At 42.4% G+C, this 72,089-nt stretch overlaps 2 protein-coding genes, 1 non-coding gene and 2 pseudogenes across 5 annotated transcripts in view; 4 read left to right on the top strand and 1 right to left on the bottom strand.

The window, feature by feature from the left end:
• LOC116906703 (zinc finger protein 878-like) overlaps positions 1–5,801 on the top strand; it is a 12,009-nt gene extending 6,208 nt beyond the window's left edge. The window contains exons 2-4 of one of the 3 annotated variants that reach the window (XM_032909506.1): positions 441–567; positions 800–860; positions 1,511–5,801. In XM_032909506.1, the coding sequence (XP_032765397.1) occupies positions 441–567; positions 800–860; positions 1,511–3,269 (1,947 nt within the window). In that variant the 3' untranslated portion in view covers positions 3,270–5,801. Of the gene's footprint in view, positions 1–440; positions 568–799; positions 865–1,510 lie in introns of those variants that run through there. The other 2 variants (XM_032909514.1, XM_032909521.1) reach the window with 2 other exon arrangements.
• Positions 5,802–13,605: 7,804 nt separating this feature from the next.
• On the bottom strand, positions 13,606–16,037 carry LOC116907511 (annotated as a pseudogene).
• A 4,434-nt stretch (positions 16,038–20,471) lies between these two features.
• On the top strand, positions 20,472–23,409 carry LOC116907426 (annotated as a pseudogene).
• LOC116890519 lies at positions 21,188–21,354 on the top strand. Its single transcript, XR_004386701.1, has one exon. It is a non-coding gene; the product is annotated as a U1 spliceosomal RNA (small nuclear RNA).
• A 20,309-nt stretch (positions 23,410–43,718) lies between the features above and the next one.
• On the top strand, positions 43,719–47,976 carry LOC116906720 (zinc finger protein 878-like). The gene is made up of 3 exons (XM_032909534.1): positions 43,719–44,917; positions 45,096–45,156; positions 46,288–47,976. Exons 1-3 carry the CDS (start codon positions 44,746–44,748, stop codon positions 47,942–47,944), a joined length of 1,890 nt encoding a protein of 629 aa, XP_032765425.1. The 5' UTR covers positions 43,719–44,745; the 3' UTR covers positions 47,945–47,976.
• The last annotated feature ends 24,113 nt before the right edge of the window (positions 47,977–72,089 follow it).

Here is a 72,089-nt window from a genome sequence, read left to right as displayed (position 1 = left end):
GTGGGCATCAACTGTTTCGAAGAGCCACACCGTTCCTTGGAGTTAGGTTGAAGAAGAATCCTTCCCAGTAGTAGTTTCCATAGCCAAAAGAGGTAGACTATTTTACTCTAAGATAATAGTCTCTTGACAGTCAGTGTTGACTCTCTTGTGTGTACTAAGTAATTAAAAGCTATTATAAAAATTTTAAGAGGGACCTCTCTAGTAGAGGTTATCAGTACAAGGGGTAATCTCAATCTGCTTTTTGCTTTACCAATTGGCTGTTAGAATTGTTGTAGAAAAAAAAAGTCAGCATGTATGAAATTGTATGTATGGAATAAGGCCATGGCTTGAACACATGTGGAGCATATAACATCATATCAACTTTTCATTCGTTAAGTCTAGATCCCTCCCGTATTGCAAGGCTCACCCTTTTTTCTGGAAATGTGTGTGGGCTTTTTTAGGAGCCAGTGACCTTGGAGGATGTGGCTGTGAACTTCACCCTGGAAGAGTGGACTATGCTCAACGCATGGCAAAAGCAGCTCTACAAAGAGGTGATGCAGGACACCTTGAGGAACCTGTGCTATATAGGTGACGATGACTATTGTTTTCTTACTTAACCAGTGAAAGAACGAATGATTCTTCCTCACCAATCCTACTGCATGAATTAGATTATAGAAAAGAAGCATTTTGGGTAAATAAGTCAGGTGGAATCACTTTATACTGTGAATTTAACCAGAATTTAATAATCTTTTATTTATTTCTTTGTCTGTTTGTTTATTTTTCTATAGTGGTGATTCATTTTTCTTGCCCTGTATTTTAGGAAACAAACGGGAACACCAAAATATTGAAAATGAGTATGAAAATCTCTGGAAAAAACTAAGGTAATGTATACCCTAGGATATAGCTGTTTCGCCCAGTTCTTGGTGTGCTAATCCATTTTACAAAGAAGGAGTCATACAAATAAATCCTGCCTCAAACTGTTTTAATGTCAACAAATCTTCTTTAAAACTTCATTAACCTTCAGCGCTCAGAACATCCTAATGTTAGTAACCACTGGAGCGCCATGATGCCTACCACAAGTAATACCATATCTTGGTTCATAAGCTCTGTCTATAATATTATTTAAAATGTTGTATTGATATATTTCTAAGTTTTAGGTATGTGTTGTATATGAAACAAAAATAAAATTTGTTTTTATAATAGGAGCAATTGTCAAGACAAGTCATTATGGAGATAAAAGTATGTTAGAATCCAATATTATTTTAGTCACTAGTACATCAAAAATGTATGTAATAGTACGTGTTGAAAAATATGTTTAAATGTGATGTAAATATTTAACACTTGCCAATAATGAAGACAGTATTACATAACCACAAATTATCTTCGTTTTTATTGTTAATGTCCTTGAACCAAACTTTAAAGCAAACAGTTCAAATATTCTAAAAAATCATTATAGGGGCTATAACTACTACTACTTGTGATAAACCCTTAGTGAGCAATGTTTTAGTAATGTACCTTTTATTTTTTGCAGTAGTCAGTTGTTGGAGAAACTCTGTAAATATACGGAAGGTCATCAGTGTGCAGAAATCTTTACCTGGGCTCCAGAGTGTGCTGGGAACCAGAAATCATGTCCAGGAGTTCCCCCATATGAAAGCCATGTCTATGAAGAAGTGGTTATTGGCCATTTATCTCTGAATGTCCCCCCTCATCCTCACCCAGGACACAAACCGTATGACGTTCAGGAATGTGGGAAAGAGTTGTATAAACACAAAGAATCTGGGAGCACCTCCAATCCCTCCACACCCTTTCAGAAGCAAAGAAGAGTCCATGCCGAGGAGAAACCTGAAAGTAGTCATTGTAAGGAAGACTCTAGGTGTCTCATCTCCAGTCACAGTGACGACAGGACATCCAGTGGAGAACAGCACTATGAATGTAAGCAGTGTGGGAAAGTGTTCACTTCTTCCAGCTCTTTTCGAAGGCACGAGGAATATCACAGCCGAGAGAAAGCGTACGTTTGTAAGCAGTGTGGGAAGGCCTTCCCCTTTCCTAGTTCCCTCCAAATACACGAGAGGATTCACACCGGTGAGAAGCCCTATACGTGTAAGCAGTGTGGGAAGACCTTCGCCCGCTCCAGTTCCCTCCTGACACATGAGAGAATTCACACCGGTGAGAAGCCCTACGTGTGCAAGCAGTGTGGAAAAGCCTTCACCGATCGCAGCTCACTTCGATTCCACGAAATGATGCACAGTGGCGAGAAGCCGTATAAGTGCACGAAGTGCGGAAAGGCTTTCGCTTCTTCGGGCGCCTTCCGAAAACATGAGCGGACTCACACGGGAGAGCAGCTCTTCGTGTGTTTGCAGTGTGAGAAAGTTTTCAGCTGCGAGAGTGCATTCCGGACACATAAGATAATTCATTCTGGAGAGTGCGTGTGCAAGCAGTGCGGCAAAGCCTTCACCAGTCACAGTTCCGTCAAGTACCACGAACTAATGCATAGCGGAGAGAAACCCTATGTCTGTAAGCAGTGTGGGAAAACCTTCAGGTCTCCCAAACAAGTTCAGATTCATAAACGAACTCACACCGGAGAAAAGCCTTACGTTTGTAAGGAGTGTGGCAAAGCTTTTACTTTCCTCGGCTCCCTTCAGTACCACGAGTTGATTCACACCGGTGAGAAACCTTATCTGTGTAAACAGTGCGGGAAAGCCTTCAGGTCTTCTCGTCAGGTTCAGATACATGAGCGAACTCACACTGGCGAGAAACCCTATGTGTGTAAGCAGTGTGGCAAAGCCTTCTTTTCTTTGTATCACTTAAGAAGACACGAAGTGATTCACAGCGGCACGAACCCCTACATCTGTAAGCAGTGCGGGAAAGCCTTCAGTTGGTTCAGCACCTTTCACAGCCATAAACAGACTCACACTGGCGAAAAGCCCTATTTATGCAAGCAATGTGGGAAAGCCTTCTGTAGTCGCATATCGTGGAGAAGGCATGAGAAGGCTCACACGACAGTGAAGCCCTATGCGTGCGTGCAGTGTGGAAAAGCCTTCCGTTCTCCTAGTTATCTCAAAATACACGAAAGGATCCACACCGGGGAGAAACCCTTTATATGTTCTCAATGCGGGAAACCCTTCCGATCTTTTCGTTATGTCAAATCCCACGAGAGAAGTCACACTGGAGAGAAACCCTTTGTGTGCACAGAATGTGGGAAAGCCTTCAGTTATTATAGCTCTTTCCACAGACACAGAAGAACTCACCAGACAGTAACCTTGAACACAGAGCTTGAAAAGACTTCATAACACCCATAAGATTGCATATGGAGAAAAACTGTAAAAGTTAAGCGAGTGAAACACCTGGCTCTACTCATGGGTAAAGGAAACTTTAGGCCAGACATGGTGTGGCACACCCTTAATCCCAGCACTTGAGAGGCAGAGGCAGGGAATCTCAGAGTTCAGGGCCAACCTCACCTATATACTGAGTTCCCTAGTCACCCATGACTACATAGTGTAACTGTTTCAAAAAAAGGAAAAAACATGTTTGTCTGAAGAGTTGTCTTCATTGGTACATGTGCACATGCTTCCCTAGTAAAATCTTTGCTTGGCAGAGCAAAAGAAACTCAAGAGTAACAAGTAGTGGCCTAGTCCTTTGACAATGTTTCAGATGTTCATTACCCTAAATGTCAGCAATGGGAAAAATTTGATACAGATTTTTGTTTAAGAATGCTTTAGAAAACGAAAAATCTGAAGAAACTATGTAAATATATTGAACATACTGGAATTTATTAGAGATTTGTTTTTGCTTTTCAGAAATAGTCTTGCCATGCAACCCAGGCTGGCCTCGAACCAATTATAATTCTGTTTCAACCTCTAGAGCGTGTGGGTGAAAGATGTCTGCTTCCACACCTAGCATCAGTAGTTCATACTCCCCTCACCCGTTTGAATTCTCCAGAAACGGTTTCTCCGTGTAGTACTGGCCATCCCAGAACTCCAGACCACGCTGGTCTCATCTCTCGAGATGCACCTGTCTCTGCCTCCCTAGTGCTTGGATTAAAGGTGTGTGCCACCACCACCTAACATTCTTAGACCTTTTCAAACTCCATGCTTCACATTTTTGCTCTAGAAAACTGTCTCTATTGTAGTTAATTTTTTTTTAAAGATTTATTCATTTATTATATATAAGTACACTGTAGCTGTCTTCAGACACACCAGAAGAGGGCATCAGATCCTATTACAGATGGTTGTGAGCCACCATGTGGTTGCTGGGAATTGAACTCAGGACCTCTGGAGGAGCAGTCAGTGCTCTAACCACTGAGCCATCTCTCTAGCCTGTAGTTAATTTTTAAAATTATGTGTCTGTTTAGATCTGTGCACATCCATGTAGTTCCTGAAGAGGCCAAAAGGGGGTGTCGGATCTCCTGGGGGTGGAGTTAGTAGTGAGTGTGAGCTGTCCCATAGAGGGGGATGGAACTGAGTCATGGTCTCAAGACTGTTCTGTGCAAGAAAGTGGCACTGACCATTTCTCTAGCCCCTAGAAAATTACCTTGAAGGTGTGTATGTGAGATGAAGGAGTATTTAAGTACAGCTATGGAAACCTAAAAGACCTTAAAGATAATTCAAAACAAAAAGTGCACTATCGTTACATTAATTTTAATTTTGTAAGTTTTTTTTTTAAAGCAGTATATATGGATTTAATGGGCGATATCTTTTTGTACCAAATCAGGTATTTTTTTTTTCTTTAAGGTAGATCCATTCACTGGTGAGTTGATAATTACTCGTAATATGCCAGGAGGCATAAACAGTGTCTTGATTTCAAGCCTTTGAGATTAACGGGTGGGGGGAAATGACTTTTTGTGTATTTTGCCCCCACTTCATTCACAGGACAAGTTGTTAGCATTTTTTTTGTGGACTGTCATTCTCTTCCGTGAGCAGAAACCACGTTTATAGTATACTTTTTTGTTAGCTTTTCTCCCTCCCTGAAGTGTTTTTTTTCTAGCATTTCTTATCTCCGTGACCTTTAAGCTGTTTTCAGACCACTTTAAGATTAACAAATGTTAACTCCTGTCTACGCAGAGGGTAGGTATAAATGTCACTCTGTAATCACAGATCAACATCACACTTATAAGCTGTTTCTATGTCACAAGCCATTTTTACTATACCTGTCTATTTAATTTTGTCTCCTGTAAGTGTTGCTTTTTCATGTTTATTGTATCTTTGATGTTTATTGTCATTTCTGTCATCATACTAAGATACGTTGGCATTAGTGGTTTCTCGTCGAAGACTGTTAAGTAATAAATCGTACTGGATCTCTCCATGTGCAGTGACTGAGTGCGCCTCGTCAGTAAGAGCATTGCATAGGTGTTCTCCTTTCGCTCACAAGGACCAATGAGATTGGTTAAATGTAGTTAGGTGCCTCTTGAATATACTCAGATGTGAGTATAATTCTGCATTTGGTAATCGTCGTTACTCGGAGGTCCTCAAGTAATGCAGAGAAGGAAGGTTTAATCCATGAGCATGGCTGGACGAAGGAGTGAGGAGAGGGTACTTTGCTCATTCTCGAGATTCAGAATGTTTTATGCTTCCTTGGTTTTGCGGACAGCCTTACAGAGTGGCCTTTCTTTTGTCATACTTTGGGACACCTCCCTTCCCAGCAGAAGGTTTGCCCTTGCTTCTGGACCAGTTTTTAACCTTTCTGGGTTTCTGTACCAACACAATATTTCCTTTAATATACTGGTCACTAGTCTTCACAAATACAGATGTTCCTAATTACCCATTTGGTTGTGTTCTGAGAAACCTATGGGGAAGGGTACAATTAAATTTAAAAAGTGGTATGTATTATTGAGCAAAGTAATGGTTTTTGTCATGATATTTTGACAGTTCTACATATTTAATTCTCTTCCCCCATTTTTTTTTCTGTCTTGTCCCTTTCCCTCTGCCTAATGGTCCTCATCCCCTCCCAAATAGACCCTTAGAGTTTCATGTCTGTCTCTTGCCCACCAGAGAGAGTCTATGCATGCTAAAACACAGGCTGGTGGCTGAGCCTGGCTTCTTTCATTCAACATGATTTCTAGTTCCATTCAGTTCTGTCAGCACCAGCATGCCATCGTGTGTGTATCTGTGGAGGTCGGAGCACCTCTAGGAATCTGTTCTCACAGTCTACCTTGTTGAGGCAGGGTCTTTTGCTTATGCCCTGCTGCACACTGTGGGTGTCTGGCCCTCCGGCTTGCACAGATTCACCTGTCTCCACACATAACCCCATCTCCCCATGGAAGTGTTAGGTGCTCCCACATTGGAATTTTCATGTGGTCCCCAGGGAGCCAGGTTTGCTTATCAAGTACATTTATCTATTGAACCATCTTCCAGGGCTCTTAGGTAGTAAAATTTTATACAACCAATGTTTTTTTCTGATCCTGGACATTGTGGGTAGACACCTTGCTTGGGTCACTGGGACTTAGGCATCAAATGGATCACTGGATCAGATTCCAAACAGTCAGGAGTCCGATTATTAAGGTACAGTCATAGCTGCTTTTATTTTGGTTCTTTTCCTCATATACATTCCTCCTTCTAACCTTGGCAATTCTAAATAAGGTTCATATAATTCTACTGGGTGTGGTTCCCTAAATCCTAGCACTTGGGAGATCCGAGAGGCAGAGGCAGGTTAGATCTTTGTAACTTTGAGGCCAACCTGGTCTACTTAAATGAGGTCCAGGCCAGCCAGAGGTAAATGAATAGTAAGCCATTGTCTCAAAAAGGATATTCTACTCCTGAAGCTGGCCTTGGATTTTCTGGGTTCCAGACTCTCCTTGGACCTGAATTCATATAGGAGATTGATATCCACTAGTCATTTCCCTTTTTAATTTTTTTTGACATATGTTTACTTTGGGTACAAGGTGAGTCGTGCATATGCTTGCTACCGTGTGCATGAGGAGGTTACGACAACTGGTTTTCTCCAGTTATTTGGGTCATAGTCATATGCTTGGAGGCAACTTCCTGTATCCACTGAGCCATCACCCCAGCCAGCCCAGGTCATCTCTGTATGATGTCAATAGGACTTTCCTCATGAAGAAAGTCCATAATTAGAAGTTCTTCAGCCCAGGTCATCTCCTTAGGATGTCAATAGGACTTCATTCAGAGGGTCCGTCGTTAGAAGTTCTTGGGTCAAAACTCTCATGTGTGACTCAGTGCTATTCAATACCTCCAGTAATTAAATCCTGTGCCAAGGAGAATACCAGGAAACACACACCCTTGGTGTTCATCCGGATAGCCGCATCTATATAGCACAGGATTATTTCAAATGGCTGAATTAGGTCAAGGATGGGCAAGCACCTCAGGAGGGTTCACCCTGGTCCAGTTAGCTTTTCTTTAAGATACAGTTGTAGCACAATGTTGCTTAGGATTTTGCTATAGAGACAAAAAGGTGGATCCTTTCACCTCCTAGCTACTCTGTCCACAGGGTAAACCCTTCTAGCACCCTCATCAGAACCACACTGAGAAGCAGTGATGTCTCGGCTTCTCAGTAATGTCCTCACCAGAATTCATCAAAGTCACACAGTCCTTAGGGGAGCCAGCTTGAGCAGAGGAAGTAGCTTTGAATACCTGCGTCAGGAGTGATGTTTTTAGCATCGCTCTGGCTCTGGGTGGTGATTTTCAGGGGCCCGCACAGCTCAGTGACTCACTGAACAGGATTGTGTCCTCCAGGAATTGGGTTTGCTTGGGGGCTGTTCAAGGATTACATGCTCCCACAGTTATATTCTTAGGTATCCTGGACCATTTTCCAGTGGTCTGCTCTGGGGCTCAATTCCAATGGTAAGTCTGGCCCTTGAACTTGAGAATGTATGTGATCTTGAGTTTTAACAGCCTGCTTGTCTGAGTGTGTTCAAATGTTTTCTTTGTTTCCTCTTGATTCATTTTTTAAAATGTAGGTATCTTACAATTCTGTCAAAAGTAGACAGTGCTGACAGGCCAGTAACATGCAGGCTGCAGATGAATTTACCAAAAAGACAAAAGTAGAAAATGTTCTAAGCATGCAATGTTACAGCCATGGGCAATTCCCTGATTTCTTTATTTGTGAAGGAAGCCCCCCACCCCCACTCCCTCCCCAGTCCCCTCACCACACCTCAGAAAGAAAGGAAGGAAGGAAGGGCTGGAGAGCTAACGGATATTTTCTGCTCTTGCAAAGAACCCAAGTTCAGATCCCAACACTCACACCAGGATGCTCACAACCATTTGTAAATCCAGCTCCAGGAAAGGTGATAGCCTTCACTGGCCCCTGCAGATACCTATACACATGTGCACATACCAACATACAGAAATACACTCATACACATTAAATACATAAACGTTTGAAACCTAACATTTATAATATACAATATATTAATAATTCTGTATTAATAACACGCAGTGTATATTAATAATCTATATCACATATAATATAATATCAATATGATATAATATATTAATAATTATATAACAATAATTATATTAATAATTGTGCACATTTTTCTGGGTGTGGTGGTGAATGCCTTTAATCCCAGTATTGTGGAGGCACAGGTAAGTAGATCTCTGAATAAGAGACTAGTCTAGTCTCCATACCAAGTTCAGGCCGGCAAGGCCTGTGTAGTGAGACCTTTCCTCAAAAATGTTTTCCCAATTCAAAAGAAAAAAAAGCCACACTGAACTTCAAATGACCTATCAAGGTAATTATAGCTTCAATGACTGGAGAGGTGGAAAGTTGCAGGTCCAAAGCTTAATTATAATTTGTCTTGGGCTATCTTTGGCTCTCTTACCAGTTGGTTTTTGGTTTTTTTTGTTTTGTTTTGTTTTGTTTTGTTTTTTGCCTGCTTCTGTATCTGACCTAATACCCTTGTGATTATCAGGTCAAATCTTTTCAAGTATATTAAGTTAGCACACTACTAGCTTCCACCAACCAAATGGCTAAGCATGTGGTCAGGTAGTCTGAGATGTCCCCACTTTCTGTAATCTACATATCTGAGGTTTCCACCAATGGATTTGCAGCCTCTTGACTTTCTTAACTTTGTTTCTATAAAACACCAAAATACTGTTGCCACATTGGAACATACTACTGGGGTAACATGAGTCTACTTCCAGTTCACAGTCACTCATTTGCCTGCAGAATAAATTATGTCTTATTCTCTTCGAAGTGAGCATTGTTTTTTTTGTTTGTTTGTTTGGTTTTTTTTGTTTGTTTTTGTTTTTGGTTTTGCTTTCTGTTTTTTTTTTTTTTTTTTTTTTTTTTTTTTTTTTTTTGTTTTTTTTTTTTTTTTTTTTTTTTTTTTGTTTCTTTTGCCTTGGCACATTGCTGAGAGAGGTAGAAGTCTTTTGTAGTAATCGTGAAAACTTAGTTATCTCACGGATCACTTATGGAGGTCCATACTGCTAGACGTCTGGATAATCTCTGAGGTCACACCGTCTGCAGCCACCTCTCTCCAACCCTCAATGCTGGCGGTGAATTTCTCTCTGCCAGTGAGGCTCGTTTGACAAGCACCCAACTATGATTCTGCAGTTCTCACTCACTCAAAGGAGTTGAGTAGACTTCTTGCTTCAATGAAAACCAGGAAGTTGACAAGCAGCCTAATGAGATTCTGTAATTGTCACTCTAATGTGCTGATAGGAAAGAGGACACTGAAGCAGACTGCTCCTCGAGACCAGCGGGATTGTGCCAGGGAGACTGGTGTGGTCTGCATTCTCTGGTCTGTCTCCTCAGTTTCTCGGCCTGTCATTCTGTAAAGCGGACACTGAGGGAGTTTGATTACAAACTCACCCAGGCTGTTAACCTCTCTGCAACCTGAGGTATCTCAGAGTCAGCTCCGAGGACTAAGCTACCCAAGATGGAGGAATTACCTTGTCTCTAGGACTTAGCACTTCTTTCCAGAGAACCTGTTGGAAAGTCACAGGCATCTCAGTAGGGTGCCTGAAATACTGTGGTGGGGGGCAGGTGTGTGTTGGTGTTGGTGTTGGGGTGAGATGTGGTCTGATTAAAACCTAGCTGAAACCTAAGACTTCCACAAAGGAAATTACCAGGCTTCCTGGGCAACCAGTTCCTAAACCACTAGTAACTTTGAATGGTATATCCTGTGTAATGGATTTGTATCAGCTATCTTACTTCCCCTTAAGTCACACATTAAAAGACTTCTTCCTCCAAGTGCAGGAAGGATCACCTCTCCCCCCAAAGCCTTAAAAAATAGATACCTTGGCTCTTTCTGAGTAGCCTATCTGCTTTCCTTTCAGCTACCACTGTTCTGTTTCACATTAACCTGACAGAGATGAATATTTTCTTAAAAGATGTTTTAGCTTTAACCGTATGAAAACAACGAAATTGGGATTTCTCTGGGAATCTGGTGTTGGGAGAAGAAAAGTCTGGGCCAGCCAGAGCTCATGCTTGTCTCTCCAAAAACACTTCTCCCCTCCAGGAAAGAGTTGGACAGCCTCACAGAGGTGGTGACAGTTCAGTAATGGGTGGGATCACCCCTCATCCTGAACTGCTTAGTATGCTCTGGACCTCTACTTAAACTTGTCTCACTTTAGTAACCCTAAGATTGACTAGTGGGGGTCACTGGGCCTTTTTGTTCCTCTCCCCAACATAGCCACATCACATAAATCTCCTTTTTCTGGTTTTCCCTGTTAATTTGCATGTTTGTCTTCATGAGTTTGGGTGGCTGCTGTGTCCTTGAGTTTGGAAACAGCTGCCAGGAACACTATGACTCAGTGTCCCTCTTGACTGTGACCCTTGAATATGTCTGAGTGGACAAGCTGAACTGTATAGCACCCCCTGTCTCTAAACATTGGCTATTTGGAGTCAGGTAATAGTGTGCATCATAATTTGCTGGGTCAAGTTAAGCACTGGGTCATTGTTAAAGTATGGGGTTTTTGCTGGTATGGTTGATCTTTTTCTATAAATTCTACTTTCTCTATGCCTTCAATAATTTCATTCCTTCATATATATATGTATATATGTTTCCTATGTTATTGACTGAACATGGGTATCATCTCTCCTCCCCACCCCCTCTCTCCCCCCCCCTCCTCTCCTCTCCTCCTCTCCTCTCTCCTCCTCTCCTCCTCCCCTCCCCTCCCTCCCCCTCCCCCCCCTCCCCCCCCCCTCTCTCTCTGTCTCTCTCTCCTATTCCAGACCTGGTGTACATTTTGTCTTCTATGGTGCGATGGGTCATTTCCATAGGCACCGAGTCTGGAATTTCCTCTGTACATCTTAACCCCATCAGAAAGGGGAGGAAGCAAGAATTGCCCGCTGAGCAAGTGTCCAGTCAGGAAAGCCGGAACAGGCTCTGCGTCTGCCCTTTCCCACCAGTGGGGCCAGTGAGGATCTAGGGGAGTACTCTATGCTGTCTGGGTAGGCTTCTACCTAAAATTCCTGATTTGAATCTCACTGTGGTAGTTGGGCATGCTGCTCTAGTCGCTTAAGCTTTAGGAGGCGGGTCTGTGGATTGACGGCCAACCAGGCAAGCTGTTTCGGCATGCATATCCATTGAAATATCCAGGCATTAGGAAGACGGCCACTACATATCACTGAGACATCCCTTTTGGTCCACGCCTTATTTGGCATTTAGATTCTTAGCGTCTCTAGAGGGAATCTCCAGGTTTCTCTCCTCCATTTCGTCCTCACCTCCAGTGACTGCAGGAACCACAAGAGGACACCAGGACATCGCGTCACTAGAAATGGTTCGTGCGGGCGAGTGTGGTAGTGGGGTACAGCTCTTGTCTGCGGAGGAGTCTCCTCTGATTCTGATGAGCCTCAGAGCCGGATCCTCGGGGTGGAGCTGTGCCAGCAGCCAGATCCGATGTCTGCTCTCTTGCTGAGCGCTCAGTGAGCAGATGTATCTGGGCTCTGGCACTGCTGGGTCTCCGCAGATTGGATGGTATTGGCAGAGTGTGGTGGAGACTAGGTACGCGGGTTAGGGGTTCGTGTATCAGAAGAGGTAAGAGGTGTGTTGACCTCCTAGTCCTATGCGTGTCATTCTGAAACATATAGAGACATGAGTCTTTTTGCACTGTCACGATTTATTAAATAAGCAATTCTTTTTCCTTGACGGCAGTTTTCCAAGTAAGCTTAATTTTGCTTACTCTCTGGCTATGGGCAGCCGCTGCTCTTTTTTTTTTTTTTCTTTCTTTTTTTTTTGGAGCTTGGGACCGAACCCAGGGCCTTGCGCTTGCTAGGCAAGTGCTCTACCACTGAGCTAAATCCCCAACCCGTCGCTGCTCTTTTATTCCAATCTTAATCATTAATATTAAACCACACATTAACATTTTACAACAAAAATAAACCAACCGACAGGTTGCAGAATGGTTATGAAAGTGTTAGGAAGGCTTGAGAGAGCACAAAGCTTTACAGAGTCCAGGCATTGGAGCTGATACGGAGTCGAAGAGAGGGCTGTTGGGATTGAACACCTCTCGTCCATCACCCGCGCCGGAGAAACCGCACTGAAACCGAGGACAAACGCAGGAGTTCTTGCCTGTGGTTATTCCCCTTCTCTCGTCAGCTGGCCCGGTGATCACTGCCTGTGTGCCACACTCTGGTTTTGGGGTGCTCCTTCTATAAGTTCAGGTGGGGGGGTTGCATATAATGTGGTTGATAAGCTCATGTGTTTTTGATAAAACTTGGTATGTTTTCAGGAGTTGTTTATCGATGTCACTTTGTGCCTCCTGGAACGCTGGCTGGGCTCTTATGCTTAAAATTCGAGTAAATCAGATTAAAGTTGTTGATTAATACCATCAGCCATTCTAGGCTTGGCACGACCTACAGCATAAACTAGCTGCAAGCAGTTCCCCCTCTTTTCTTCGCCCCACGTCTCATTCGTCTCAGTGGCACCTGCTTTCCCAATGAGCCTTGCGCGTTGCTGTAGTTCCATTCTGTCACTGTGGTAACATACTCTGACTGAGAGCGGCACGGCTTGCGAGGAAAGGGTTCTTTTGGCTTATATTTGCAGGTCACAGTCCATCAGTGAAGGCATTCGGAGGAAAAGCTCAGGCAAGCACTTGGAGCAGATGTCCTTGCTGGCTTACTTATAAACTCACGCTAAATTAGCTTTCTTAGACAACCCAGGACCACCTGCCCGGGGAAGCTGCCTTTCACAGTAGGCTGGGCCCTCCTACATCAATTAACTATTCAGTCCTCCTAAGACACACCCACGTGCAATCTGGTCCAGACAATTTCTCAATTGAGATGCTCTTCTCGGATAACTGGGTCACGTTGACAGTTAAAGCTAACCAGGATGCTGATTCAAGGGAATCGTCCTCCAAATCCCCTAACCTGTGCTCTTAGGTTAAGGATTTCTAGGACTGGCACTGAATCCCTGACTTTCCAAGTCCTCCTGACATTGTCAGATTCACAGAAAGGGAAAGCCATATACCTGGGGTGGATGGGGTTGGCCCCTGTCATACTGATTCAGTTTGTTTCTAAATAATGTTTGAAAATGGAAGTCCTGGTAGAGGTTAGCCATGACGGTATGGGAATGTATTGAGATAGGGGAAAGCCCAAAGTGTTGGGCTAAAGAAAGCTGTTCTCCTTTTCCCCCCACAGCTAGTATTTTATTCAGATAGCAGTCTCATTACCCACAGTCCAAGAACATTCATATAAGAACTCAAATTGGAAGCTAAAGTTTGGTCTTCAAACATAGTCAACAATGCCATGTTTGCCTATGATCTTGCCGATATAAAACCACATTCACACCTCAGTGGCCACCAAACCGTTCAGCACAGCTTCCCTAACTGTAAGGTGTTTGAAACCACCAGTCTTAGCACTTTGATTTTTTTTTCATGCTCTGAATAGCTGTAGGGATTTCACCAGGGGTTGGGGGAACCGGCTCAACCTTGGAGTAGTGCCAAAATGTGGCCAGTCCAGGCTTTGAGTAAGTCACGGCAGCAGCCACCATCGACGGTGCCTTCTCCACAAAGTTACGGATGAACTTGGCCACGGTCTAAGGTGGAAGGTTCGTCTCCTCGAACCACCAGCTGAATGTCACCCCATAAGAAGAAAGCTGTTCTTAAACCAGGATAAATAGGGACAGACAAAACCTAGGAGGATCAAGGTACCTCAGTTAGCTCCTGGGTTAGAACAGTTATCTCTGAGGTCATCTGTGTTTAGGACTACGGTAAGGACATGCTGACTCAGGCTAAGACTGGGACAGTGATCACACGCCTAGAGGAAAGAGACAAACTTTAGGAAAATCTTCCTAGAAGAGCATTCTATGTCTCGACTAGCTCAAGTGTTCAGGCTAAATGTGGGGATCTGGGTTTCTCTGAATAGCAGGTATCAATTCGTCCAAATTATTTCCCAGAGCTGAGGATGCCAACCAGGTTTGTTCTTGTATATAAAAACTCCCTGCAACTGTTACACCTTCTTCATGTCAACTATTGTTAAGAACTCCAGAATTTGAAGTGCATAGGCTCTCACTGTCTTTGTTTTTTAGTTTTTCTTAATGTGTGATGAAGATTGGTTGGTGACATAAGCATCTATTTATTGCCAACTTCATCGCGGACCCCACATTCAGGTTTTATCTTCTAGGAAGACGTCCAATAACTTATTTAACTCTTTGTGACCTGCCTGAGCTTTCCAGCTTTGAACCACAGCTTTGCTCGTTTGTTTGAGACAGGGTTTTTCTGTGTAGCCCTGGCTGTCCTAGAACTAGCTCTGTAAACCAGTCTGGCCTCACTCGGAGGGCATCAGACCCCATTACAGATGGTTGTGAGCCACCATGTGGCTGCTGGGAACTGAACTCAGGACCTCTGGAAGAGCAGCCAGTGAGTGCTCTTAACCACTGAGCCATCTCGCCAGCCCCCACTTAATTCTTTTTGTGCCTACTTCAGAGCAGTTCTTTACATCAGAACGCTACTTGAACCTCCTTTCTCCTTTGAAAGCAGTTCCCTTTTTGCTTTAACATTCTTGCTCCAAAATTATATCATACTGCTATAATTTTGAATACCTTCTTTTTAATGTCGGTCATTTCATTTTTGCCTTATTTTTACAGAATTTAGAAAATACTTCTCTCAATAAAATAGCTCCATACTTACAGAGATGTATTTCTTTTTAATTATTAGAGTAAGTGTGCATGTGCGAACAGATGCCCATGGACTCCAGAAGAGGGATCTGGAGTTCCAGGTGGTTGCTGTTGGAGCACTGTGCAAGAATGGAGTCAGCGAGATTTCTGAGTGCTTGTGAGAAAACTCTGAGAAAACAAGACAAGAATAGTATGACCCCAGTTTCCTCAAAACTACGAAATTGATATTGGAGCATGTTCTTGTGCTCCTCGCAGCTATAACAGACAGAAGTGAGTTTATTTCAGATTATTCATTACAACCTTCTACTGTTATTTGTTTATATGTATCTACAGAAAAACATTTTTGCCCCAAGTAGCTTGTCCTTGTGATTGTACATTTATTCATGTGATTCCTCGTAACCCTCAGTGTAAAAACTGTGATGCTCTGAATAAAGTTGGCTATTGCATGAGACTTTAGTCTGCCTCCATTTATTGGCTGCATTCTCCCAGCTGAAGCAACTCCATATTCCACACCTGGCATTAAATCAAAACATGTTCTGATAATATTTTTGTGTTTTTCAAAGGAACCAAAACTCCAAAATTGTCAATACATTCTAGTTACATTATGAACTAGGAAATATTTGGAATAATTTAACTTATTCATCATATGGGTCATTCTGTTTTTATATATACAATATGAAATGTAAGCACATGTAGATAATATTTATATTCATAAAACCATATATAGATAGATGAATATCTATATATTTATATATCTATATCTATATCTATCTATCTATCTATCTATCTATCTATCTATCTATCTATGTGCTTGGTACTGGTAGAGGCCAGAAGTGGATATTGCATCCTCTGAAGCTATAGTTATAGACAGTTATGAGACACCATGTGGGTTCTAGAAGTTAAATCTAGATCCTCAGGAAGTGTAGACATCCCGTTTTAACCTTTCTGTCATCTCTCCAGCCCCTTTCTTTCTTTGCTTTGTTTCCTTTCCTTTTAGAGACAGTCTCACTGCATCGAGTCTGCTAGCATGGAACTCACTCATATCGGACTGGACTTCAACTCACCAGGACCTTGCCTCTGCCTCTCCAGTGGTAGGATTAAAGGTGTGCACCACCAGCCCAGCAAAACCTGTACTCTTTAAAGGCACGATTTTAATATTAACAGCATAGAAAAGTTGTAACTTCATTAACCATATCCGTAAGCAGTAACAAGTTTTTAAATTGCAATTTCGTTTTCGTTTTTTTTTTTTTTTTAAACTCCTATGCAGGCTAGGATAAGAAACTTGGGTGGGAGGGGAAAACTTATTTTAATTTACGGTTTTGGGTTTTTTTTGTTTTTTGTTTTTTTTAAGATTTATTTATTTTATTTATATGTTAGTACACTATAGCTCTCTTCAGACACTTCAGAAGAGAGCATCCCATTACAGATGGTTGTGAGCCACCATGTGGTTGCTGGGAATTGAACTCAGGACCTCTGGAAGAGCAGTCAGTGCTCTTAACCGCTGAGCCACCTCTCCAGCCCACGGTTTTGGTTTTTTATAGTAGAGAAAGCCCACATATTCAGGTAATAGTTCTAATACCTTAGTGACAGTTGTACACTAAAAATACATCTTAAAAACGTAAGATATCTCTGAATGTACCCAATCTCATCTGATCTTGGAAGTCAAGCAGGGCTTAGCCTGGTTAGTACTTGGACGAGATTCCATCTGGGAATACGGGGCACTGCGAGCTCTTTTTTCCTTTTTCCTTTTTTTTTTTAAGTAAGGTATTAGCAATAATTTCTCTTGGGTAACATTGTTTAAAGAATGTAGTTTACAACCAGTTTTAAATGTAATTAGTATTCTGTTGTAAAAAAAAAAAAAAAAAAAAAAGCTGCTGTAAAGTGGATTTCTGAGGGATGGCGTTTGCTGGGAAACCACCTGTCCTGGAACTGTCAGACCATGTCATTTTATTATTTTGATCCCAAATAAGCAGTATTTATCTTCCTTCTTTCTTTTTTATTTTTAAATTTACTTTATATATATATTCCTGTCACAGCCCCCATCCCTCCTCTCTTTTCAGTCCCACCCTTACAAATCTCTCCCCCACTGGCCCCTCCTCTTCTCTTCAGAGAGGGAGAACCTCCCACACACACACACTTGGGTACCACCTCACCATGAATTCTAGTAGGACTAGCCGCATCCTCTCCCCCTGAGGCACAATCAGGCAGTTCAGCTAGGGGAAGGGGACCCAATGACAGGGAACAGAGACAAAGACCACCCCTGCTCCACTTGTTAGAGGTCTCACATAAAGACCAAGCTGCTACAAATGTGTAGGGGTTCAAGGTCTAGCTTTTGGGTCTCCCCCAGGTTGGTGACCTAGGCTCTATGAGTCCCCATTGTCCCAGGTTAGTTGACTCTGCGGGTCTTCTTGTGGTGTCCTTGACCCCTTTGACTTGTTCACTTCTATCCCTTACTCTTCCCTAAGACTCCTCAGGCTCTCCCGATGTTTGGCTGTGAGTCTTTGCATCTGCCTACATCCATTGCTGGATGAAGCCTCCAGTTAATTACTAGAGATGTTCTCCCTGCCCTGGTTTACACTCTCACTTCTAGCCCTCTTCAACCCCCCTTCTATCTACACCCGATTACCATCCCCTTTCTCATTTTCAGCTCCTTTCCTACCCGGTTCCCTCTCTCCCTCCACCTCCAATGACTCTTTAGTTTCCCCTGAGTGAGATTCCCGTGTCCTCCCTTGGGACCTTATTACCCAGTTTCATTGGGTCTGTGGATTGTAACATTGTTGTCCTGCACTTTATGGCTAACGTCCACTTATAAGTGAGTATATATGATACGTGTCTTTCTGGCTCTGGGTTCCCTCACTCAGGATGATATTCTCAAGTTCCATCCATTTGCCTGCAAAATTCATGATGTCTGTTTTAATAGCCAAACAGTGTTCCATTGTGTAGAGAGATGTACCACATTTTCTTTACCCATTCTTTGGTTGGGGGACATTTAGGTTATTTCTAGTTTCTGGCTATTATAAAAAGTTGTTATGAACATAGTGGAGCGATGTATGAACGAAGTTGAGTATGTTTGTGCTATAAGTGGGGCACCTTTTGTGCATATGTCCAAGAGTGAAATAGCTGGGTCTTGAGGTAGAACTATTCCCATTTTTCTGAAAAACCTCCAAATTGATTTCCAAAGTGTTTGTGCCAGTTTGCACTCCCACCAGCAATGAAGGAGTGTTCCCTTTGCTCTGTATCTTCCCAAGCATGCGCTGTCTCTTGAGTTTCTGTCTTAGCATTCTGAAGGGTTTAAGATGGAGTCTCAGAGTTGTATTGATTTGCATTTCCCTGTGACTAAGGACGCTGAGTGCTTCTCGGCCATTCGAGATTCCTCTGTTGTGAATTCTCTGTTTAGCTCTGTATCCCATTTTTTAATTGGGTTATTTGGAGTACTTATTTTGTTTGACAAGGTACCTTAGGAAACACGCTGTCTCTGCCTTCTCAGTGGTTGTTGAAGTTTCCTGGCTCTCTCAGAAGGAAAAACAAACCTGAACGGGGATCTAGAACCTGTTTTCTTTTCTCTTCCTTTTTTTTTTCTGCTTTCTATAAAACGTCTCCCTAATTCTTCCTGCCTTTTTTCCTGTCTCACTTATCTTTTCCGTTTTTTACACTGAAACAATGCCTTACCTCTTGATAAAATTAATTCATAATCTCACCCCCTCTTTTTTTTAAAACTTTGTTTTAAAAACATATCTTCATACCCTCATCCTTTTAACATTTCCCTCGCAAGAATCACAGAGTGATTCCCTCGCAAGAATCACAGAGTGATTCCCTCGCAAGAATCACTCGGGCTTTCGTGAAGATGTTTCAGTTCTGCCATCCATTGCCTGGTCATCGGCGCCTGAAACACCCTTAACTTTGCATCTTCCATTTCTTTAAAGTGAGGACTATTGGGACGGCAGGCCCGAGGTTTGCCGCTAGTTCTGATGAAGCCTCTGATGCTTGAAGACAGAGCTTCTGCCAGGTGCAGCTTTTGTGCTCAGATGCATTTCCTGCTGCCCTAATGCCTCCGAAGAGGTTTTGGTTCAAAGGTGCTGATCTCAAATTACAGCTCCTTTCTCGGCCTTTGTGTCATGCACGTTCCAGTAAGCATGTCCCCTTAAATGAACTGTTTGAATCATTCAATGGATTTTCTTTCTTTCTTTTTTTTTTAAAGATTTACTTATTTTATTTACATGAGTACACTGTAGCTGTTTTCAGGGGCATCGGATCCCACTACAGATGGTTGTGAGCCACCATGTGGTTGCTGGGAGTTGAAGTCAGAACCTCTGGAAGAGCAATCAGTGCTCTTAACCACCGAGCCATCTCTCCAGCCCTCAATGGATTTTCTAACCAAAAGCTTAAAATTCCTCTATATTCCTCCTGTATTAGCTATAGTTCTCTAAAGGAACCGATAGAATGAATGCCTGCATGTGTGCACGCACGCACGCACGCACGCACGCACGCACGCAGGCAAGCCCGCGCACGCGCACACCTGCCTACAGGATTTATTAGAGTGGCGTATAGGCTATGGTACCAGTTCTCGTAACCGCTGACTCACCTCTCTGACCCTGCATCCTTAAGTTTTACTCAAATTTATTTAAGAATACTCTCTTAGAAAGCAGGTACACACTTCTAAACGTAGTTTATAGTGAATCGCAGAGAATATATTCAAGTCCCTCACAAGTGGTGAGAAGAGTGATTAAATGCCTAGTTGTCTTAGTCACTGTTCTATTGTTGTAAAGAGACTCCATGACCAAAGCAACTCTGTTGAGCGGTGTTTTTCCTCCCATGCCCCTCTTCCCAGAAATAACGACTTTGAGACCCAATTATGTTTACAAACACCTTGGCTGTAAGCTTTGGCTTGTTCTCCAATTACCTCATAATTTATATTCCGTTTATTCTAATATAAGTTCTGCCACGTGGCTAGTTACAGTCTGCTCAGCTCTCTTGTATTTGTGCCTCCCCACCCCCATCCCCAAGTGCAGGCCTGGCTTTATCCCAGAATCCTTTATGTCTAACAGACGTCTCACCTTCTATTCTACCCTTTCCTGTGGGCGGTAGGTTTATTTATTGACAGGTGATGTATCAATACAGTACACAAGAGATTTCTCTATACAACTCTCTCTCTGGTTTTGGTAGGGCAGGAGGGTGCTGGGAATGGAACTCCAGTCCTCTGGAAAGCAGCCAGTGCTCTCAACCAGAACCAGCTCTTTTTTTTTTTCTTTTTTGAGGCATGGTTTCTCTGTGCAGTCCCAGCTATCCTGGAACTCACTCTGGAGAGCAGTCTGGCCAGGAACTCAGAAGTCTACCTGACTCTGCCTTCTGAGTGCTGGGGTTAAAGGCACACACCACCACTGTCTAGCTTGAATCAGCTTCTTCAAGCTTCATCATTCAGACAGTATACTGAAACTAACCAAACACCTTCTCTCTGATAACCACATGGAAATGCAGTATGGGTTCAGAGAGAACGGGTGACATAAAGGTGACACATTGTTGACATCAGTTGATTAGGAAAGCCACATCATTTTACTGTTATGTATGGAGGAGTCACTCTTAATCATAGTCCCAGATACCAAGAAAAATAGAACTTTTTCCTTCAGCATTTATAAGAATATGTAGTCTCAGGATAGCTAATACCAGATTTTCTTTGGAAGATTAGATAATCAAAATTTGTTCTATAAGTTGTTACAGTGACTCAATTGACAAAGAGAAATTAGCACAACTTATGAAGGCAAGGGTTGTCCTGTTCTGCTGATGCTTTACCAGATTGTTCCAGTCGACTGTCAGAACTGCTGTATTAGATAACCTTCGTATGTGTGAACATATGAAGCTTAAGAACATGGCGACCAAGACAACTTGAATATATGGAACTTGGAATATGGTCTCACAGTAAGTCCTTGTGAAGCCTAGGTCTCTGGTACCATGAAGTTTGTCCCTGTCAAAATGCATGTGGGCTCTTTCAGGAGTCGGGGACCTTTGAGGATGTAGCTGTGCACTTCACCGTGAAGAAGTGGGCTCTGCTGGATCTATCCCTAAAGGAGCCCTACAAACACGTGATGAAGGGAATTTTGAGAAATGTGGTCTCCACAGGTAAAGACATCATTCTCATAATAGGTCATTCATCATTGCTGCTGTAGGAACTGAAATACGGCAAAGAACCATTTGGTTATACTTTCCTGGCAGGGAGACACCATAATCATGAAGGTGTTTTCCTAGAGTGAGGCTCATCTACTGTACTTGGGATGTGCTGACCCCTGAGATTTCCCCAAATGTAGAAAACTTGAGTGCATGATTGGTGGTAATGGGGTGTAGACTGTGTTCACACTCTGACCTTAACAAAAGGAGGGGGGTAAATATGTGAGATGGGATTACTTCACAACTTTAGCTGGACTCTACTAATGTTTTTAGTGCAATATCATGATTATTATTGATCTTAATTTGTATTTTAGGAAACAAAAGGAAACACCAAAAGATTGAAAAATGAATACCAAAATTCTGGGAGAAAACTAAGGTAATCCAGGCTCCTCAAGAATTATGGTATCATAGGACATTTTACCAAGAGATAAAAGATACAAATATACCAAGCTTCAACATGAGTTGATCTCAGGAAATTGTCTCCAAAATTGCCAATATGTTTCACATCGTCAGTAAGAACATCTCAGATATTCAAGTATTGGAAACAATGGGAGTGTCATGATGCCAGGAGTGAAACTCAATCATACGTCACATGTACAAACTTTACACCATATACATTATGGAAAATGAAGTTTATCTACCATCTCAGGTAGGAGGTGCATATGAAACAAAAATCAGAGAATCCTTTACACAGGAACAAATAGTTGATATAACACATATAGGTGGGATTGGGGTTGTACCTTTAATCCTAGCACTTGGGAGTCAAAATCGGGTGGTTCTCTGGTTTACATGCCACTCAGCACTTCAAAGTGAGACCCTATCTCAAACACAAACAAGCAAAGAAAAACCCAAAGACACCTCAATATAGACATTTGTCTCGGATAGTGTTTTTATTATTGTGAAGAGATACCATGACCACAGCAACTCTTACAAAGGAAAACATTTCAGTGGAGCTGGCTTACAGGCTCAGAGGTTTAGTCTGTTACTATCCTGGAGTAAAGCATGGTGACACACAGGCGGATGTGGTGCTGAAGAGGAGCTTCAGGCAGAAGGGTGAGTGATGCTGAGCCTGGCTTGACCCTGTGAAACCTCAAAATCCACCCAGTGACACACTTCCTCCAACAAGGCCACACCTCCAATATTGCCACTCCCTGTGAGTTTATAGGGGCCATTTTTATTCAAAACACCACAACATTCAAGTAGTCCAAAATACAACATGATTTTTGTCATCAGTATTGTGCATCAAGTTGTGCACATTAGTACTGAAATATCTGTTTAAACGTGACATACCTTCAATGTTTGCCAAACATGGAAACAATACAACACAACTTGTCATTGTGGGTTTTTTTGTACCAATATACCACTTGCTTTTATTATGGCTGTCTTCAAATCATGCTGCATAGCGTCCAGTCAAAATATGTTCATGATCCTCAGAATTCATAGAGCCAATATTTCTACTAGTAATTCATTAATAATCAAAACATGAGCAACTCACTTTTTCATTTCTTACAGATGTCAACTGGTGGAGAAACTCCATGACGGTAAAGAGGATCATGAGTGTGCAGAGATCTTCAAACTCTCTACAGAGGGCACCGTGAACCATAAATTTCATCCAGGAATACATATATGTCAAAGAAATGGGTTTGTCAATATGCTCATTGGCCATTTAGTTCTAAATGTGTGACTGAAACCTAGGCCAGGCCAGAGGTCGAATGAAATTCAGCAACATGGAAGGGATGTGTATAATAATAGGAATCTGAGGACACCTCCAGCTCTCCCCTGTCCCCCGAAGTGCTGAGCATACAGAGAAATCTAATAAAACTACGCAGCCTGGTGAAGACTTCAGACTTGCTCAAGATCATGAAAGGACTCCTGCTGAAGAAAAACACCACAAATGTAAGCAGTGTGGGGGAGGTTTTACTTCCCTCCCGTCCTTGAAGAGTTGTGAACAACATTACCATGCAAAGAAATGCTTTTTATGTAAGCAGTGTGGGAAAACCTTCCCTTTCCCAAGTTCCCTACAAGTTCATGACAGGATTCACACTGGGGAGAAGCCCTATGTGTGTAAGCAGTGTGGGAAAACCTTTCTGTCTTTGACTAGGTTAAGACAACATGAAGTAAGCCACAGTGACTTCAAACCCTACATGTGCAAACAGTGTGGGAAGGGGCTTCTCTGCTCTACTACCTTCCAGAGTCATGAGAAGACCCACAGTGGTATAACCCATACGTTTGTTCACAATGTGAGAAAGTGGTGAGTTCTGAGAGTGCTTTGCAGAAACATAAAATGATTCACACTGGAGAGAAGCCTTGCATCTGTAAGCAATGTGGCAAAACCTTCACCATTTAAGTTCTCTTCAGTACCGTGCGTTGATGCACAGCAGAGAGAAACCCCATGAATGTAAGAAATGTGGGAAAGACTTTCAGTCTCTTAGTCACCTTAAAAAGCATGAGAGAACCTAACACTGACTAGAAACCATATGCATGTAAGCAATATGGGCAAGCCATTGTCAAGGGCATAAATTCATAGGCTTGTTTGGAAGCAACGTTTACAGCCTTTAAATGGCTGCGTTGCTGTCACATAAGCTCACTGGAGGGAAGGGGGGCTTTTGCTACCAATGTGTGAAAGCCTCCTTTAGGATTGATTTAAAACAAAAACAAAAACAAAAAACCCATGAAATAGCCACCGTAGAGGAGAACCTTTTAAAAGATGATATGGAAGCCAGGCAGTGGTGGTGCACGCTTTTAGTCCCAATACTTGGGAGGCAGAGGCAGGAGAATCCCTGTGAGTTCAAGGCCAGCATGGTCTACAGAGGGAGTTTTAGGACAGACAAGGCTGTCCTGTCTCAAAACAGAGAAACCCTATCTCGAATAAGACCAAGATGATGATAATGAAGAAAAAAGAAGGAGGAGGAGGAGGAGGAGGAGGAGGAGGAGGAGGAGGAGGAGGGGGATAGGAGGAGGAGGAGGAGGAGGAGGAGGAGGAGGAGGAGGAGGAGGAGGAGGAGGAGAAGAAGAAGAAGAAGAAGAAGAAGAAGAAGAAGAAGAAGAAGAAGAAGAAGAAGAAGAAGAAGAAGAAGAAGAAATGGTTTTTGTACTAAAATTTTTCTTCAGTTACATGTATGAAGTCACACTGGTGAAAAGCTGCATGAGTACAAGTGATGTTTAAACATTTTTGTAGTCCCAGATCACGGAAAAGGCACGGTAATGATTAGATTGCAGAGAAACCTGGTTCATGTTTGCAATGTAGAAGCCTTCACTTTCCTGCTTCCTCTAAATATGTATAAGAAGTCAACTAGAGAGGGGCTGGAGAGATGGCTCAGTGGTTAAGTCACTGACTGTTCATCCAGAGGACCCACGTTTGATTCCCAACATCTACATAGAAGCCCACAACTGTCCCAGCTCCAGTTCCAAGAGACGCAGTGCCCTCTTCCGACCTCAGGGGACTTTCACGTGCACGGCACACAGACATACGTGCAAGCCAATTACCGCTACACACAATAAGATAAAAAAATTTAAAGTCTTAGCAGAGAGACACCCTTTGTGTGTTGGCAACATTGAAAAGCCTCTCATTAGCACAGTTAGTTTCACAGACAGGAAAGAAACTACCCTAGAGTAACTTTAAATGCAGAATTTACTTTAGAAAATCTTTTTAGACTCATTGATTTCATGTGTATGAGTGTTTTGCCTGCATGTGCGAATGTGTGTCACATGTGAGTAGTGCCTGGTGAAGAGTGCCTGGAGTCACAGATGGTTGTGAACAGCTTTGTAAGGCACTGGGATCTGAACACAAGCCCTTTATAAACACAGGGAGTGCTCTTAAAAACCGAGCCATCTCTCCAGCCCTCTAGTTAATTCTGGGCTCATATTTCTAAATTTTGTTTTACAACGTAAGTGTAAAGCGAGTGTATGAGATAGGATGACAGCTTATACCCCTGGAATGGAGAACAGTAAGCAGCACATTTGAAGAAAACAAACAAAACAAAACAAAACAGCGTAGAAAGAAAGTAAATCACGGTGAAATGATTCTGTACGGTGTCTTAAAGCAGCAATCTATAGTTTAATGGGTGATTTCGCACCAAATCTGGTATGTTTCTATTTGCGCTGTGAATTGTGCTCGATTTATTGTTGAATTGACATTTAATTGTAATATGCCAATATTCATAAATGCCTTTTGTCAAGCAATTTTGGCTAATTAAAAATGAGTTTTTGAGAACATTGGAATTTTTGCCCGACTTTATGTGCCTGGGTCTGACCATTTTGTGTGTACTTTTATTCTTTTTATGAACAAAAAATTTTAAGTGTGTGTATGTAAGACCATGCGTTTGTACATCTGGGGTGTGTGTGTGTGTGTGTGTGTGTGTGTGTGTGTGTGTGTGTGTGTATGTCTGTATATATGTGTCTGTGTATATGTGTATGTTTGTGTCTCTATGTGTGTCTGTGTGTCTCTGTGTGTGTGTCTGTTTGCATCTCTGTGTGTGTGTCCATGTTCATACTGAGGCCAGTGTAACAATAACAATGGGTGGCCCGCTTTATCACTCTCTGCCTTGTTCACTTGAGAAAGCATCTCTCATCGAGCCATGAGCCAAACTGACAGCCAGTCAAAGCCAGCCATCCACCTCCTCTACTCCCCATAGTGCTTGGTGTATGGGCATAACTGAGGCCATGGTTGAAGCCATTCCCAGGTTCACGTGAGTGTTAAGGACTCAAACTCAGGTCTTCATGCTTGCAAAGTGCATTTATTCATGGGGATGTCTTCCAACCCCTTTAAACCATCTTTCTATTGGTTTTGTATTGTTCGTGTTTTGCGTATTTTTTTTCTCTCTAGTGTTTATTTTCTAAAATTACTTTCTTGTATGTCTAGGTTGCTTGGTTTTCATGTCAGCTTGCCACAGATTAGAAACAGCTGAGCCTCAGCTGAAGATCTGTTCTGATTCTCTCGATGTGGGAAGACCTACCCTGTCATAGGTGGCACCTTCTGGTCCAGATAAAAGGGTCTGGCAGGGGTTGGGATTTGGCTCAGTGGTAGAGCGCTTGCCTAGTAAGCGCAAAGGCCCTGGTTCAGTCCCCAGCTCCAAAAAAAAAAAAAAAAAAAAAAGGGTCTGGCAGAAGGGAGATCTACTCCCTTTTGTTCAGTTGGCTATCTCTCTTGCCAACCAGTTAATTTGCCCTATTGCTACTGATGTTGACGTCACAGATATCAGACCTAGTGTTTTCAAATCTTCATTGTGGCTAGGGACCATTGGCTGTTCAGGAAACTTCTGGGCTCCTTGCACCAGATTGAGGCAGCAGAGGCCCCTCTAGTCACCCAGCAACCTTCTCACTCACTCACCAACCCTCACAGCCACTCGCCCACCCGTTCACCATGAGCGCCGAGGCCTCAGCCTTCGGGACCTAGTAATGACCAGTTCTCAGCTCTCAGATCTTTCTACTTTTTTCAGTACTTCAAAATACTTAATAATTTCCATTCCTCTAGAGAAGCCTGATAGATACAGTGCCCTTCCCTTGAGGTTGAATTATTTAAAAATTGTTTCTAGAAGAGAGAAGAATGCTAACTTTTTAAAAAGTACTAAGCGAGAGACATATGCATTAATTAGAGATCAGGTCGTGTTTACAAGTTTGTTTATTTTGTGTTGTATGGCAAACAAAGGTCTCCCCTCTCTCAAAGATCCACCAGTGTCTGCATCCTGAATGCTGGAATTAAAGGCCTGAGCCACCACGCCGACCCAGTAGGTTGTTTTAAACAATGTCACATTGAGGTAGACTCCTGATTTCAAAGCTGCTCATTGTTGGAGGGAAAGCTCAAAGCAGAGGACAAACTTTGGCTTGAGGATACAGGGTAAGGTTGAAAGTGATGCATATCGGTGTCCAATAGTGAGGTGAGTGGCTTGATGTGGTAATGATCCCAGAAGTGGTGTTAGTGTTACATATTGTCTTAGTCACTGTTCTAGTGCTGTGAAGAGACATCATGACTAGGGTCATTCTTTTTGTTGTTGTTGTTGTTGTTTTTCGAGACAGGGTTTCTCTGTGTAGCCCTGGTTGTGCTGGAACTCACTCTACAGACCAGGCTGGCCTTGAACTCAGAGCTCCACTTGTCTCTGCTTCCGACGTACTGGGCTCAAAACACACACCACCTACTCCTGGCGACCAAGGCAACTCCTCAGTGGTTCTCTCGGTATTCGCAAATGTTTCCTGGTACAGCAATATTACAAGCTTCCTTTCAAACAACATAGGGCATAGAGGAGAAACCTGAACGACTTCATTCAAGTCCATCACAGTGAACCCATGAGACCCTGTGGTGACTTGACAGAAGCCCAGGTTACTTAAATCCACCGGAATCACTGAAAAGCCAGCCCCCAGCATAGGGCTTGGTTCCTTACAGCTTCGTTCCCGCTGCTCCTGCACAACTTCCAAGTTTCTCAGTGTCGGATCTCCTTACCCTAATGATTGCTTCTTGTGAGCTCTGTAATTCTCTGACTAGCCTGGGCCTTGTGTCGTGAGAATGATTCACATGACTCTTTCCTCCCTGCCTCGGGAGAAATGTTTAAATTTGCAAGGAATAACCACACGAGACTCCAGTCCCTTTGCATGCTCTTGTTTGTTTTTAAGACAGGTTCTCTCCTGTTCAAGTTTCTCCTCTATGCCCTATGTGGTTTGGCCGTCCTACTCAGGCTGACCTTGAACTCACAGAGATCCGTCTACCTCTGCCTTCCAAGTGCTGGGATTAAAGGCATATGCGACAACACCCAGCTCTGCTTTTCTATTCCTTCTGCCCTTCTCCTGGGATGTTTCCTGACTGGAGTGTAATGCGGGAGGCAGGGATACAGATGTCTGATTCTTCTCCCTCATGTATGGCTGATAACCAATGTCATGTATGGCCACAACGATAGTCACCTCTCAGGAACTGCACCAGTAACAAATAAATGTAGTAACTTGCCATCGTAAAGAAGCTTTCCTCCATGACAGAGATAGAGAACAGTGGTATTTTTGGGATATAAACACCAATTTGTAGATGGTAATTCGATAGATATTTCACATGGGTTAGCATTCTGTCTAAGCTCCACCCCCCACAGGCAACAGACAGGTATGCCTGACAGTACAAAAGGGGCTGCTTGCCCCTTCCTTAGTCTTTTGCTTCCTCTTGCTCCCTCTTTCCCTCTTGCTCTTACCCTCTTCCCCCTTCGTCCCTTCTCTCCCCATTCTTCTCCCCCCTTCTCTGCATGTGCTCGTGGCCGGCCTCTACTCCTCTACTTCTCTTTCTCTTTCTGTGCCCTACTACCCTCTTAACTCCCCTCCCCGTGCCCCGAATAAACTCTATTCTATCCTATACCATCGTCATGTGGCTGGTCCCTTAGGGGGAAGGGATGTCTCAGCATGGGCCTGCTGAGGCACCCCCTTTCCTCAGACTGCCATAGAATATAACCCCCCTCTCTCTATCCCTTTATAAATACAACACTGGGGCTGGGACATATGCTCTCTTTATCTTTTTATAAACACATCAACCTTCATTTTACAAACGATAGCCATTCCTTCCTCCATGAAGCATACACCTTCCCAGCCATGGGCTCTCGCCGTAACTACAGTACTGTTAGCTCTCTCTTACAGCTGAAGCTCTAAATGCACTTTGTTCCACACAGAACAATTATGCTACCCTTTTTTGCCTATCTTGCCTAGCATGTTGGTGTCATAACACACAAGGTGCATACTGAGTGGTACCATTGCTAGCAATTCTCTCCCTTAGGCCACACGACACTTTTCTGCGTTGTGCAGGCCTGTCAGCAAGGAGACAGATTTCCAGCTCTGTCTTAGCCCAACTTCCCTTGTCCTACCTCTGTATGTTGTCAGCAGCAGGGGCTTGCCCATAGCAACCTCACCATTGACAGTGGCCCTGTACACTGGGGCCTTCGGGCTCCAGTGGCTGAGAACTTATAAAGAGGTGTCTCATCACGGCCATGGGGATTTTCATTCAACAAATTATGGTTTTTGGACAGCGCCCTTCCCCCAACACCCTTCCCACCTGCACAACCCTCCTACCTCAACCTCCACTTCCACCCTCACCCCACCCCACTTCTGCTTCCAGGTCCATTTTACTTAAAACTTTTTTTTTCTAAGTATGCTTTACCCTTCAAGAAATTGAATAAATTCTTTATTATCAATATGACAACAGGCGAACAGAACACGATGAGTTTGGGAATCAAGAATTCATGACATTTTCTATCCCCAGTTCTTAATTTTTAAAATTTTATCTCATGCACATTGGTGTTTTGCCTGCACGTGTGTCCATGTGAGGGTGTTGGATCTGCTCATATGGGTACTGGGAATTAAAATCCCTGTTGTCTGGAAGAGCAGCCATGGGTTTCAACCACTGATCCACCTCTCCTTATTTTAATCTTCCTTCGGGTGTTCCCTTTACTTTTCTCCAAGATAGTTTGAAATCTATAAGACACAAGAGTATTAGTATTATGTAAAACATAATTTCAGAGAATACACTGGTTCATCGCTATCCATTCCCATTGTCCGTTGGTATTGGATGCATAAGGGAATATCGAAAGGAAATGCTTGCATTTAAAGACCCCTTCCTTTGTAGTAAATGTGTCTCCAAGAAAGCTATGCCTGGGGGATGGAGGGACGGCTCCTTGATTGGGTAGAAGCACTGCTCTTACAGAGTACCTGAGTTCAGTTCCCAGCACCCACATTCTGCAGCTCACAACTACAGTTCCGGGGGATCCGCCACGACTTTCTGGCCCTTGTGGGCACTGGATGAAGGTGCACATACAGAGAGACACACACATGCACACACAGCTAAAAATACAATCTTCAGAACGGAAAGCCATGTTGAGTAAAGCAGCATGGCAGACGACAGTTCCTAATCCACCTCTTTATAAACCACAATCAGCTCCCCTCGAGCCACCTGCCTCATTCATCTTTAGGTGCAGTAGCGTCGGAGGGGTCCCTGCACATGACCCTACCACCAATGGTCTTGTTGGGGACAGCTTGCGTTTCTTGGCAAAGAATGGGGCCGAGATGTTAGGCAGTGCCATGCCATTTTGTAAAGCACCTAGATTTTGGTTGAACTAAATGATTTCTGTAACCACAGTTGTCTGATTTCCAGTATTTAAAGCCATTCTTTGTGTGTGTGTGGTTCTCTCTCTCTCTCTCTCTCTCTCTCTCTCTCTCTCTCTCTCTCTCTCTCTTTCTAGATTATTGCTGTTCCTGCTCCAGGGTTATGGAGCCTTTATCCTATATAATGGCTAACCAGGCTTAGGTTTAACTGACTGCTCATTGTCTCCCTCTTGCAACGGGCAACCACAGACCTGAAATGGAGCTTTATAGTGTCCTCCCCACTATTTCTCTTCTGCCCTATAACCACCGCAGAGCTGGCAGATGGAGAGGCTTTGATTTTTATAGACTCCTTTTGTAGGCCTTTTTCTGAATAAAGACCTTCCCTGTCTTGTCACCCAGTCCCTTGTCTTTCCTACTCAAACATTCCTAAGGGGGGACAGAGCCATGTGCTAGCCTTCCAGTCACCTGCTAGAGCTGGATCTGGTTTGAACTGTCCCCTGGTTAGTAATGTGTCCCTTCTCTTTCCACCACCGTAGTGACTGAATGGAACACAAACCAGATGCATTAACTCTCCCCTATTGTACATTTTTTGTTGCAGGGGTTAATATAGAATATACTCGGAAGGTAATCGCCCATCCTCAGGACTAGTTTTCTTAAAAACAAAACAAAACAAGCTGTTTGTGACCATTCAGCCTTCTGTGAACTACTGCTTAGACTTTAAATATTTTCAGAAGCAAGTACGTGCCCCATTTTCTTTATTACTACTATTTTTCCTTACGATCTCCATCTCAACACAAGTCTTCCCATGCTTGACTTTGAGTGACCAGGAGAGTCCCCTTTGTCTGTTTTGCTCTTCTCTCACTCCCCCTCCTTGGCTTGGTTTACTATTTTAGGAACAGTTTGTTCAAATGATTCATATAGTTCCTCCCTCAGAATATGTCACACCAGGGGCTTCAGCTCAAAACCAGACTGCATCAACCTCTTTGTTAGTTCTCATATGAACATGGTCCTATTTTGACCAAGCGAACTAGCCAGTGAGTACCACCTGTGATGGCTACTCTTGACAGTCAACTTGACTACATCTGGAATTAACTAAAACTCAAAAATGGAGGACAAGTTTGTGAGGGGTTTTTTGCTTGAATTTGAGGCTCCACTTCTAATGCAGGTTTTTGATGTAGAAAGGCAAAACTTGAACCCAGATTTTTTTTTTTTTTTTTTTGAGCTGGGAAACCTACCTCTACTCTGGGTCACACCTTCTTGTGAACGTTTATATAAGAACACAGAGGAAGGGTGCTTTTGCTCTTTGCCTGCTTGCTCTTGCCTAGCAAATCCATTCCTTCACTAGCACTAGAACCTACTTCTTCATGATTCCGTTGTACGCTGAAGACCAGCTGGGACACTCAGCCTTGTGGACTGAGTGACTACGAGATTCTTGGACTTTCTGCTCATAGCCAGCCACAGTAAGATTAGTTAGACTACAGCCTTTAAGTCATTCTAATATGTCCCCTTTCTATATATTTCTAGAGTCCGGAATATTACAGATTTTGGTACCAGAAGTGGTTCCAGAGCAGCAGAAGTATAAGGTTGAATTGGTTAAGTATCGAAAAGAGGGTTTTCAATTTGCCAACACACAGTTACTGAAGCCTACCAGTTAGTGAGGCCTTTGCTCAGATGAGAGCTTAGAGAGCTCTCATAGTGAACTATTTTTTACATACTCAGGGAGATAAAGGTATTTGATTATCCCCATTCACCAGTTGTGGGCGGCAATGGATTTGTTGATTCTGGCTACATGCTCTTCCATAGGACCCTAGTCTGGCTCCCAGCACCCAAGTCAGACAGCTCACAAGCACCTGTAACTTCAGATTCGGAAAAATCTGACACCCCTGCTGGCCTTCTTGGACATCTAGATCTTAATACATTCACACACACACACACACACACACACACACACACACACACACACACGCACACGCACTTAAAAATAAGACAGTAACTAACAGTTTAGCTTATGACTAACCAGTGATAAATAGAAATAAATGGTATAGCATTTTCTATGTAAAGCTGTGTATGGATAGATGAGCATAAATAGTGTCTACACATGCTCACATTTTGATACTGTTGTATGACAACAAATTGCCTCATAAGATGAGTAAGTGCTCACATAAATTAAGCCAGTTGAATTAGTCCAAATATTTCCTAATCCATAAGTAACTCAAAAGTTGAAAACTCAACATCCTGACTGACTCTGGCAATCATGACGATTGGCCAGCCGTCCCTAACTGCCAATTAGAGACACAGTAACGAGGGCACGAGAGCGGCAGTTCTATAACTCAATCTAGGCCTACTAATTTGTCAGAAACTATTAAATGTAATTCTTATAAATATGAAGGAGAGAGAGCTGGGTGGGAGTCTAAAGCCTTGGAGGCTGCAGAGCTGACTCCACGGTTTAGAGTGCTTATTATTATTATTTTTATTTTTTGAAAAGTACCCAAATTCTGTACCAGGACCCATGTTCAGCAGCTTTTAACTCCATCTCCGCGGATGCAGTGCCCTCTTCTGGCCTCCACGGGCACTTGTACACGAGTGACATGCACACAGACACACAAACATATATTTTTTAAAAAGATTTATTTTATTTAAATGAGCACACTGTAGCGATCTCCAGATACACTAGAAGAGGACATCAGATCCCATTTCAGATGGTTGTGAGCCACGATGTGGTTGCTGGGAATTGAACTCAGGACCTCTGGAAGAGCAGTCGGTGCTCTCAACCGCTGAGCCATCTCTCCAGCCCACAAACCTATTTTAATAAATAAATAAGTAAACAAATTCTTAAACAAAATCTATAGGTACAATCTAGTCAGCTTGTTGGCTGCAGTCTCAGTATTTGAGCTTTTCTATCTACACCCGTCTTTCTAAAAGATCACTCAAAATACCTCTGTCCGCCAGTTCCCTGAGACTGTTTAAAGCCTGCACATTCTTCTCCTGGCTCACTGCAGGAATCTCTTATCTGCTCGTTGCTTGTTCCCTGGCCTCTTTTTTTTTTTTTTTTTTTGGTTTTTTTTTTTTTTTTTTCGGAGCTGGGGACCGAACCCAGGGCCTTGCGCTTCCTAGGCAAGCGCTCTACCACTGAGCTAAATCCTCAACCCCGTTCCTGGCCTCTTAAAACGCTTTCAGCACCTAGAGTAGCCTTTCAAGTCTAATCTCTCTTCAAGGCTTCCTTTCTTATTCCTGCCATTTCTCTGTGACCTTAGTTCTTCTTCCCTAGTCAGGCTGGTGCTCGGGATATCAGGAATATCTGCCCTGGAAGTCATCTATGGAGTATTCCACGTTCAGTGTCCTGGAGCTCCACTGGGAACTGAGCAAACTTACACTTCCCGAAGAATCTGTCCCTCCATTCCTAAAATGTTTTGCTCTAGAAATGACTATGTGAGGTCAATAGTGGTGGGGTGGGTTCAAGACAGACTTTCGAAAGAGTAAACAGAATGGGTAAATCCCCAGTCACAGAGACCTCGGTGACAACCATAGATCGCAAAATGAGAGGTTACATTAGAAGCTCAGTCGAATAGGCATAATTCACATCAGACTTTCTTTCAATGCCATTTCTCACGCATGCGAATAGAATTTAGCTGACATCTTTGCCTTGTTAAAGAATAGACTTCTACCTACTTTCAGTTCCATGTAAAATGCAGCGTGCTCATCCCTTTCACACGTAACGCCAGAGTTTAGGAACCTCACAGCCAGCTGAGACTCCAAATTAGAAGGCTTGTGTTCGGATTAGCGATTTGGCGCCACAGTACACTCTAGAGGATGGTTTTTCTGTCATTTAAGCATTAGGCGGAGTGCACGTGACTCGCTGGCCAATAAGAAAAGTTACTTGCCGCATAAACCGTCCAATGAGGTCTTCAGATATTGGGAGAGGGTGGGTGCAGAAGCCGAGGACACCACTTCCCGTCCAGCCATTTTAGGCGTTTGTGTCTTCTGTGGAGAGAGACCCGTAGGTTCTTTCCCCAGTGTCTGTGTTCCATCCACTGACTGCAAGAGCCGCCGGAGAACAGTAGGACACCCGGTGACTGGAAATGGTGCGTGCGGCCGGGCGTGCCGGGTGTTGGGAGGAGGCTGCTGGAAGCGGAGGCGACAGTGGGGACGCGGCCTTCCAGAGCAGCTGAGTCTGCATCTCATCTGGCTCCGCTGGGCCGCACAGCCCGGGTTCCTCTGGGTGGAGCTGGGCCAGCAAGCAGAGCCGCTGTCCTGTCCCTCGCTGATAGCTCAGTACTGCGGCCATGGCCTCCCTAGGCATCCGGGCGCCCGCAGCGTCGCGGCTCCGCAGCCTGGGCGGTGGCAGCAGCGTCGCGGTGAGACTCGGGACCCTGGGATTGTGTGTGTGTGTGTGTGTGTGTGTGTGTGTGTGTGTGTGTGTGTTGGGGATGGGGGCAGGGAAGCCGTAGGGTGTGGTGACCTTGTGTCCTGAGCGTGTTGTCATAAACAGGGGGACAAGTTTGTGTTTCTAATGCCAGAATTTATCGAATAATTAATAATTCACAAGTCATGTGTATTTCGTTAATATTTAGTCAAGTGATCCAGATTTTGCTAACCAGCCATTGGCAGTCACGGGTTTTTATATAACAATCTAATTACTAACATTAACTGGCAGGTCACATATGAACATTTCACACAAGAACATACAAATGTGCAGGTCGTAGAATGACTAAGAGCTAAAGTGGTTGAGATTAGAGTCTGTTCTGAGTAGGAGGCAAAGAAGAATCTCAAAGGGACCAAAAATGATGTCCTAGCAGTGTAGACACAGAGATGTCAAGTATACGTGCACCGAGCGTGCAGTAAATTTGAAGTTGGCTGAATGACCTGGGCAGGAGAAACCGCACTGGAGCTGGTGTCCAAGGACTGACTCGGTTCTTCCCTGTGGGTGTCTGACAGGTGCCTGCCAACTTTAGTCTTGGGATGCTCTTTCTTAGTGCCAGGTGAGGGGGTTATATGCTGTATGATTTCTGTGGGGTTTCTAATACTATTTGGTATATTTTCAGTTTTGATACTGTCAGTTTGTCCATCCTAGGATTCTGGCCGATAGTGGTTGTGTGTGTGTGTGTGTGTGTGTGTGTGTGTGTGTGTGTGTGTGTGTGTGTGTAAACAAGTTGTACTGCCCTTCTTGGGGGGGGGGTGTCTTAAATTTGGAGTAACTCTGGTAGAGGTTGTTACTTAATAAAATGGAGTCATTCTAGGCTTGGCACTGTTAGAAAACAGATATTCCCTACGGTATAGAATATCACTGAGCAGTCTGCTCTGGCTTCTTCTCTGTCCCCCTCCCCTCCTTCCACCTCCTCCTCCTTCCTCCTCCTCTTCCTCTTCTTCCTCCTCCCCCCTCCTCCTCCCCTTCCTCTTCCTCCTCTTCTTCCTCCATGGCACCTGCTTTTCCTATGAATCTCACAGATTCAAGGGAAGCTGTGTTTAAATTCCATGTCCTGAGCCTGTAAGTCAGTGAATCTTAGCACGAAGGCCCGGATTTCTCCCTTCTTCTGATCTTCCCAAACTCATTGGAAAGGCGTATCCATATACATGGGTAGGGCTGGAGTCGGCCTCTGCCATAATCGTTACTGCCCTGAGATGTCTCTAGACATTGAATTTTATTTTTAAATTTTATTTATGTTTTATTAGTGTGTGTGTGTGCGTGTGTGCGTGTGTGTGTGTGTGTGTGTGTGTGTGTGTGTGCATTTTTTGCATGCCACAGCTTGCATGCTAGAGATCAGAGAAGAATTTTGTGAGCTATAGTCTTCTTTACATGGGTTCCCAGGATTGAACTCATGACAGATGTCTTTACCTGCATCATTATTTCCATTCTCTACACATTATTTCAAAAGGCAGAGCCCTGATAGAGGTAGGCCTTACTATATGAGTGCACTATTGTGCTAGGAGAAGACCCTGACTAAGTATTAGTTATAAAGTTCCCGGTGGTTTCCCTGAACAGGGCCGTCCTAACTCTTAGGGAGGACAGGAGTAAACAAGTGTATACAGAAATCGACAGAAGGCCCTAGAGCCTGGGGTGGTTATATAAGGCGGTACACTCAGTCCTTATTAGAGCTCTCAGTTTTTTCCTCGTACAAGCTGGCTGCTTCGTCTAGGCCGTTTACCAGCTTCTGGCACCCACCTGGCATATACGCATTAGTCACTTGGGGCCAGGGTGGAAGGCTGCTGCCAATGATTGCCAATGGGCCTGGACTCAGGCCCACCCACCCACTCATCTTGTCAGTGTGAGTGGCTGCGGAAAGAATATAATGTTAGAATCCAGCTACTGCCGATGAAGTAACATCTCTAGTACCTTTGCCCTCACAGATACTGATGTCCACCTTCTTGAGACAATGTGTGACTTGCCAGCTAACAGACTTCAGGTGCCAGGATTTCCCACCTAGAGAAATGAGTTTACATTGGAGTGGGGTTCTGGTGGCCACACCACCTCCTCCCCGCTCCCTTCATTCCCCTGCCTTCTACCTGGTAACCTGAGAGCCAGCAGCCCAGCCTGGCTCCTGCTTTGCAACTAATTCCATCCCCAGGAAGCTGAAAGAGCACCTCCTCCAGGCAGATCCACATTCCTCTCTTTAGAGCCACACTGCTGCCTGCCGGCTCGCCCGCTCTGCAGAATCTCATGGAAACTTTCCCAGTGAGAACCTTCTGGCGGTCTTACAGAATAGGAACTGACATAATGATCAGCTGGGAAACAGACCAAGACTGCTTCTGTGTGCATCTTGGGTTTTGTCTTACTTTAATCCTTTCTTGTTTCTGTTATTACTGTGGGTTTTTTTTTTTTTTTTGTTTTTCGTTTGTTTTTGTTTTTTTAAATAGAAGTGTATGCCAGATCCCCAAAGTCAGATGGCATGATCAGATCCTTCCACTTGTTCTCTGACACAGCTAGATTGAGTTATAGAACTGCCACTCTTGTGCTCTCACTACTGTGTCTCTAATTGGCTGTGAGGGACGGCTGGCCAATCTGTCATGATTGCCAGAGTAAGGATGTTGAGTTTTCAACTTTTGAGTTACTTATGGATTAGGAAATATTTGGACTAATTCAACTGGCTTAATTTATGTGAGCACTTATTCATCTTATGAGGCAATTTGTTGTCATACAACAGTATCAAAATGTGAGCATGTGTAGTCATATTTATGCTCATCTATCCATACACAGCTTTACATAGAAAATGCTATACCATTTATTTCTATTTATCACTGGTTAGTCATAAGCTAAACTGTTAGTTACTGTCTTATTTTTAAGTGCGTGTGTGCGTGTGTGTGTGTGTGTGTGTGTGTGTGTGTGTGTGTGTGTGTGTGTGTGTGTGTATGAATGTATTAAGCATGTCTAGATGCCCAAGAAGGCCAGCAGGGGTGTCAGATTTTTCCGAAGCTGGAGTTACAGGTGCTCGTGAGCTGCCTGACTTGGGTGCTGGGAACCAGACTAGGGTCCTTTGGAAGAGCATGAAAGACTCTTTTTTTTTTTTTTTTTTTCTTTTAGGTGTAAAACAGATGCTTTAATCCAAACAGCAAGGAAGGCGCAGGGCTGGGGTGCAGGGACAGGGAAGGAGCCAGGAAGGCAGTGGCCTGGCCCTGGAAGGAAGGCTGGCCCTGGTCCTTTTTGGTAAACTGCCATGACTCTGATAACTTCAGTCCCTGCTCTGCCCAATGAAAGACTCTTAAGAGCTCAGCCAATGCTTAAGCTCCTGTGTATCTTTTCTGTCATTATTAAATAGTCCTCCCCAAATCTGTACTTTTATAGATACTTTAAATAAAAACAACATAGAAAATTTAAGACCTTTTAGAAACGTGTATTTGTTTTCCCTTCGAAAATGTCTCACCATGCGCTCTGTATTTGGATTAAATCGATCCTGTAATCCCACCCCCTCAGCCTTCTCCTACTGCACCGTATCTGCCTCCTGACTTCATGTACTCTTTCTGAGTCTAATTAGTGTTTCCAGTATGTTCGTGGGTGTCGGGGCATCCACTGAAGAAGCATCAGCTACCTAGCAGGAGCAGCATTTCTAAAGAACACCGATTCTCCTTCCTCCGACAGCCATCAGCTGCCAGTAGGTCCTCTGTTGGGAGTTGGGCTTTGTTAGTGCTTCCCATTTCTTCTGAAATTTTGCCTGGTTTCAATGTGCGCTGATTTTAAGCCACCACAGCTGCTCTGAGGTGGTGGATGCCGCAGCCCTGTTGTGTCTGGAAAACATGACTTCCCATAGTCCTTGCTGACCTCTGACTCCTACAGTGTTTCCTCTCCTTCTGTGGTAATGATTCTTGAGCCTCGTGGGGGACAGGGGAACAGGATGTAATTAGATGTCTCATTTAGAGCTCGGCTCTCCACAGACACTTATCTCCGAATTTTGATCAATCGTGGGTCTCTGTATTAATTTCAAGAAGAGCAGGCTTCTTGGATTAGGGTAGAAAGCGACACTAATCTACTGATGGGTATTTAGAAAAGTTTTAGCATAATAATAGCATTCAGTTCTCCTCTGAGGCCCATGACCTAGCCAGCTGTGGGTTTTTGGGCCACTTAACAATACTAGCTATGGATTCCACCTTGTGGAGCAGGCTGTGAATTCAATCAGAAAGTGGTTGGCTGTTGCCATCACGTTGGTGCCACCCTTGGGCCAGTGGGTGTGTCTTGCCAGTCAGGTTATAGTATAGGTTGGAGTGTTCACAGCTATTTAAGACTTTGCCCTGGCAACCTACCCAGCCCCTTTGGTATTGTGAAAGCTAGCCAACAAGCATGAGGAGTCCATGTAAGACCAACTTGATTTTCTTTGCGTCTTGTGCCTCAAGTGTGAGGTGTGTTCAGCAGTGGGGTCTTACCGTCAAGTTCTGGTGGGTAACCAAGAGCAATGGTGATACCGACATAGAGTCTCCCCTGGTCTCTAAGCAGGCAGCAGTATAATGGTTTTAAAGTGAATTTTCTGTTTTTATGTTCCTACACTGGCTGGTTTTGTTTGTATCGTGGAGGAGACACATTTAATGTTAAAACATTTATTAGCAGACTGGAGAGATGGCTCAGCGGTTAAGAGCACTGACTGCTCTTCAGAGGTCCTGAGTTCAATTCCCAGCAACCACATGGTGGCTCACAACCATCTGTAATGGAATCTGATGCCCTCTTCTGGTGTGTCTGAGGACAGCTACAGTGTACTCATATAAATAAAATAAATAAATCTTATTTATTAGCACAAAGATTATTGGAAAAAGATATTTAGGGAATAAAATAGTAGGCATGGCCTTCTCAAAAGAGAGTCTCAGTAAGTGCCTTTACAATGGGTATATATAAAAGATCTTTCAAGTTAGCTTTTAAGTTAAGTTTCTAAGTATTGGGAAGATTTTTATTCTCTACCGACTTTTAAAAAAGTAAGTTTAATGTTATATGTATAGGTACTTTTCTGGCATATATGTATATGTACTACATGTGTGTAGGAGCCACAGAAAAGGACATTGGGTCCTCTAGAACTGAAGTTACAGACAGTTGTTAGCCACTGTAGGGGTGCTGAGAATCAAACTCAGATCCTCTTGATAAGCAGCCATTTTTCTTAACTGTTCAGCCCCCTGCCCCCGGTTTTTTTAAAATACTGCTCAAAGAATATATAGTTTTCAACAAGGTTAAAAATACAAAGAACTTTCTTTTGTAAGCAAACTTAGACAGTAGATTTACAAGGGGCTTGTTCAAATTGGTGTTAAGAGGGTATTTTGGTTTTTTTAGCCTAATGTATTCTCTCTGATAAGATGTCTTAAAGAAAACACATCCCTGTGAGCAGTCTTAGCTTTGTCATTGGTGCCTGCCTGGTCTTTCCTGACCCAGTAAACAGGAATGGCAAACCACACCTGGAACCCGTGGCCTACTTTCTTCCTCATGCTTTCTCTCTCAGGCCCCAATAATCTCTGTTTGTCTCATTTATCTTTTCCTTTTTTTTTTTTTTTTAATATTAGACCAAGACAATAAAACATTCACAGTTTAAATCTTTTCTCCTTAAAAGCCTTTACAATTGTATTATGCTTTTTTACTAAAAATATATCCTTAGGGCCTGTGAGTTGACCTGGTTGGTAAAAGTATTTGCCACCAAGCTTGACCATCTGAAGTAAATCCCTGAGACCTGATGGTGGAAGGAGACAGCCAACTCCTGGAAGCTGCCCTTTCAACTCCACCGTGTACCATGGCAGTGGAGGTCTCTCCTCAGCCCTTTTCCATCAGTCCCTGTAGGCATTTTGTGTGTGTGTGTGTGTGTGTGTGTGTGTGTGTGTGTGTGTGTGTGTGTGTGTGTGTATAATTTTTAATTTTGATTTTTAATATGTAAACAAGAAAACATACATCCTCATTTATATATGTTTTGACATTTACATGCATTTTTTTCCTCCCTGCTGGATTCCACTTACTGGTTTTTCTTTTTCAGTATCATAAGACATAGGGATACAACAAATAAACTGACTTATTTTTAAACAAGAGTTAAAATCAATTTACATTTATGATATAGTAGAGCAAATCAAGATTTTCTTAAACGATAAGGCTTTGCTGCTGAGCTTGGACAGACTTTGTCATTTGGGTTTTTTGAGGTTTTTTTTTTTTGGTTTTGTTTTTTCATTTGCTTTTTTTCCTTTTTGAGTGTATTTATTATGTTCTGTGACCTGTGTGGAACTCAGAAAACAGCTTCAGTTCTCTCCTTCCACCATGTGGGTTCTGGGGGGTCAAATTTGAGTTGCCAGATCTGTAGAGCACACAGCCTTACCCGCTGATCCGCCCATTTGGCAGGCCTACTGTCTTTGTTTTTTGGGTTTTGTTGTTGGGAGGAGGCAATTGTTTTGTGTGTGTCCCAAAAGTCTTGCTTCAGGCTTATTTGTCACATATATAACCCAGAGTAGCCGTGAACCTTCATTTTCCTGTCTCAGTTCATCCATTATTTTAGTCAGACTGACTGACTTTTAAGACTGAATGTTTGGTTGTTGTCCGTGGGGTGGAGAAAGATATAGTGCATATTTCCAGGTTTGTGGCAGTTTATCTTCGCCTCAGGTGATTTTTGTCTCTGATGGAAACTATTCAACAGTCAGCTGTTCTGTTTCAGAATTGCTGATAAAGCCTGATTTCCTGAATGCAGTGTATTGTCTAAGTCTGTGCTGATACCTTAGTGCTGTGAATATTGTAGCTCTAGTTAGGCAAGCTTTTATTTTCTTGAATAAGAAATAACTGTTTGACGTTTATTTCCAACTACTATGTTTGGTAAAATAGATTATATTATATTCATTAGTTATTTTCCCTATAGTATTGATTAAATAAAAATCTGACAAGTTAAGGGAGAAAAGGGTTTGTTCTGGCTCACATGTTAAGAGTACAGTCTGCCATGGTAGGGGAGTCAGGGCAACAAGCATGTGAAGTGGACGCTCATATCATCTACAGTCAGCAGAACACGGTCTTCAGTATGTTCAGTCCTCTACCTAGGGGATGATCCTACGCACACGCATAGGGATTAATGTAGTCAACATGATCTCTCAGAGACATTCTCCAAGGCTAACCCCAGTCTGGGTAACCCTTCATAGGTGATTCTACAGGCTGTCGAGTTGATAACATTTACCATCACAGTTTCAGTCTTTGTCGACCTGACCCCCTATGTCCATGACTGATGGCCATCTTAGAGTGAGAGTGAGTGTAATATGCATTTATCCCAATACTAGAAACTTCTCGTAGACATTAAGTTTGTTTAAACAATTGGAAATTTCAGTGTCTTACCTGTGAGCTTCTATAAAGTGAAAAACAAGTTACAGATTTCTAATATATACGTTTATTTATTTATAATTTGTGTGCATTGGTGTTTTGCCTGCACGTATGTCTGAGGGTGTAGGATCCCCTGGGAACTAGAGTTCCAGACTGAGGGAGCTGCCGGGTGTGCTGAGAGCTGAACTTTGGTCCTCTGGAAGAGCAGCCAGTGCTTTTTTCATTGCTGAGCCAACTCTGCAGCCCCATATACTTCCAATATCAATGACTCAGAGCAACATTCCGATTGTAAAGTGCAAGGATTGGAGCATAGCAAATTATGATTGGACCAAAGCAAGACACAAGTCCAGTGAGGCAAACAACAAAGCCGACATCTCTGTGCCCAGCATCTAAATCTGATGAAACTGAGTTTATCTCCCCATAACTCCAGCCCTGCCACCTGAAGCACATGTAATCTGTCTCTTGGACTGGCTCCTCTCGGTGCCTGTAGCTGTTCTTGGCAGACATCTCAAGGTCTTGGCATCTCCAGTATCCTGTGGTCTCCAGGGTCACTTAGGCTTTATCTTGAGAACTCCACCCAGTGACTCCTGAGGGTCACTTTACAGGAGCTCGGACTCTCAAATGGTACCTGGCCTCAGCTGTTCTGTATGGCCTCCCTGTCTTGCGTCCTTCATTCCTTCAAAACTATCACCATGTGGGTGACAGGGCCAAGTTCTACTGCCACCTCAGGTTGGAGCCTCTGGCTTTGCCCTCAGGCCACCTTGTTGTTGGACTGTGCCCCAGGACATTTTTCTCCAGTGACACTGATAGGTTTATCAGTTACAGCCGCTCTCAGCACTGTTGTTTTCCATGCTTCCATGGCTCAGTAAGCCCTGCTTTTCTAAGCCAAATTCCAATTTTCTCCATGTTCCTCTCACAGTGTCTAAGGTGGTCATGTATATCACATAACAGCCCCAGTATACAGTACCAGCTTTCTGACTTAGTTTCTTACCTGGTTGCTGTGATAAAAAGGATTCCTTCTGAGTTCCATGGCGGGGAGGTCACGCTGTCAGGAGTTTGGATCACTGCCTTGATTACCCACAGCAGGAAGCAGAGTAATGAATGAACACTGGTGCTTAGCTCCCTTCCTTCATTTTCTACAGTACGAGCCCCTGCTCAGGGACTGCTGCTACCCATGCTTCAGATGCTCGTTCCCATGTCAAGAAATGTGATCTAGATAATCACGCACAGCTGTGCCACAACAGGCTCGCGTCCTAGGTGGTTTGTTTTTTTTTTAATTTTGTTTTGTTTTTTAAGATTTATTTTGGGGTGTGTGTGTGGGGGAGGGATATATATATATATATGTATATATATGTATATATATACACACATAGAGAGAGAGGGAGGGGGAGAGGAGAGAGAGAGAGAGAGAGAGAGAGAGAGAGAGAGAGAGAGAGAATATGAGAATGAGAATGGAGAATGTTCACAGAGGCCAGAAAAAGACATCAGATCCTTTGGGACTGGAGGTGCAGGTGGCTGTGAGTCATGTGATGTGGTTAGAGTTTCTATTGCTGTGGTAAATACTATAACCAAAAGCAACCTGGGAAGGAAAGGACTTATTTCAGACTACAGTTCCACATCACAGTCCATGGGACAGGAACCTGGAAGCAGGACTTGATGGCGGGGGCCATGGGAGAGTGCGTACTGCTCATTTATTACCTTGCTCCCTGAGGCTTGTGCAGCCTGTTTGGTCAGAGGACCAGCTGCTCAGGTGTAGCGCCATCCAGAGTGATCTGGACCCCTCCATATCAGTCATCAGTCAGGAAAAGATCTAGCACATCTGTCCATGGACCGGTCTGTTGGGGGCATTTTTTCCTTCTTTTTCTCAGGACAGGGTCACACTATATAGTCCTCACTGTATAGCTGACCTGAAATTAACTATGTAGATGTGGCTGGCCTCACACTTACAGAGAGCCATCTACTTCTGCCTCTCAGATGCTGGGACTAAGGGTGTGTGGCACTATGCCTGGCACTGGGGGCATGTTTTCTATTGAGTTTCTAGTTCTTCCAAAATGACTGACTGGCCATTTTGCATACTGCTCTTCACAAGAGCAGGAAGTGTTCCTCATTAGTGAGTCATCTCTGCAGTCCACCTAAGAAGAAATCGTAAGGGAGGCTAGGCTATTTTGGCTTACAGTTTAAGGATACAGACCATCATGGCAGGAAAGGCATTGCAGGAAGAGCTTGAGGTACCTGATCACATTGTGTCTCTTTATCAGGAACCGCTGATAAGTGCTAGTTCTCTAATCCCCCTGTTCTCTGAATATGTTGCGTTCTAACCTGTATCTGATGAGCACGTAAAACATTACAGGAATCGGAGAGAAAATAGGTGTTATAAAAGCAGCATGTGATGGACACCAACTGTTGGAAAGCTGCTCCCTTCTGTACAGGTGTGGTGGGCGAGGAATCCGAAGAGCGGATACCAGGAGAATTAGAGCTGTTTTCTTCTACATGTGTGAGACTGCAGTTTTGGGACAGCTGGTGTTGACTGTGTTTTGGTGCTTTAGATAATCAGAATTAATTGTAAATGCTGCAGGGACCAATGTGCAAGAAGTTAGCACAATGTATTGGAACAAGGATGGTCCTATCCTGTTGTTGCTTTACCGGATGGCTCCAATCTACTTTGAGAATTACTGTGTGAGAGATTCTTAGTGTGTATGAAACCTGAGTATGATGACGAGGATATGACTTAAACATGAAGAGTGTTGTATCTAACCAATTTCTTATGAACTAAGCTTAGATCTCTAGTACTATGATACTCATACTTCCTTGTGGAAATGTATATGGGCTCTTTCAGGAGTCAGTGGCCTTTGAGGATGTGGCTGTGAACTTCTCCCTGGAGGAGTGGGCTATGCTGAATCCAAACCAGAAGAACCTCTACAAAGATGTGATGCAGGAAACCTTGAGGAACCTGGCTTCTATAGGTAAGTACGTCGTCATCCCTTCAGTCAGTCAATCAAAGGAAACGTGCTTCTGCATGAGTTTACATATGGTAAAGAGATTTGAACGGATACTTGAGATGGGTCACTTTATACTGCAAATTTTGAATGTATTTACTATGTTGTCATAGTTTATAGTGATTCTACTTTGATTGTATTTTAGGAAGCAGTTTGGAGCACCATATCATTGAAAATATATACCGAAATTCCTGGAGAAAACTAAGGTAATACAGGCCTCAAGAGACAGCCATAGTCCTTAGGGTTGTGTACTTGTACACTTTATAAAGTAGTAAAGGACAGAGGTATCCAGTTTCAAGCTCAACTACTCTCAGGAAATTTTCTTCAACACTGGAAATTTCAGACATCCTGAAAGTGTTACAAGGATTCCAATCTGGAAATAACTGGAACACCATTATGCCCAAAGTGATTTTTGTCATACTTAATATGTACCAACTTTGCCCCATACAGTATTCATAACAGGAAATCAGATTTCTTTTACAGCTTGGACTAAGCATCAAAAATCTCATTGTGGACTTTCCAGTAGTTGAGAATGTAATGTGATTGTAAGCACCCACCTTTATTTATTTAGTTTAGTTTAGTTCTGTGAGGGGGGATAGCATCAAATGGACTCTGTGGCCATCTTTCTTCTTTTTTTGAGACAGTACTTTTTTGTCTAGTCTTGGCTGTCCTGGAACTCACTCTGTAGACCAGGCTGGCCTCGAGCTCAGAGATCCACCTGCCTCTGCCTCCCAAGTGCTAAGATTAAAGATGTGTGCTACCATGCTTGGCTTCCAGTAGCCTTCGTAGCAATTTTTCTTCAGAATTCAATATGAAGCATGCTTCTGTTTCATGGACTTGATACCTCTTCCCAGATTACTCTTTTTTTTTCTCTCCAAGAGTCACTTTTGGTTTGGTTTGGTTTGGTTTGGTTTGGTTTCTTTATGCACATAAGCACATCTCTTACCTAAGTAGCATTGTTTCCCTCCCAGGCATAAAGTCCTTAGGTTGTAAGAAGCGCTGCGTGCCTTTGCTTATGGTGGCCAGCAAAAATGGCCTTGCACAGCAGCCTTTGAGACAGAACTTGCTGATAGACATCCTGTTTACGAGCAGGCCTCCCCCAGTGCCAAGATGGCATCAAGAATTGAAATAGATATTTTAATGTTATGTAAGACATGTTTGCTAGACCCGTGCAGGTGCTGTAACGGCCACCTGTGAGTACCACTGTTTTTGTTAGAGTTGTCCTCGGAGTGGCTGAGCATTCAGGTAACTGTGCTAAAGAATTCCGACAGCGTAGAACCAGCGTTTCTACTGGTAAGTGGTTAAAGTGGTAGTGATGCACATTTGCTTTCTTACAGCGGTCAAGTGGTGGAGGGGCTCTATGACTGTAAAGATGACCATCAGTGTGCAGAAATCTTCGACTTCACTACACACAGTATTGTAAACCAGAACTCCTTACAAGGAGTGCACATATGTGAAAACAGTGGGTGTGCAACAGTAGTCATTGGCCATTTGTCTCTAAGTGTGCTCCTTAAGCCTGACACAGAGCGTGCGTCATACGAAGAGGACTACGGAAAGGAATTGTACAGTTCAGAGCAACTTGGGGCAGCCTCCAATTCTCTCACATCATTTGAGAACTATGAAAATACTTACACTCTACAGAGACTGTTTAAAACTGAGCAATGTGATGAAGACTATAGATATGGTCAAAATGTTGAAAAGACTTTCAATGAAGACAAGCCCTTTGAGTGTAAGCAGTGTGGGAAATGTTTCAGTTCCTCCAGGTACTTTCGAAGGCATGAACGACGTCATCGTGCTAAGAAATGCTATATCTGTAAGCAGTGTGGGAAAGCTTTTGCTTTTCCCACCTACCTACAAACACATGAAAGAATTCACACCGGGGAGAAGCCCTATGTGTGCTTGCAGTGCGGGAAAACCTTTGCTCATTCTCGTTCCCTTAAAACACATAAAAGAACTCACTCTGTTAGGGACCTCTTTGTGTGCAATTACTGTGGGAAAACCTTACGTCATTACAGTTCTCTTCAAATTCATACAAGAATTCACACAGGAGAGAAACCTTACGTGTGTAAACCATGTGGCAAAGCCTTCATTACTTACCGTTCCTTTCGAATACATGAAAGAATTCACACTGGAGAAACACCGTATGAATGTAAGCAGTGTGGAAACACTTTCATGCGTTGGATTCAATTACGAAAACATGAAATCATTCACAGTGGTGTGAAACCCTATGCTTGTAAGCTATGTGGAAAAAGCTTCACTTGTTCTGGGTCCCTGAGGACACATGAAAGGATTCACACTGGGGAGAGACCCTATGTGTGTGACCAGTGTGGTTATAGCTTTACTCGGTTGAATTCACTTTTGAGACATAAAATAACCCACACTGGTGAGAAGCCCTATGTGTGTAATCATTGTGGGAAAACTTTTCCTCGCTCTGCTTCCCTTCAGAGACATGTCAAAATTCACACCGAGGAGAAACCTTATGTATGCAAGCAGTGTGGGGTTGCCTTTGCTAGCTCTACTGACCTTTTAGAACACGAGCAAACTCACATTGATGAAAAACCTTACATCTGTGAGCAATGTGGGAATGCCTTCGTGCTGTGGAGTCAGTTTCAGAAGCATAAAGCACTTCACGCTGTCCCGGTTTCCTACGTGTGTAAGCAGTGTGGGAAGAGCTTCACTTCTTCGAGGTCACTGAAGACACACGAGAGAATCCACACTGGCGAGAAGCCCTATGAGTGTAAGCAGTGTGGGAAAACCTTCCTGTGGTCTTATTCCCTTCAGAGACATGAAAAAACTCATACTGATGGGAAGCTCCATGTGTGCAAACAGTGTGGGGAAACTTTCCCTTATGACAGTCATCTGCAGGTGCATGAAAAACTGCACTTTGACGATGAGCCTTTCAATTGTAAGTACTGTGGGAAACCCTTCTTCACGTTGAACCATTTACATAGACATGAATTACTTCACACTACCCTGGATTCCAGTGTTTTTTAGTAATGTGAGATTTTTTTTTTTTAATTTTTATTTTTTTTGTGCTCGGTGGCTTTCATAGAAAAAGCAAAATGATACTGGAAAAAGACTGGATTTGTGTTAGCAATGTAGAAAAACCTTTTGGTTTGTTTCATTGAAACACATGAGATGTCACGTTGAGAAGAAATCTTTTTTTAAAAAAATAATGAAATATACAAATAGTTTTTGAGCTTATAGCTCCTTGAAGTACATCAAAGAGAAATGGGCCTGTGACTACACGCAGTATGGTAACCTTGTGTAGTCCCAGATCTTGGAGGAGACAGAAGAAAACTCACGCTGTATAGAGACTTTATGTATGTGTATGCGGTGTTGTAGAAAAGCTCTTCTCTGCTTCCCTATTCCCTCTGAATACTTGGAACGAGTCACTGTGGAGAGAAACCCTTCATGTATAGGCAATCTTGGATAGTCTTGGGTTATCACATCCTCTTCTAGACATGAAAGAACCTACTGTAGGGAAACCTTAAGAACAGGATTTGTGAACTCTCATTATCAGCTTCATAGAACTCACAAGAATGCACATGGGGAGAATTCCTATCAGGACAAACCTATATGAACACCATTTGGTTCAGTGAACACACAAGGAAAGAACTTGATACGGAGCGCTAATCTTCTCAGAAGAGATGTTCACGGTTTCATTTGGCACAGATGGAAACACATACCTGATGAAAACCTTTGCTGTTGAAAAACATTGAAAAATCTAGAGCAGTAGCGAATAAAGGAAAAGTCCTTTGAATTTTTTTTATGTTTAATCTGATAAATGTCAGTATTATGAAGGACTGGACACATTATTATTATTTTTTGTAGCATGATCCAGGAAATGCATACTCTGAAGAGAATGTTATCAGTATAGTATTTGTATTTATTGAAAAATTTCAGGGGCTTATAGGGATGAGTTAGCCTTTAAAAGCATTTGCTTCACAGCACCATGTCACGGAGCTCACAACTGCACGTGACTCAGTTACAGGAGATCAATTCCTCCCTCACACACTTGTACACATAAAAATAAAACTTAAATATTTTTGTAGTTTTTTTTTTCCCCCTAGAAAAGCTTTATTGTGTATCCCAGGTTGACAGGAAACTGTTAATCTTCCAGCTTGTAGCTTTTGAATGTTTAAAATGAAATGCGTGCTTCCACACTCACTGTCATTAGCTCCTGTTTAAGAGTCCATCTCTTGCCTTGTCTTTAAATTTACTCTACAGAAGCAAGCAGTAAGCAGAGCATTGAGTAATGTGGAATGGCAGCTTAAACGCATGAACTGCAAACCAGTAAGACCTACATATGAAAAAAGCTGACAGGAATAGAAAGTACATTTTATTACATTTGTGAGATTTCTTAAAGTAATCACGTGTTAATTTAATGAGTGAGGTCTTTTTGTATCAAATAAGGTAGATGCTTCTCATTGTAAATTATGTTGGATTCATTGGTGAATTGATATTTGAAGTTTGCCATTCCACATAAATATTTTTAAAAAGCATTTAGTATTTGTGTGCGAGCATGTAAGCATATGTCGACATGTGCCCATGGAGGCTAGAATGCTTTGGAGATGCATTGCAGACATTGTGACATGTTTGATGTGTGTCATGGGATGGAAATCCTAGTCTTCATGATTGAACAGTAAGTATTCTTAACTGCTCATCCGTCCCTCAAGCCCCTGCATAAATGTCTTGTTTTTCAATCATGTTTAATGGTAGTTAAAGAAAATGGCTTTGTGAATATTGGAATAGTCTTACTGGTTTTATTTGGCTGATTATAAGCATTTTGTGTATACGCTCATTTTTCATGAAAAAAATGTGTGCGTGGATGAGTGTGCATTGGGGGGCATTGTTTGTGTGTTGCTGGTATGGTTGGTGGTGCTCACAAAGTGAACAAAGTAATATATTGGGTATCTTGCTCTATCACTCTATTCCCTCACTGAGCCTGGAGCTGGGCAGGTAGCCGGCAGAAGCATTTCTTTACTCTTGTTGAGTATAGAGACACTGTAGAAGTTGGATCTGGTTCTTCCTTTCAGCCTCATGTTCCCAGAAATAAGACTCAAAATATATTTTCAAATACCTTAGCCATATTGCTAAGCTCTTTTCTGACTAGATCGTAAGTAAAGACAACCCATTTCTTTTAATCTAACATTCTGCTATGTGGCTGGTTACCTGTGCTGAGGTACCTTGCGCCTGTCTAGTCACATTTTCCTGGGCAAATCTGCTTCTGGCTCTATCCCAAAATCTTTTCTGCCTCCTGGATGTCCCACCTTCCATTTCCTGCCTAAGCTATAGGCCATGGGCTTTTTAATTGACCGGTACAATACTGAAGATATTTTCTCTAGAGATGTACTCAGTCATTCCCAGGGAATGAAACTTGATTCCTCATGATTGCACAGCAAGTGGGCTCCCCACTCAGCCACCTCCTCAGACCTAAGCCAGTTTTAAACTGATTTTGTCTCTTTTGTTTATGTTGCTCTCTGATGTGTTCTCACAATCCTGAGTATGTGTTCTTTTTGCTTTGAAGTATTTTCAAAATAGTTTTAGAATAGCAAATGTTAGGGTTGATTTTGTTTTTCCTATTCAGAAGGTAGGTATAAGTATATTGTAATCATAGGTCAGACCATTCTCCAAGTTGGCTTATTTCTTACTTTTGAGAGTTTCATATACATATACAATAAAAGATAACCATGTGTATCCACTGCTTTCTCCTTCCAGCCCTCCCTATTTCTCCCCCACCCCCACTTAACTGTCTTTAACAATAACCTACTAGTCTAGTTAGTGTAACTCATACATGCATGAGTATGGAGCATCCACTAGAGGATGGGTGACCTGCCAGTATTTACATCTCCACAAGTGATTCTCCGTCCCCATGTTCACTGTCAGTAGCTTCTCAGTAAGGGACATGCTGGGATTTGGCTTACAGTGTAATCTTACAATGTAGGGCTTGTGCATGCAGTCACCTTTGCTGAGTTCAGGGTTACTGTACTCACGTCAGACACAAGCAGCAGAAACCCCCAGCATTTCACGGCACTCCTCCTTCCCTCTGGCTCTTCTATTCTTGTTGCTTTTTCTTTGATTTTTCGCTGAGCTTTGCTGATGGCAGAGATTAATATAGCTGTCTCATTTAGAGGTGAACATTCAGTCTCTTTCGTAGCCCTTTGACCAGTTGTGCACCACTCCATTGACAGCTGTCCACTGTAAAAAGAAGCTTTTCTGACCAAAGTTGAGAGCAGTCATGTTCTGTTGGTGCCAAGAGCTGAATGGATGGCAGGAACTTAGTTTATAGGGTGTTTTGTTTTGTTTTGTTTTTTCAGATGGTGTCATGCTTCATGGCCTTGGCTAGCCTAAGTAGGCCAGATTATTGTCAATTTGTGCTTAATTTTTATTTAAGTCATGAACTATTAGTGTATGTGTGTGTGTTTTATGTAATTTTACTGTGTAAAATTTGCTTTTCATGTGTATTTCATTTTCATTGTAACTTCTCTAGTTATTACACTAAGAGATATATTGGTAGTACTGCCTTACTAAAACCATGTGTTCAATAAATTTACTCTGTATACATGGTAAGTGAGTGGCTCATCTATAAAAGGATTCTCCATATTGCTTCAGGCAAAACTAACGTTTTAATTTGGAAGTCTTACAGGGATTGGTTCTGTAGTTCAGTGTCCCCTGTGTTGGATGCACTGAGGGCTGACTATAGTTCTGCTCTTCTAATCACAACGGTTGTTATCCAGAAGACTGAGTGCTGGATTAAAGGGAGATGGAAGTCGTGAGATGTGCTAGTTAGTCCACCAGTGAGAAGAAGGTACTTTCCTATTTCATGAATCAGAATGTTTTACAGTTTTAACTTAAGGTGTCCTTTTAGAATGCTTTTCTGTTGTAGTCATTAAGGAACATTGCTCACTGGTAGAGGCTTGGGACAAGGGAGAAGATGTACCTTGCTTTGTGAGGTAAACAATAGTGTTCTGGATCATTTTTGCATTTCTTAGTTTCTATATAAACACTAACATTTACTATAATATGATGGATGCACTCGTCCACATATATAGGTGTGCCTAGAGTTTCCCTAACATTACATTATGCTAAGTAAAGTGAGAATACAAGAAAAGCACTTTACACTCAACGTAGTGGTCATCACACCTTAGATGTCTACAACAACAATTTTGCCCAAACTTTTGTTTTCCTTAAGTTGGAAAAAGGGGCTTTTTCTTTGTATAGAACGTTTTTATTTAAACGTTTTTTTTTTAAATTGTTAGCTTGTATGCCGGCAAAGCTGTAGGTTTTCAGATGACATTGTGACCCAGGTTTCCATGTACTTTAACCATATCACTGTTTCTTGTTCTTTTTCTTCTCCCTAGTGGTTCTGTTCTCCCAAACAGACTCACTTAGAGGTTCATTTCTCTAGTTAAAGTCTAGACTCTGCTTTGTATAGAAGGAACACCATTTGGAGATGAGTCGTCACTTACATATTGTTCTCCAGTTTCCTGCTAATAACAAACAGTTCTTGGTGACCTAGTCTATAAAAATTGAAAAAAAATTAGTTTATCTATTGATGGGCACTTAGGCTGAGATGGGCACTTTGGCTGATTCTATAACCGAGTGCAGTGAATTGTGTAGGAACGCAAGTACAAGTGTTTCTAGTATACTCTGACTTAGTATATTGTATACCAAACAATAGTACAGCAGGATCATAAGATAGTATATTTTGATTTTTGATGAAATTCTATTTTCTAGAGTGACCATGCTAGTGCTCATTTCCAAGAGCAGCTGTAATAGTCTCACCAATTTGTGTTGTAGTTTGGTTCCTTGATAGCTATTCACACTGGGGTAATTGTATTAAGAATTTTCATGTATTTATTAGTTATTTGTACATTGCTTGAGAATAGATTGTTTCTCTTTGTGTTGGTTCAGTTACTTGTTCACTTGTAATTTTTGTTGCCTTGTACTGATTTTTTCATCACATGTTTCATGTACCTTAAGTTTTTAAGCTTGTGTTGTGTGTGTGTGTGTGTGTGTGTGTGTGTGTGTGTGAGCTTTTTGTATGTTAATCCTTCGTCAGATGAATGAGAGTCCAAAGATATTTTCCCCCACTCTATGGCTTTCTCCAACAATTGTTCCTTTTTCTTGATATGAGCTCTTTAACTTCTTACGATGATTAACTCCCATTTATACTTTGGGAAGTTTATTTTGTTTGTTTTGTTTTTAACATGGGTTCTTGCTTTGTAGGCCTGACTGGCCTGGAATTTGCTGAATACATGAGGCTAGCATCTGATTTACAGCATTCTTCCTCTTTTTCTGGGTGTCAGCATTGTCGCCATGAGCCTCTGATGTCCATTTCCTGTTTGCCGTGCCGCCTGTAAACTCTTAGATTGAGGATGCGTGGTCCTCTGGTCTTTTGCTCCGCTCTTGCTCGTGCTCTCCCTTCCGGCCTCCATTCCCCTGTTCCATTTCCCCCTCTTTCCATGTGCTCATGGCCAGCTCTACTCTTCTACTCCTCTTCTCTACTCCTCTCTCTCTCTGCCTTTCTCTACCCCAACTACCCTCTTAACTCCTCTCCCCATGCCCTGAATAAGCTCTATTCTATACTAAAAGAAAGTTTTAAAAAAAGAATGCCACTGTCCACACCTATAGCTTCATGTATTCTGTAGATTTTCCTCTGAGTTTCAAGTTTTGTAGGCCTTACGTTAAGGTCTTTGGTATAGTGTGTGTTGCTTTTATACAGAATGACAGAGGAATTTAGGGATCTTCTTGTATGTACAGTGTTGATTTCCTGTTGAGGCCATTTATTATCCTGCGCATGATTTGGATACCTTTGCTGAAATTAGAAGGTGTGACGACATGGTTATTCTGGTACTATACCTGTCCATCGCTCAGTGTGTCTGTTTTTAAGTTATACTATTTCACTCTGGTTCAGAGCATAATTTAAACCGGTGTCGTATTAGCTAGTATTGCTCTTTTGCTCAGCATTGCTTTGACTATATGGAATATTTTGGTTTTCATACAGTTACAGGATTGTGTTTTCTATTTCTGGAAATAATGACATTGGAATCTTGAGGGAGCATGTGTGTTGGGTCTGAACACTTTACACCTTTTCATATTATGGTGGTGATGTGGGAGCATAGGAATGTTTTCCATTTTCTAGAGCCTTCAATTTCTCAGTGTTTTAAATTGTCATTATGTAGTCAGCTTGACTTTTGTAGGTGAATTTGACTTTTTGTCTTGTTACTTGTTTCTTAGACTTTTGGAAGATGATTTTTTTTAAAAATTATTTTATCACCATTTTCATTGTCATATAAATGGATACTGGTTTTTCTATACTGACTTTACTGTACTACTTTGAAGTAATAATTGGACGTAAGAGTCTTAGTGTGGCACTTTGGGTCTTTTAAGAATATGAACAGAGGAGCAGTCAAGAGCACTGGCTCCTCTCTTAGAGGACTGAGGCTTGATTCCCAGCACCTATATGGCATTTCACAACTGTAACTCCAGTTCCAAGGATCTAACACCCTCTTCTGATCTCTGGGCACCAGACATGCACATGGTGCACGGACAGACATGCAGGCAAAACACTTATACACATGTAGTAATAATTTTAATAAGATTGTCATATTGTCCATAAATAGAGATTTGGCTTCATTTGACTTCTGTTTTCTTTCCTCGGTGCTCAGGGTTGAACCAAGGAGCTTATGTTTGGTAGGCAAGTGGTGTACCACTGAACTGAAGCCATAGAGTTCTATCTCCTTTCTCTTCCTACATTTTCCAGCTAAGAATGCAAGAGATGTCTATGGCAATGTAGAGAAGGTAGACACCTGGTGTAACTTCTGATAGTTGAAGAGATGCTTTTAGTTTTCCTGTTCGGTATAATCTTGGCTCTAGTTTTGTCATGTGTAACATCTCTTACAGTGAGGTGTCTTCCTAATTTCAGGATATTTTCATCAGGGAACATAGAGCATTGTCGTCTTCTCTGTGTATTGAGGCTCTCAATCCTTGAATATCTATATTCTCTACATTTGCTAATTGATATCTGTGGAAACATGCTTAGATGCAAAGAATTCACCCCATTATAGTTGGTGATGTTTTTATTATGTTGACTTGGTTTGAGAATATAATCTTGAAAATTTTTTTCTATTTTCATTCAGGAAATTGTGTTACAGTTTTCTTTGTTGTTGAGCCCTTCATGGTTTTGGCATCATGGTAATCCTACTACCTTTTAAGAATAACTTACTTAGTGTTTCTTCCCTTTATATTTAGTGAAATCGTTTGGGAAGCTTGGTAGAATTCAATGGAGAATTTGTCAAGTCCTGTGCTTTCCTTGTGGAGACAATTCATTTCTAGCTTAAGGATGTTGTTGCCCTTTTACATTGTTCACATTCCCTTGACTTGTTTTTCCATCTGTTTATTTTGTTTTATCATTGATTGAGAATTTTATAATGTACATAATGCATTTTGATCGAGCCCACACACTCCCATTCCTTTCCCTCTAATTCTTCCATCCTTCCCACCACTCGAGTTCTCAATTTCATCTGTTCTTGTATTTTTAACCTACAGTCTCCTTAGTGCTTCCAGTATATACATGGGCGCAGTGCTATCTTCTGTGGCATGAGTAGCCTCTCCCTGAACAAACCCGCCTCTCTTTTACTCAGCAGTCATCAATTGCCAATAACTACTCAGGAGTGGGCCTTTCTGCACACCTCTCACTTCCGTGCTGGGACAGTTGTCTGGCTTGAACTTGTGCATGCCGTCACAGCTGTTGTCAGTTAGTATGTGCAACTGTCCTGTTGTATCTAGAACACACTGTTTGACTGTAATAATCCACTTTCTGGCTTTCACAGTCCTTTGGCTTCCTAATCCATAATAATCCCTGGTCCTTTGAGAGAAGAAATGTATTGTAGGTAGATGCTCCATTTAGAGCTGAGCCCTTCAAAATCTCTTACTCTCTGCATGTTGACCCATTGTGAGTCTCTTAATTGCCATCGACGTCAAAGACAACAAAGCCCATCTTCTGTGATGAAGATAAATTTTCAATGGGTAAAGATACATACCCTTTAACAGAATAATAGTAGATTAGTAGAAATCTCCACATTAATGCTGCCAGACTTGCGTTTTATCTTGTGGATTGTGTGAAATGGGCCTGAAATCCAGTCAAAAAGTGGTTGGTTATTCTAACATCCACGCCATGCTCATGGCCATGTCTTGTCAGACTGATCTGTAATTGTAGCTCAGAGGCTTCTCAGTCGGGTGAACTTGATGTTAGGTCTTCTCCCCTGGTAGCATGCACAGCATCATCTAGCACTATGACAGCTAGCCAGAAGGATGAAGCTTCTAGGGCAGTATAAGCTATGATTTCCTAATTGCTCTATGACTTCATGTGTGGTGTTTTCAGTAATAAGGTCTTACTGTCAAGTTCTGTGTGGTAACCAAGAACAATCGCAATAGCCTATGATATATGGAGGGGGAGGCTTGTGAAACCTCCAACTTTTGGCCTAATTTTGATATTTCATATATGTCTTGAAATTCTTCACAATTTTCCAGTTTATTGTAGTATGTTTTCAAAGAATCCTCAGATCATTCTCTGGATTTCATTTTCTGTGTATTATAATCTCTCTCTTTTCTGCTCTAACTTTATTCATATGAATAAGTATATAAAAGAAATCATAAGATAATGAAGTACTTAAATTTTTTAACTACTATGACGGCCTGAAAGTTGTGTGAGGAGCAGCTACAGGGTTGAAGTTTTTTGAGTGGTCACCCCTTCTCAGTGTACTTTTTGGTGATGCAACTGACTTTGAGTCACCCTTATTCCTGTAAGTAATCCCTTATTGATACTCCTGTAAGTAAATCTCAATAAAATCATTGTTCTCCAACTTGATCTTTGGTGGTATCATTACTTTGGTGTGATGCTGGTTCTTACCTGTGGTGAATAGACATTTATTTGTGTCTGCCCTCGAACTGCCATACTGTATTCTCTAATAACAGAATCTTCCAAGGAGAGGAAAGTATGAGTCTAAGCAGGAGCCTCTTGTCATTCTGTCTTTTCAAGCTGTTGCATGACAGCTGAGAATTACCCTGACAAAAGCTAGGTGTTGGACCTGTATGGTGGCTCAATGTTTAAAGGCATTTTTTGGGGAGGCCAGAAGACCTGAGTTTCCTGGGAGCCACATTGTGGAAGGAAAAACACACCTTCTGCAGGTTATCCTTCCAGCCAACTTCATTCACACAAAGAAATAACTTTAATGGTTTTCAAGAGGCAGTCCAGCCTAGGAGTATCTTCATTCTAGAGGTTGCCCTTTTCATGTTCATTGCTCCCCAGGCCCCAGCATACTTTCTGACTTGCTGTTTCCATCCTGTCAAGCCTTGTCCATATCAGTTTTAATGTTTAGTGGGCACAAATGGCCAAGCTTTAAGGTATCCCCATTGTAAGTGTGTGGGAAAAGTAAATAGCACTGCATGTGCAGCAGAGGTGCAACTGAAGAAGCCTAGCATTCTGCCTGCCAGCCTTGTACTTTTTTTCCCTTTTCAGCACTCTTAGTATTAAAGCAAATGAAGAAGGAGGAGATGGGATGTGAGCTCATCCCTAGGATGTGAGGTCAGGTCTTAGTCTCACTTAGCCAAAAATCCTTGTTTGCTGGGGTGTCAGGTTCAGATTTAGAGGGGTGAACAGTCACTGACTACAGGCTTGGATTTCTAAGCTCACAGTAATACTCAGGCTAAATCATTCATAGTCCCTTCCCAAGGTGGTACCATATTTAAAAACTAAGATAAATAAAAGTCCCTGCCATCAAACCTCATGACCACCTAAGTTTGATCTCTGAACTACATGGTACACTGAACAGACTACCTAAAGTCCTTTGACCTCCATATTTAGCCATAGTGCGCGCGCGTGTGCGTGCGTGTGCGCATGCAGATGCACTGCAGGTACATACGGATAACCATTTATGCATGTAGAGGGGAAAAGTCAACCTGGGTTAGAAGTTGTCAGCCTAATTTTTTGAGATAGTTTCTTTCACGGGGACAGTGAGTGTATTGGTCACTTGCCTAATGAGTCCAGTGGACCCACCTGTCTCCACTGTTCCTCTTCTAAGATTACAAGTATTCCACTGTGTTCACATGGTACTTAGGCTGAGCTGAGGTCTTTGGGGCTTACAGGGCAAAGCAATTTACTAGCCAATCTGTTCCTTAGCCCATCAGTTAGATTTTGGATATTGATTTTTCTTTATTTTTTATTTTATGTGTTTGAATGTTTTGCCTACATGTATGTGTGTACACCATGTATATTCCTGCCGCCCTCGGAGACTAGAAGAAGGGTTAGGTACTGCAATCAAAGATGGTTGTTAGTCACCATGTCAGTGCTGGGAATTACACTCCTTATGGAAGAGCCGTCTCTTCAAGATCAGCCAGATTATATAAGAATCAAATGAGTCCTCATCAGTATTCTTTAAACAACTGATGAAAGCCTAGTATTGGTTTTTTTTTTTTTTCCATTGACCCAGAAGCAGAGGAAAACTGGAAGTTGATTAACATTGCTTTTGTATCCCAATTAGCTCCAGACAGTAGGAAGAAGCTACGGAGACTTAAGGATTGAGAAAGAGAACCTGTCCAAACTACTAGAAATAACAATAAAGTTTATAACAATAGAATCAGGAAGACAAACAGGCAAGAAAGACCTTTAAAATAATGATGGTGACCTTCCATGAAGACCAAAGATATTGGTCACAGGGCCCTAAGCCCCCAGGCCCAAACCACTCACCAGGAACAAGAAAACTCCCTCTCATCACTCCAGAAGAATCAACGTGCATATTGTAAGGAAATGGGCCATTATAAAAATGAATGCCTCCTCTACAACAAAGCAAAAACATAAAGTCCTCAACTTTGGGGACAACTGAGAACTGAGGATGTCAGGTTTTAGAATCCTTCCCAGGGTAACTCTCAAAGTAGAGGGAAAGCTGATTGACTTTTAGTCGATACAGGGCTCAGTTCTGCAACACCCAGTGCAACAGGCAGACCTCAGTGCATTGGCTATCAGGACCACGCCTTGTCCCTGGACTACAGCTTCACAAGTAGACCCCAGGAAAGGTACTATGATGCATTCCTTTATTTTTATTCCTGAATGTCCATACCAACTCCTTAGCAGTCACTTATTGCATAAGTTGAGAGCCCAAATCATCTTTCCAGACAAAGGAGTAAGTATCTGATAACTTACCACAGGAAGGGGACCCATGGCTCAGGGTTCAAGCTTATTTGTAACCCTGCCCCCGGGAAAGGAAAACCTCCTCAATCAACCCAGACATTGATCAAGCGCCCAGCTCATCCAGGTTGCAAGACAAAGAGCTTCAGCAGAAATAGCCCCCATATATGAGCTGAAACCAACCCAGGGCTAGCAAAACACCAGGTCCCAATAATTGTTCATTTAAAGCCATAGGCAGATTCAACAGAGGCCAAGACAGGCATCAACATTCACATCAACCAGCTATGGGATTTGGGAATCCTGGTTCTTGTCCTCATGGAATGCTCCCTTGTTGCCTGTGCAGAAGTCAGGAACTAATGATTTTAGACTCGTCCAGGACCGAAGAAAGACAGACGATATCCCGTATGTCCAACCCATATGCCATCCTTAGGATATTATCATCAGAAAAAAAAGGTGTATCCAGTCCTGAATTTGAAAGATGCACTCTTTAGCATTCCTCTGGTTCCCCAGAGCCATCCCCTTTGCCTTTGAATAGATGGACCTAGAAAGAGTGTTAGGAACCCTGTAGACTTTGGATATGGTGTGTCAGGAAAGAAGGCCCAACTTAGCAACTGCAAGTCGGTATACTTGGCACTCAACCTTCAAGGAGTATCTCAAAAGCCTGTATCTCAAAAACAGGTCACTATGGGTTTACTGATTCCAACCGCAAGGAGGCAAAGGAATTTCTGGGGGAGGCAAGATACTGCAGACAATGGATTCTGGGATTTGCTGAGATTGCTAAATCCTTATGTGAAACAGTTAAAGGACTGCAAGGTAAGCCCCATGGACTGAGTCAGAAGATAAGGCTTGCAACTCAGCTCTACCCTGAGCACTGGGATTTTCCCTGCCTAGTATCTCCAAGCCCTTCCACCTGTTTGTAGATGAAAGAAAGGGCATTGCCAAGGGGGTACTAACTCAAAGATTTGGGCTCTGGCATCATCCTGTGACCCATATATGTATCTAAGAAATTAGATTATGTATCTGCCAGATGGCCCGCCTACTTGAGAATTATTGTAGCCACTGCTCTCCTAAGGACCTTAGGACAACATGTGATCATTACAACCCCTCCTCCATACAGTAGAGAGCCTATTAGAAAGCTCTCCCAACTGATAGGTAACTAATGCCAGACTGACATGCTATCAAGCCATGTGATTGAACCAACCAAAAATTACCTTTGCCCACTCTTCACCCATCAACCCAGGTACTCTGATGCCAGAGACAATCCAGGGTCCTCTACACGATTGTCTAGAAATTGTTGAAGTTAGACCCTGGTTTTTCCTCCCAGCTTCATGCTCTCAGAAATAAAGCTCAGACTAAAAATATACAGCTAGGCTCTAGTCTGACTAGATCATAACTAAAGATAACCCATTTATTTTAACATACATCCTGCCACATGACTAGTTATCTGTGCTAAGGTACCATGTGTCCTCCTCACATCTTCTCAGATGACTTTTCCTGTGCCTGGCTCTATCCCGGAATCCTTTCTGCCTCTCCGATATCCAACCTCTATTTCTTATCTAAACCATGGGCCGTAGGCTTTTTAATTGACAGGTGATGCATCCATACAATACACAAGATGTTCTCTCTACAAGAAATCATCACCTAACTTCAGGGGCTGAGACCAGACTTGACTCATATCCCATGGGAAGTCCCTGAAATGGAATGTTCACCAATGGAAGCAGTTTAATAGAAAATGGAAAATGGCTTCCTAGAGTGGCTGTAATGACCTTGGAAGAAGTTCAATGGTACAGGCTCTCCCCTTTGTTATGTCTGCTCAAAGGCTGATTTGACAGCTCTGGCACAAGTTCTCAAACTGGGAAAAAGGAAGACTGTTAACATTTACACTGATAGCCTTTGCAATCATACATGTGCATGGGGCTATCCATAAAAAGGGGGTGAGGAGGGACTTTTAACTGCAGAAGGAAAAGCAAAAAGAGACAGGAGATTGTAGGCCCGTTATTAGCCCTCTTGGATCCCAAAAATGTTTATATAGTTCCTTTCACTAGACACCAGAAGGGAAATTTCTGAGAGGCAGAAGTAACAGAAGAACTGATTAAGGTACCTAAGAGGCAGCTAGACATCTGCCAGCCCTTGAACTAATAACCCTCCCGGCATCAGAACTGCCTGACTCTCCCATACATCCTATAAGGACAGTAATTTCTTCTAAAAACTTCCTACCACCTCAATCAAAAAAAGGATGGGGATACACCACTGATGGCCAGATAATCCTTCCCCAAGGCCTTGGAAAAACTTGACAAATGACTTCATTAAAGCACTGACCTGGGTAAGACCAAGCTAACCACTCTTTTAAACATAAATTAGTTTATTCCCTTTCTGGTCTCAATCCTCCAAAATATTGTCTCCAGATGTTTTGCCTGTCAGTCTACAACTCCTGGATCCCAGTCTATTGGAACCAGGGAAAGAGAGAAAGAGATGCTGCTCCTGGAAGCTTCTGGGAAGTTGACTTTACCGAGGTAAGATCGGAACAATATAGGTATAAATACTTGTGTTTGTGCACACTGTCATGGGATGGACCAAGGTTTTTCCTACTTAAAGGAAAACAGTTCTCGCTGATCCCAGCCCACAGCTGTCTGCTCCCAAACCCTGTGGGAGAGAGAGCTCACCGCCCAGACAGGTGGGCACTCCTGAGACTGCAGGGCAGGAGAGACCGCCAGTACTGCCCACCCTTGCCCACATCCCTGGCCCAAGAGGAAACTGTATAGAGCCTCTGGGAACAGGAAGATAAGGGCACTCAAGCTGCAGGTCTCCTACGGTCCAGACACCACCCTGATCTGAAGGGACCTGGTCAAACAGCTCCCTGCACCCAAATCCCATGGGAGGGAGAGCTAAACCTTCAGAGGGGCAGAGACGCCTTGGAAGCCAGAAGAGACTACACTATGCCCACATTTCTGACTCTAGAGGAAAATGCCTAGCGCCATCTGGGACCCCTGTGAATAGAGATCCAAGAAAAGGCAGGGCAGGCCCTTCTGATTGCTGCCCTCACTGAAAGCAGAAACGCAGCCCCCAAGGAGCGACTTCAGGCCTGAGACCAAAGGTAAGACCAACTTTTCTGCTCCAAGTGACCTGCATGGTGGACTCAGGACACAGGCCCACAGGAACAGCTGAAGACCAGTAGACAGGAAAGACTACACGCCTGAAAGCAGAACACTCTGTTCCCATAACTGGCTGAAAGAAAACAGGAAAACAGGTCTACAGCACTCCTGACACACAGGCCTACAGGAAGGTCAAGCCACTGCCAGACATAGCAGAACAAGGTAACACCAGAGACAACCGATGGCAAGAGGCAAGCGCAGGAAACCAAGCAACAGAAGGAAAGACTACATGGCATCATCTGGGCCCAATTCTCCCACCAAAGCAAACATTGAATATCCAAACACACCAGAAAAGCAAGATCTAGATTTTAAATCACATTTGATCATGATGATGGAGGACTTCAAGAAAGACATGAAGAACTCCCTTAGAGAAATGCAGGAAAACATAAATAAACAAGTAGAAGCCTATAGAGAGGAATCACAAAAATCCCTGAAAGAATTACAGGAAAACACAAACAGCTGAAGGAATTCAAAAAGGAAATAGAAGCAATAAAGAAAGCACAAAGGGAGACAACCCTGGATATAGAAAACCAAAGGAATAGACAAGGACCCGTAGATACAAGCATCACCAATAGAATACAAGAGACAGAAGAGAGAATCTCAGGAGCAGGAGATTCCATAGAAATTATGGACACAACGGTTAAAGATAATGTAAAACGGAAAAAGCTACGGGCCCAAAACATACAGGAATTCCAGGACACAATGAGAAGATCAAACCTAAGGATAATGGGTATAGAAGAGAGTGAAGACTCCCAGCTCAAAGACCAGTAAATATCTTCAACAAAGTCATAGAAGAAAACTTCCCTAACCTAAAGAAAGAGATGTCCATAAACATACAAGAAGCCTACAGAACTCCAAATAGATTGAACCAGAAAAGAAACTCCTCCCATCACATAATAGTCAAAACACCAAATGCACAAAACAAAGAAAGAATATTAAAAGCAGTAAGGGAAATAGGTCAAGTAACATATAAAGGCAGACCTATCAGAATTAAACCAGACTTCTGACCAGAGACTATGAAAGCCAGAAGAATCTGGACAGATGTCATACAGACCCTAAGAGAACACAAATGCCAGACCAGGTTACTGTATCCAGCAAAACTCTCAATTAACATAGATGGAGAAACCAAGATATTCCATGACAAAACCAAATTTACACAATATCTTTCTACAAATCCAGCCCTACAAGGATAATAAATGGTAAAGCCCAACATAAGGAGGCAAGCTACACCCTAGAAAAAGCAAGAAACTAATCGTCTTGCAACAAAATAAAGAGAAGACAAGAACGCAAATATAATCTCACATCCAAATATGAATATAACAGGAAGCAAGAATCACTATCCCTTAATATCTCTCAACATCAATGGACTCAATTCCCCAATAAAAAGACACAGATTAACAAACTGGATATGTAATGAGGAGCCAGCATTCTGCTGCCTACAGGAAACACACCTCAGAGACAAAGACAGATAGTACCTCAGAGTGAAAGGTTGGAAACCAATTTTCGAAGCAAATGGTCTGAAGAAGCAAGCTGGAGTAGCCATTCTAATATCAAATAAAATCAATTTTCCACCAAAAGTCATCAAAAAAGGTAAGGAAGGACACTTCATATTCATCAAAGGAAAATTCCACCAAGGTGAACTCTCAATCCTAAATATCTATACTCCAAATACAAGGGCACCTACATACATAAAAGAAACCTTACTAAAGCTGAAAGCACACATTGCACCTCACAATGATAGCAGGAGATTTCAACACCCCACTCTCACCAATATACAGATCGTGGAAACAGAAATTAAACAGAGACATAGACAGCCTAAGAGAAGTCATGAACCAAATGGACATAACAGAAATTTATTCTATCCTAAAACAAAATGATATACCTTCTTCTCACCACCTCATGGCACTTTCTCCAAAATTGACCATATAATTCATCATAAAACAGGCCTCAACAGATACAGAAAGATAGAAATAATCCCGTGCATCCTATCAGACCACCACGGGTTAAAGCTGGTCTTCAATAACAATAAGGGAAGAACGCCCACATGTACATGGAAGTTGAACAATGCTCTACTCAATGATAACCTGGTCAAGGAAGAAATAAAGAAATTAAAGACTTCTTAGAATTAAATCAAAATGAAGGTACAACATACCCAAACTTATGGGACACAATAAAAGCTGTGGTAAGAAGAAAACTCATAGCTCTGAGTGCCTGCAGAAAGAAACAGGAGAGAGCATATATCAGCAGCTTGACAGCACACCTAAAAGCTCTAGAACAAAAAGAAGCAAATACACCCAGGAGGACTAGAAGCCAGGAAATAATCAAACTCAGAGCTGAAACCAACCAAGTAGAAAGAAAAAGGACTATACAAAGAATCAACAGAACCAGAAGCTGGTTCTTTGAGAAAATATAACAAGATAGGTAAACCCTTAGCCAGACTAACAAGAGGACACGGAGAGTGTGACCAAATTAACAAAATTAGAAATGAAAAGGGAGACATGACTACAGAAACAGTGTAAATTCAAAAAAATCATCAGATCCTACTACAAAAACCTATATTCAACAAAACTTGAAAATCTGGAGGAAATGGAAAATTTCCTAGATAGATATCAGGTACCAAATTTAAATCAGGAACAGACAACCCATTTAAACAACCCCATAACTCCTAAAGAAATAGAAGCAGTCATTAAACGTCTCCCAACCAAAAAGAGCCCAGGTCCAGACGGGATAAGTGCAGAATTGTATCAGACCTTCATAGAAGAAAGACCTCATACCAATATTACCCAAACTATTCCACAAAATTGAAACAGATGGAGTGCTACTCAATTCCTTCTATGAAGTCACAATTACTCTTATACCTAAACCACACAAAGACCCAAGAAAGGGAACTTCAGACCAATTTCCCTTATGGATATCGACACAAAAATACTCAATAAAATTCTTGCAAGCTGAATCCAAGAGCACATCAAAACAATCATCCATCATGATCAAGTAGGCTTCATCCCAGGGATGCAGGGATGGTTTAATATACAGAAAATCATCAACGTAATCCACTATATAAACAAACTGAAAGACAAAGACCACATGATCATTTCATTAGTTGCTGAGAAAGCATTTGAAAAATTCAACACCCCTTCATGACAAAAGTCCTGGAACGAATAGGAATTGAAGGCCCATACCTAAACATAGTAAAAGCCATATACAGCAAACCAGTAGCTAATATTAAACTAAGTGGAGAGAAACTTGAAGCAATCCTACTAAAATCAGGGACTAGACAAGGCTGCCCACTCTCTCCCTACTTATTCAATATAGTTCTTGAAGTTCTAGCCAACAAAAGGAGATCAAGGGATACAGATTGGAAAAGAAGAAGTCAAAATATCACTATTGGCAGATCATATGATAGTATATTTAAGTGATCCCAAAAGTTCACCAGAGAACTACTAAACCTGATAAACACCTTCAGCAAAGTGGCTGGGTATAAAATTAACTCAAATAAATCTGTAGCCTTCCTCTACACAAAAGAGAAACAAGCTGAGAAAGAAATTATGGAAACGACACCCTTCATAATAGTCCCAAATAATATAAAATACCTTGGTGTGACTTTAACCAAGCATGTGAAAGATCTGTATGATAAGAACTTCAAGCCTCTGAAGAAAGAAATTGAAGAAGATCTCAGAAGATGGAGAGATCTCCCATGTTCATGGATTGGCAGGATTAATATACTAAAAATGGCCATTTTACAGCAAATACAGAGACGAATGCCACCAGCAAACCACTGAACTGAGAATAGGACCCCCGTTGAAGGAATCAGAGAAAGAACTGGAAGAGCTTGAAGGGACTTGAGACCCCATATGAACAACAATGCCAAGCAACCAGAGCTTCCAGGACTAAGCCACTACCCAAAGACTATAGATGGACTCACCCTGGGCTCCAATCTCATAGGTAGCAATGAATATCCTAGTAAGAGCACCAGTGGAAGGGGAAGCCCTTGGTCTTGCTAAGACTGAACCCCCAGTGAACGTGACTATTGTGGGGAGGGCGGTAATGGAGGGAGGATGGGGAGGGGAACACCTATATAGAAGGGGAGGGGCAGGGGTTAGGGGAATGTTGGCCTGGAAACTGGGAAAGGGAATAACAATCAAAATGTAAATAAGAAATACTCAAGTTAATAAAGGAAAAAAAAAGCAGTAAATAATAAAAAAAAAAAAGGCCATTTTACCAAAAGCAATCTACAGATTCAATGCAATCCCCATCCAAATACCAATCCAATTCTTCCGAGAGTTAGACAGAACAATTTGCAAATTCATCTGGAATAACAAAAAATCTAGGATAGCGAAAACTATCCTCTACAATAAAAGGACTTCTGAGGGAATCACTATCCCTGAACTCAAGCAGTATTACAGAGCTATAGTGATAAAAACTGTATGGTATTGGTACAGGGACAGGCAGATAGACCAGTGGAATAGAATTGAAGACCCAGAAATGAACCCACACACCTATGGTCACTTGATTTTTGACTAAGGAGCCAAAACCATCCAATGGAAAAAAAATAGCATGTTCAGCAAATGGTGCTGGTTCAACTGAAGGTCAATATATAGAAGAATGCAGATCGATCCATTCTTATCACCCTGTACAAAGCTTAAGTGCAAGTGGATCAAGGACCTCCACATCAAACCAGATAAACTCGAACTAATAGAAGAAAAAGTGTAGAAGAGTCTTGAACACATGGGCACTGGAGAAAATTTCCTGAACAAAACACCAATGGTTTATGCTCTAAATCAAGAATCGACAAATGGGATCTCATAAACTACAAGGGTTCTGTAAAGCAATGGACACTGTTTTTAAGAGAAAATGACAACCAACAGATTGGGAAAAGATCTTTACCAATCCTACAACAGATAGAGGGCTTATATCCAAAATATACGAAGAACTCACGAAGTTAGACGGCAGGGGACAAATAACCCTATTAAAAAAGGGGTACAGAGCTAAACAAAGAATTCACAGCTGAAGAATGCCATATGGCTGAGAAACACCTAAAGAAATGTTCAACATCTTTATTCATAAGGGAAATGCAGATCAAAAGAACCCTGAGATTTCACCTCACACCAGTGAGAATGGCTAAAATCAAAAACTCCGACGACAGCAGATGCTGGTGAGGATGTCGAGAAAGAGGAACACTCCTCCATTGTTGGTGGGATTGCAGACTGGTACAACCATTCTGGAAATCAGTCTGGACGTTCCTCAGAAAATTGGACATTGGACTACCTGAGGACCCAGCTATACCTCTCTTGGGCATATACCCAAAAGATGCTCCAACATATAACAAAGACACATGCTCCACTATGTTCATCGCAGCCTTATTTATAATAGCCAGAAGCTGGAAAGAACCCAGATGCCCTTCAACAGAGGAATGGGTACAGAAAATGTGATACATCTACACAATGGAATACTACTCCACTATCAAAAACAATGACTTCATGAAATTCATAGCAAATGGATGGAACTGGATAATATCGTCCTGAGTGAGGTAACCCAATCACAGAAAAACACACATGGTATGCACTCATTGATAAGTGGCTATTAGCCCAAATGCTTGAATTACCCTAGATGCACAGAACACATGAAACTCAAGAAGGATGACCAAAATGCGAACGCTTCACTCCTTCTTTAATAGGGGAGCAAGAATACCCTTGGGAGGGAATAGGGAGGCAAAGTTTAGAACAGAGGCAGAAGGAACACCCATTCAGAGCAGTCTAACTTCTTGAGTTCTTTGTATATTTTGGAAATAAGTCCTCTATCTGTTGTAGGATTGGTAAAGATTGTTTCCCAATCTGTTGGTTGCCGTTTTGTCCTAACAAGTGTCCTTTGCCTTACAGAAGCTTTGCAGTTTTATGAGATCCCATTTGTCAATTCTGGATCTTAGAGCATAAGCCATTGGTGTTTTGTTCAGGAAATTTTCTCCAGTGCCCATGTGTTCAAGACGTGTTTTCGTTCAATCCCGCTGACCTACGCCCGACATTCACACACTTGTGGTGCAGGCGCCGACAAGGAGTATCTTATCTGTTTCTCATTGACTGATGGTCAATTTCATAATCTATTCCTGATTGGCTAACTCTGAAAACAGCAGGAAGGGTATGGGTAAGAGGCCAGCCTCTCAGAATCATCAGGTTCTGAGACAGGGTCCTTGTATAAACAAAATTGCTGGAACATAGGGCATGCTACACTATGTGTTTCTTAAGAAGGAATTTCTCCACCTCCACTCTCTCCTTTCCCCTCCCCTTTCATTCTTCTTCTGACTCATTGCTCTTTACTATTCTTATCTCAAAATATCTTCATATAAAGAATATTGTCTTTATGGTTTGGAGAGATGGCTCAGTGGCTAAGAACACTTGTTCTTGCAGAAGACTTAGGTTCAGTTCCTAGGTCTGTTGGGCAGCCTCTCTCTTCAGGAGCTGACTTTCAGGAAAGAAAGACTGCAGGAGGAACGTGTGAGCTACATGCTGTGACCATTTCTGCCCTATAAAGGGTGATGACCATCTCTCTTTTCCTGGCAGATCTTCAGATTTCTGAGGAGAATGCCTTCTTACTGTGTGCACCAATAAACACAATCTCACTCTGTCTTTTTCTACCTTTTTTCTCTTTATGTTGCCTCAGAAATCTAACAACAATCATTTGTAACTTCATTTCCAGGAGATCTGTTGCCGTCTCCTGATTTCCATGAGCACCAGGCACACACAGGTACACATGCATACATGCAACCAAAACACTCATACCCATAAAAATAAAAGAAATAAATCTTTAGAAAATTGTTCCGATGTAGGGTATTGTCTCTGTAGGCAGTCTTTACAACAAATGTTAAATGTGCCTGGATTCTTTCCTTTTGATACTTTATTTTACTGTATATTTATGTGTATGTGTACATGCATGCATGTGTGCTTGTTATAATTTTCATTTGGAAGTCCAAGGACAACTTTCAGGAGTCAGATCTCTCTTTCCACAATGTAGATCCCAGAGATGGAGCTCAGGTTGTCTGGCAGGCTTGGTGGCAAGTGACTTTACTTACTAAGCCATCAGGCCCCTGTGCTGGAATTCTTACTTCCTTGTTGAGGGGTTTTTAACTCTGATGCCTCTGAAGGACTCCTTCCTTCCCTTTCCCTCCCCTTCCTTTCCCTCTCCCCTCCCCTCCCTTCCCCTCCTCTTTTTTCTCCTCTCCTTTCCAACTTCTTCTATTTCCCCTTCTCTCTTGCTTCATTCCTACCTGGTATATGGAGTTCTTACTTCAATGGGATAAAGAATATAATGATTTTCTATCTTGCTTTCTGTTTTCATTCATTATGTCGTGGATGCTGCCTTAGGAACTATTGTTTTCTTCTTTGGTGAACATTGGATGTGGCATTTTGTTAGGGGCAAAAATCACAAAGCAAATCATTAGCCGTGTGTGCTGTAGACTCTTTCCTACAAAATGAAACATGTTATAATTATAGAGAATACATGGTGGCCCCATCACTGTGGCCCTATCACTTTAATAAGAAGGACTCACTTAGTGCTGGGAAGTCAGGACCAGTTTTGTGAGTGAATGAATGCTTTTCCTTTTGGTTGACTGAGACCTTTGTGCACAGGATCTGTAATCTGGTCTTGGCCCTGCCAGTTTGCCGATGGATATCCTGCCACAGGTGAGTTGCTGCTCAATAGAGGTGGGTGGGTGGAGGTGTGATTGTTTTGCACTGCATAAACTGTTCATCAGAAGTTTGGGTCTTAGGAGAGAAACACGTGGGATGCCACCTTCTGTATTTGTCATATTAAATGCCTGTGTCTAAGACGAAGAGAGATTCCAGGTTTTGCCCCTGCATATCTGGGTCACATCCACCGGCTGCTGGAGTCATAGGACTAGGACACCTGGTGGCTGAAAATAGTGGCTGCTGCTGGGAGTCCTAGGTGTGAGGAAGAGGCTGCTGCAAGCCAAGGAAGCAGTGGAGATGTAACCTCCCCTGGTAGCAGTAGTCTGTCCCTGCCGGGTAGCACTGTCCTGTCCCTTGCTGAGCACTCAGTGCTGCAGGCTCTCCGAACATCTGGGAGCCCGCAGCCCGCATCTCTGCTATCTGGGTGGTGGTAATGGAGGGTGGGGGCTCATGCTCAGGAGGTGTAGTGATCTCAGATCCTGAATGTTTTCTAGAAGACTGGTAGATGGAAGGACGAATAAGTTCTCACGTATGTCTCAGTGTGCTTGCCACGCTTTGGACTTGGTGTGTTCCTTTCTTTATAGTCACAGGTAAAGGATTGCACCTTGTGTGGTTGACAAGCTTGCCTGGCAGGAGTTTCTGATATGATCTTATATATTTTCAGATATTATTTCTTGCTATAAATAGTTGTTGATTTTGTATCTCCTGGTGTGCTGCCAGAGGGTGGCTTGTGTTAGCAAGATACAAGGTTTATCTTTCTTGGCACATGTTCTAAAATGAAGTAAATCAGGTTAAGATTGTTGGTTAATCAAAGGAGCCATTAGTTCTTGACTGGGCACAACAACAAAGCTGGCATTTCCTCCGCACAGAGTAAGTCAGAGCAGTCAGCCTATCTTCCTCACCCTCTTCTTCCTCTGTCACCTCATTGGCACCTGCTTTTCCTGTGAGCCTCACAGTCTGAAGAGAAGCTTTCTAAATACTATCAGCTTGTGCCTTTACGCCGGTGAATCTTAGGACTAGGAACAATGACCTGAATTTCCAATATTGCTCAATTAATTGCAAATGGACATCTACATCCATGGGGGACTAGTGTTGATCTCTGTCATCATGGCTGTTGCCCTTGGCTGTTGCCGTTGGACTGTTTTTAGATATTTTACTTTTTCTTTAAAGACAGACTCTCACTATGTAGCTCTGGTTGGCCCAGAACTCTGCCTACCTCAGATTTACCAAGTGCTAGAATTGATGGTTTGATCACAATGCCTAGATTTAGACATTGCATTAAAATGCAAAATCCTGGTGGAGGTAGGTTATGACCGTATGTGAAAGGTATTGCAGTAAGGAAAAGGCCAAGGTGTTAGGTCCACAAAGTTCTCTCATGCTATGTTATTGGAGAAACTGACTCTCTCTCTCTCTCTCTCTCTCTCTCTCTCTCTCTCTCTCTCTCTCTCTCTCTCCTCTCTCTCTCTCCTGTTCTTAGTCTCATTAAGAAAATAATTTTTTAAAGGGCATAAAACAACTCTGTATTAAAGTTTAAGAGAAAACTAACAGATCAGGTGTCACCATAATGTCCCCATAGGCTCCTATTTGGCCCCCATTTGGCAGGGTTATTTGGGAGATATTATGAGATTATCCTAGTTGGAGAAAGTCTGTCACTGGAGGTGGGCTTTGAGAGTTTAAAGATTCATGCCATATCAAGTTTGTTCTCTCTCTGCTTCATGCTTGTAGGTCAAGATGTGAGCTCTCAGCTTTCTGTTTCTGTTGTCAAGTCTGCCGCTTGCTACCAGGGTTCCCCACCGTACACTTCTGGACCATAAGACCAAAGAAATCTAGGTCATGGTGCTTCACCACAGCCACAGAAAAGTAGCTAACACAATAGACAACCTGTAAGTCTTGGCAGCTGCCGGAATGGGTAGATGGAGATGAAGAAGGAAAAACCATGCCTTTCACAATGGAGATTGGTAAGTATCAGCATGGTAGAAAGTTGGGGTTAGAAGAGTGATAAGCTTCAGAGAATGAATAAGAAGGCCCAGAATATCAGGGAAAGCACACAGAGACTTTGGTCAGGGAAAGCACCCAGGCTTTGGTCAGTATCCAAAAGAAAAACAGACAAAAAGAAA

The sequence above is a fragment of the Rattus rattus genome, chromosome 1, assembly GCF_011064425.1.
Source record: "Rattus rattus isolate New Zealand chromosome 1, Rrattus_CSIRO_v1, whole genome shotgun sequence".
NCBI classification, from domain to species: domain Eukaryota; kingdom Metazoa; phylum Chordata; class Mammalia; order Rodentia; family Muridae; genus Rattus; species Rattus rattus.
The sequence above is the reverse complement of the archived record's forward strand: the minus strand, read 5'-3'. Positions and strand labels throughout refer to the sequence as shown.

Bases quoted from the DNA above. Each gene is read 5' to 3' on its own strand.
- LOC116906720 (XM_032909534.1), top strand. From the start codon at position 44,746: ATGATACTCATACTTCCTTGTGGAAATGTATATGGGCTCTTTCAGGAG. The intron at 44,918-45,095 runs GTAAGTACGTCG...ATTGTATTTTAG, and splicing joins GAGGAACCTGGCTTCTATAG to GAAGCAGTTTGGAGCACCAT. The intron at 45,157-46,287 runs GTAATACAGGCC...GCTTTCTTACAG, and splicing joins AATTCCTGGAGAAAACTAAG to CGGTCAAGTGGTGGAGGGGC.